At 46.8% G+C, this 70,035-nt stretch overlaps 6 protein-coding genes and 1 pseudogene across 10 annotated transcripts; 2 read left to right on the forward strand and 5 right to left on the reverse strand.

Moving 5' to 3' along the window:
* The first annotated feature begins 13,351 nt into the window (after positions 1–13,351).
* On the forward strand, positions 13,352–16,371 carry LOC100382411 (Protein MARD1). Its single transcript, NM_001353395.1, has 3 exons — positions 13,352–13,750; positions 13,921–14,803; positions 15,877–16,371. Exons 2-3 carry the CDS (start codon positions 13,950–13,952, stop codon positions 15,989–15,991), a joined length of 969 nt encoding a protein of 322 aa, NP_001340324.1. The 5' UTR covers positions 13,352–13,750; positions 13,921–13,949; the 3' UTR covers positions 15,992–16,371.
* A 2,278-nt stretch (positions 16,372–18,649) lies between these two features.
* Positions 18,650–19,656, reverse strand: LOC103626014 (uncharacterized N-acetyltransferase YoaA). The gene is made up of 2 exons (XM_008646399.4): positions 19,097–19,656; positions 18,650–19,012 (listed from the first exon to the last, which is right to left on the reverse strand). Exons 1-2 carry the CDS (start codon positions 19,535–19,537, stop codon positions 18,806–18,808), a joined length of 648 nt encoding a protein of 215 aa, XP_008644621.1. The 5' UTR covers positions 19,538–19,656; the 3' UTR covers positions 18,650–18,805.
* On the forward strand, positions 18,881–29,957 carry LOC103626013 (protein CDC73 homolog). Of its 5 annotated transcripts, none has more exons than XM_008646395.4 (4): positions 18,881–20,849; positions 26,720–26,802; positions 26,893–26,994; positions 28,759–29,957. In XM_008646395.4, the coding sequence occupies exons 1-3, from the start codon at positions 19,880–19,882 to the stop codon at positions 26,977–26,979; spliced, it is 1,140 nt and encodes a 379-aa protein (XP_008644617.1). In that variant the 5' UTR covers positions 18,881–19,879; the 3' UTR covers positions 26,980–26,994; positions 28,759–29,957. The 5 variants fall into 5 exon arrangements, with proteins under 5 accessions (XP_008644617.1, XP_008644620.1, XP_008644618.1 ...); NM_001353397.1 differs by lacking the exon at positions 28,759–29,957 and adding an exon at positions 28,376–28,589 and having other exon boundaries at positions 19,769–20,849; XM_008646398.3 differs by lacking the exons at positions 26,720–26,802; positions 26,893–26,994; positions 28,759–29,957 and adding an exon at positions 24,232–25,278.
* LOC100274399 (putative bifunctional inhibitor/LTP/seed storage protein family) lies at positions 28,762–29,814 on the reverse strand. The gene is made up of 2 exons (NM_001148759.1): positions 29,270–29,814; positions 28,762–29,175 (listed from the first exon to the last, which is right to left on the reverse strand). The coding sequence occupies exons 1-2, from the start codon at positions 29,601–29,603 to the stop codon at positions 28,877–28,879; spliced, it is 633 nt and encodes a 210-aa protein (NP_001142231.1). The 5' UTR covers positions 29,604–29,814; the 3' UTR covers positions 28,762–28,876.
* Positions 29,958–34,354: 4,397 nt separating the features above from the next.
* On the reverse strand, positions 34,355–35,537 carry LOC100274689 (uncharacterized). The gene is made up of 2 exons (NM_001149004.1): positions 34,771–35,537; positions 34,355–34,668 (listed from the first exon to the last, which is right to left on the reverse strand). Exons 1-2 carry the CDS (start codon positions 35,022–35,024, stop codon positions 34,617–34,619), a joined length of 306 nt encoding a protein of 101 aa, NP_001142476.1. The 5' UTR covers positions 35,025–35,537; the 3' UTR covers positions 34,355–34,616.
* Positions 35,538–44,327: 8,790 nt separating this feature from the next.
* On the reverse strand, positions 44,328–46,466 carry LOC103626010 (CDPK-related protein kinase-like; annotated as a pseudogene).
* Positions 46,467–54,601: 8,135 nt separating this feature from the next.
* Positions 54,602–55,647, reverse strand: LOC109939430 (NADH--cytochrome b5 reductase 1). The gene is made up of 3 exons (XM_020537614.2): positions 55,445–55,647; positions 55,045–55,131; positions 54,602–54,948 (listed from the first exon to the last, which is right to left on the reverse strand). The coding sequence occupies exons 1-3, from the start codon at positions 55,493–55,495 to the stop codon at positions 54,856–54,858; spliced, it is 231 nt and encodes a 76-aa protein (XP_020393203.1). The 5' UTR covers positions 55,496–55,647; the 3' UTR covers positions 54,602–54,855.
* Positions 55,648–70,035: the final 14,388 nt, after the last annotated feature.

A 70,035-nucleotide genomic window follows, 5' to 3' on the forward strand; every position in this document is an offset into this window, starting at 1 on the left:
CTTAGTACATTAGTTTTGTGTACTAACATCTTGTCTAAGTGTTAGAAACAGGAGAAAGAAGAAAAGAAAAGAAGTGGAGAGTGGCTGTGTACAGCCAAAGGCTGCTTCGGGCTGGGGCACCGGACTGTCCGGTGTGCACCGGACAGTGTCCGGTGCGCCAGACCAGCGCAGAGCAAACCAGCCGCTCTCGGGTTTTTCTCCGGCGACTTCGGCTAAAATTCACCGGACTGTCCGGTGTGCACCGGACTGTCCGGTGAGCCAACGGTCGGCCGGGCCAACGGTCGGCCGCGCGATCGGCGCGCGACACGTGGCCGAGCCAACGGTCAGAAGGAAGCACCGGACTGTCCGGTGTGCACCGGACATGTCCGGTGCGCCAACGGTGCGCAGATCTGACTCTGACAGCAACGGTCGGATGCGCTGTTTAAGGAAACAAATCGGGCACCAGACAGTGTCCGGTGTGCACCGGACTGTCCGGTGCGCCACGAGACAGAAGGCAAAGATGGCCTTCCAGATTTGTTCCCAACGGCTCCTAGCTGCCTTGGGGCTATAAAAGGGACCCCTAGGCGCATGGAGGAGAACACCAAGCATTCCTACAACTCTTCTAAGCACCAAGACATCAATCTCACGCATTCGTTTCATTGTGATAGCATATAGAGCTCTTGTGGAGTTGTGAACTCTTTGTGTTGCGTTGCGAGCTCTTGTTGCGACTTGTGTGCGTGTTGTTGCTCTGATTTTCGAGTCTTGTGTGCGTTGCTCATTCCCACCTTACTCCGTATTTCTTTGTGAACTCAATTGTAAGGGCGAGAGACTCCAAGTTGTGGAGATTCCTCGCAAACGGGAAAAGATCAAAGGAAAGAAAAACACCGTGGTATTCAAGTTGATCATTGGATCACTTGAGAGGAGTTGAGTGCAACTCTCGTCCGTTGGGACGCCACAACGTGGAGTAGGCAAGTTTTGTACTTGGCCGAACCACGGGATAACCACCGTGTCAACTCTGTGATTGCTTTCTTGTGGTTATCGTGTTTTGAGTTCTCTCTAGCCACTTGGCCATACTTGTGCTAACCCTTAACAAGTTTTTGTGGCTTAAGTTTTGAACTTTTACAGGATCACCTATTCACCCCCCCCCCCCCCCCTCTAGGTGCTCTCACTACTTCAGGCGCCAACGGCTACCTGCAGCGCATTTATTGCGCGCCAGCGCGCGCAGAAGTCAGAGACGCCCATACCGGCGCACCGGACAGTGAACAGTGCATGTCCGGTGCGCCACCGGACATCAAGGCGGGCCCAGAAGTCAGAACTCCAACGGTCGATTTCCAACGGCACTGATGACGTGGCGGGGGCACCGGACTGTCCGGTGTGCACCGGACTGTCCGGTGCGCCATCGAACAGACAGCCTCCACCAACGGTCATGTTTGGTGGTTGGGGCTATAAATACCCCAACCACCCCACCATTCATCATATCCAAGTTTTCCACTTCCCAACTACTACAAGAGCTCTAGCATTCAATTCTAGACACACCAAAGAGATCAAATCCTCTCCAAATTCCACACAACGCCATAGTGACTAGAGAGAGTGATTTGCTTGTGTTCTTTCGAGCTCTTGCACTTGGATTGCTTTCTTCTTTCTTGATTCTTTCATTGCGATCAAGCTCACTTGTAATTGAGGCAAGAGACACCAAACTTGTGGTGGTCCTTGTGGGAACTTTGTGTTCCAAGAGATTGAGAAGAGAAAGCTCACTCGGTCCGAGGGACCGTTTGAGAGAGGGTAAGGGTTGAAAGAGACCTGGCCTTTGTGGCCTCCTCAATGGGGAGTAGGTTTGAGAGAACCGAACCTCGGTAAAACAAATCCGCTTGTCTCACTTCATTATTCGCTTGCGATTTGTTTTGCGCCCTCTTTCGTGGACTTAATTATATTTCTAACGCTAACCCGGCTTGTAGTTGTGATTATTTTTGAGAATTTCAGTTTCGCCCTATTCACCCCCCCTCTAGGCGACTTTCAATTTTCCTATCCTTTCTACAAATAGCAAAGGAAGCATTTAAAGCACAATAAATTGTAGAAGGTTCATTCACTACTTTCCTAGGAGCATGAATAATATTCTTTCTAGGCACATGATGAATAGCATTTCTCCTAGACATATTTCTACCATGCATATAGGAAGAACTAGAAGCAAACATGGCATGAGAGTCAAAATCATCATAAGCATTATAACTCCTATAAGCATTTCTAGTTTGTCTCCTATCATGATACATAAAAGCATGGTTCCTTTTAGTACTACTAGCCATAGGAGCCTTCCCTTTCTCCTTGGCGGAGATAGGAGCCTTATGGCTTGTCAAGTCCTTGGCTTCCCTCTTGTAGCCAAGTCCATCCTTAATTGAGGGGTGTCTACCAATTGTGTAGGCATCCCTTGCAAATTTTAGCTTATCAAAATTACTCTTGCTAGTCTTAAGTTGAGCATTAAGACTAGCCAATTCATCATTAAGTTTGGAAATTGAAACTAGGTGTTCACTACAAGCATCAATGTCAAAATCTTTACACCTATTGCAAGTTTCAACAATTTCTACACAAGATGTTAATTTACTAGCTATTTCTAACTTAGTATTCAAATCATCATTAACACTTTTTAATTTAGAGATGGATTCATGACAAGTAGATAATTCACTAGAGAGCATTTCATTCCTTTTAATTTCTAGAGCAAGAGAATTTTGTGCACTAACAAATTTATCATGCTCCTCATATAAAAGATACTCTTGTTTTTCTAGTAATCTATTCTTGTCATTCAAAGCATCAATCAACTCATTAATCTTATTAATTTTAGATCTATCTAATCCCTTGAATAAGCATGAGTAATCTATCTCATCATCATCACTAGACTCATCCTCACTTGAAGAAGCATAAGTACTAGTATCATGAGTGCTTACTTTCTTCTCCCTTGCCATGAGGCAAGTGTGATGCTCGTTGGGGAAGAGGGATGACTTGCTGAAGGCGGTGGCGGCGAGTCCTTCATTGTCGGAGTCGGAGGAAGAACAATCCGAATCCCACTCCTTTCCGATATGTGCCTCGCCCTTGGCCTTCTTGTAATGCTTCTTCTTCTCCCTTTTGTTCCCCTTTTCCTGGTCACTTTCATTATCGGGACATTTAGCAATGAAATGACCAATCTTACCACATTTGAAGCACGAGCGCTTCTCCTTTGTCTTGGTCTTGCTTGGCTGTCCCTTGCGACCTTTAAGCGCCGTCTTGAAGCGCTTAATGATGAGGGCCATCTCCTCATTATTTAGCCTGGCCGCCTCAACTTGCACCACCTTGCTCGGTAGCGCCTCCTTGCTCCTCGTTGCCTTGAGAGCAATGGGTTGAGGCTCATGAATAGGACCGTTCAACGCGTCGTCCACATATCTTGCCTCCTTGATCATCATTCGCCCGCTTACGAACTTCCCCAGAACTTCTTCGGGCAACATCTTGGTGTACCTAGGATTTTCACGAATATTGTTCACCAAATGAGGATCAAGAACGGTAAAGGACCTTAGCATTAGGCGGACGACGTCGTGATCCGTCCATCGCGTGCTTCCGTAGCTCCTTATTCTGTTGATAAGGGTCTTGAGCCGGTTGTATGTTTGAGTTGGCTCCTCGCCCCTTATCATTGCGAACCGTCCAAGCTCGCCCTCCACCAACTCCATCTTGGTGAGCAAGGTGACATCATTCCCCTCATGAGAGATCTTGAGGGTGTCCCAGATCTGCTTGGCATTGTCCAAACCGCTCACCTTATGGTACTCGTCCCTGCACAAAGAGGCTAGCAACACAGTAGTAGCTTGTGCATTTTTATGAATCTGTTCATTAATAAACATGGGACTATCCGTACTATCAAAGTGCATTCCACTTTCTACAATCTCCCATATGCTAGGATGGAGAGAGAACAAGTGACTACGCATTTTGTGACTCCAAAATCCGTAGTCCTCTCCATCAAAATGAGGAGGTTTACCAAGTGGAATAGATAATAAATGAGCATTAGTACTTTGAGGAATACGAGAGTAATCAAAAGAAAAGTTCGAATTGACCGGTTTCTTTCTCTCGTATTCGTTGTGGTCGTCGTCCTTTTGGGAGGAAGTAGACTCATCGCTGTCGTAGTAGACGATCTCCTTGATGCGTCTTGTCTTCTTCTTCTTCCCATCTTTGCGTCTGTGGCTCGAGCCTGAGTTGTTGGACTTGTCATCCCTTGGCTCGTTGACGAAGGACTCCTTCTCCTTGCCGTTGATCACGATTCCCTTCCCTTTAGGATCCATCTCTTCGGGCGGTTAGTCCCTTTGTGAAGAGAATGGCTCTGATACCAATTGAGAGCACCTAGAGGGGGGTGAATAGGTGATCCTGTGAAACTTAAACTTATAGCCACAAAAACTTGTTAAGTGTCAGCACAATAATCGCCAAGTGGCTAGAGATGAGTCTCAACAAAACAAAATACCACAAGAGATCAAACACAGAGATGACACAGTGGTTTATCCCGTGGTTTGGCCAAGACCAACGCTTGCCTACTCCACGTTGTGGCGTCCCAACGGACGAGGGTTGCAATCAACCCCTCTCAAGCGGTCCAAAGACCAGCTTGAATACCACGGTGTTTTGCTTTGCCTTTCAGTATCCCGTTTGCGAGGAATCTCCACAACTTGGAGCCTCTCGCCCTTACACTTGAGATTCACAAAGAAATACGGAGTAAGGGAGGAACTAGCAACGCACACAAGACTTAAAATCAGAGCAACAGCACGCACACAAGTCGCAACAAGAGCTCGCAACACAACCCAATGAGTTCACAACTCAACAAGAGCTCTAGATGCTATCACAATGAACCAAATGCGCGGAATCGATGTCTTGGTGCTTAGGAATGTTGTAGGAATGCTTGTTGTCCTCCTCCATGCGCCTAGGGGTCCCTTTTATAGCCCCAAGGCAGCTAGGAGCCGTTGAGAGCAAATCTGGAAGGCCATTCTTGCCTTCTGTCATCGGGCGCACCGGACAGTCCGGTGCACACCGGACAGTGTCCGGTGCCCGATTTCCTTCCTTAAATGGCGAAGCCGACCGTTGGCGGCCAGAGAGCCGTTGGCGCACCGGACATGTCCGGTGCACACCGGACAGTCCGGTGCCCCCTTCCGATCGTTGGCCCGGCCACGTGTCGCGCGCAGATTCCGCGGCCGACCGTTGGCCCGGCCGACCGTTGGCTCACCGGACAGTCCGGTGCACACCGGACAGTCCGGTGCACACCGGACAGTTCGGTGAATTTTAGCCGTACGCCGTCGGCGAATTCCCGAGAGCGGCCACTTCGCGCCGAGTCAGCCTGGCGCACCGGACACTGTCCGGTGCACCACCGGACAGTCCGGTGTGCCAGACTGAGCTGAGTCTTGGTTGTACACAGCCAAGCCTTTTTCACCTCTTTTCTTTTCTTCTTCTTTCTGTTTCTAACACTTAGACAAGTATATTAGTATACAAAACCAATGTACTAAGGCTTAGAAACATACCTTTACTCTTGATTTGCACTTTGTCCATCCATGAGCATAAATTCACATTTAAGCACTTGTGTTGGCACTCAATCACCAAAATACTTAGAAATGGCCCAAGGGCACATTTCCCTTTCACTTCTTCTCAGGAGAACATGAGTTAGAATTGGCTGACTTAGCTTCAGTTCGACAGGGGCCTGAAGAATCGGTTAATGACTATATCCGGAGATTCCGGGACACTAGAAACTGATGCTTTCAGATTCATGTCGCAGAAAAACAACTGACAGGGCTAGCTTTCAATGGGTTGCGACCCTACTTAAAAGAAAAATTAGATGGCACCCAATTCTTTTCACTAGTGCACTTACACCAGCGGGCTATGACCTGTGAAAGCCGAAGTAAGGAAACATCAAAATCGGCTAGCCATAAGATGCATCTAGTGGGATACGATAATCCGGAAGATGAATCCACGGATGTATACACCGCTGAACTGGTTTGGCCAGGACAGGCTAAACCTTCAGCGTGTTCTGCTTTACAGTCGATTCGAAAGAATCGACAAGAGGAAGTTAAGTTTACTTTTAATGTTGCCAAATGCGATAAAATTTTTGACGAGTTACTGAAAAACGGCAACATTAAATTAACTCATACTATTCCTCCTCCTGATGAATTAAAGAGGCGTGCTTATTGTAAGTGGCATAATTCCTTTTCTCATGCCACCAATGATTGTAATGTTTTTCGTCGACAAATACAATCGGCCATAAATGAGGGTCGATTGGCTTTTCAGGAGATGCAAGTAGACACACAACCCTTTCCTGTTAATACAATAGAACTCACATGCAAAAAGGTCTTGGTTCGACCCAAAATGGCCGATAAAGGCAAAGGCAAGGGCATCGTCATCAGCAATCCTCGCATGTCAGATATATCACAAAAGGAGATTGCTCAAAAGGCTTCGGACGAGAAGGCTAAAAGGTCCGAAGACGCCGGGGGGCAGGCACAGTTAATAAACCAAACACATCAGCCTAGCCCTAGCATCGTAGATGGTCCGACACCTACGTGCGGACAATCCGGTGCTCAGACAAACGTTCCGGCTAACTCAGTCGGACAGTCCACCTATGACCAAAGGCGTCAACCTCTACACAAAGCAAGGAAAAAGACGCAAGGTCAAAGCACATATAATCGGCTGATCAAAGCCGATCCTACTTTTGATCAGTTGCTCTCCAAAAATACTAGCAAAAAGACTGTTCCACGTGATCGGTCAACAAAGAAACCCCGGTCACCTGCTAAAACAAAACGGTCAAACAAAACGACCCGAAAGGCGACACAACAAGCATCGCCTATTCATTCTATGAGACCAGGGTACTTTCCACCTATTTACTCATCGTCGGTATATTATCCTGTTCAAACATGGAATGGCACGATGATGAATCCATGGTACATGTATAGTCCCTTCGTCTATCCAGACTGGGGGCATCTCCATTCTATTCCTTTTGATCAATTGATCAAATGGTCATGGCCGAGAAAGATACAATCTGAAACGGCCTTTATATTGGTGCTTTATTGAATAATCTCCATATCGAAAAGCCGGTGACCTACATCAGGTTTAGTTCATATGCTTTTGGTTCGTCAACCTTCACCAAAAGGCAGGGGGCATATGTTGAGCTCTAAAAAGAGCAGTGCGGACGGTCCGGGCCCGAGGCCGGACGGTCCGCGGTCCGGACTGTCCGCGGTGGTGGCGCGGACGGTCCGCGCGCGCGCAGAGTCAGTTAGGGTTCCTAGTTTCTCGCGGGATTTGTTACCTAAAACTGCAGGATTAACTCGGGAAACAGTTGGAAACGGATCGAGACATCCCCTTTATATAGATGAAGGGCTACGGCCGATTGAACCCCCCAACAATCGATCAAATCCAATCTATTACTCGTTTTCACCTTATGCATTAGGAGTAGTTCTAGTCTAGTTCTAGTTTAACCCTAGTTTAGCCTTCCAATCCCCAAATTCTCTGTCTCTCTTCGACTCTACGTCGATTAGAGGAGTCTAGGTCGGCCTGCCCGAGCCTAGACAACTCCTAGGATCTCTCCTCCCCGACGGGGTCCCTCCCGGGAGCGAGATCCAGGCGCCGTCGGCGATCTTCCGCCGCCCCTGCGCACACGCGGACCGTCCGGCCCCAGGGCGCGGACCGTCCGGCCGTCAGGCAGGGAACCCGGGCTCCTGCGCCAGGTCGCGGACCGTCCGGCCCTGTGCCGCGGACCGTCCGCGCCTGACCAGAGAGCACCTCCGCCTCGCGCTAGGTCGCGGACCGTCCGGCCCTGTGCCGCGGACCGTCCTTGCCTGACCAGAGAGCACCGCCGCTGGTTCTTTTGAAGTGATTGACGCCTCCAAAAAGGTATCAACACCTCCTTTCTGGTTCAAGGCTTATTCTTAGCATTTAGGTATATAATATCATCAGTACCCGTTGATTCTAATCCACTTGACCCTATCCTTTCGTCCTCTTGGGCCCGCCGGTCAGAAAATTAAACACGCTGGATAAGACACCACTAGCTAGCTAGGTGGTACTAGTCACTGTGTCACTGTGTGGTGCCCTATCCGTTTTGCCCCGGCCCACCGGCCGGAGAAAATCTCTCCTCCTTGTTAAGTCCAAATGAAACCACCAGTGTGTCATGCTCATCAGCTCATGCATGACCTCTCCGTTTCCTGCAAAAAGTTTCTTTGTGTTGGGTCACGTACAGTCTCTGGATAATAAATGGTGGTCTTTTGCAGAATACTGCACAAGGGTCTCCTCTTCCAAACCTCAAAACTTTGGATGATGCTAGTAAGCTTACATATAGATCATACTAGGTAAGTGCCCGTACATTGCAACGGGAACATATAATATCATGATAACTTATACATAAAATGTGTCTTATATTGTTATAAGAAAATGTTTCATAATCCATTTGTGATCCTAGCCATACATAAATTTTGTTATTTTAATTTAGTTGTTTCAATACTACATTGCAACCATCGGTATCATGTAGACTTCGATATATGTCACGATTTGCATGGTCTCATCATTGACGAGCACGTGTCACACTTGTCGGTAGAAGTTTCGCCGTACATTGTTAGTCATCAAGCACGCACCACCAACACGCTTGCTTAAACAAAAAGGCAAGTGTTTTGAGAAGAGAATTAAAGGCAGGCCGGCACACAAGCTACCCGACGATGGCGAATATGATACATGCGAATGACTTTTCCAACTGGCATTGCGCGTGTGTCGTTTCTCTCGTGCGTCCCTTTCTGACTAAATTAACTAGTGATAGTGACGAATTATTGTATTATTAGCAACGCTATAGAATGGGTGTACGTAAGCTACATACTGAACGTGCATGCGATTATTAATTCAACATCTGCCGACCAAGTGGTTTTCAGTACTTTGTCGACGCCTTAGCTTAACCGCGGAATAAAATAACAGCATAGTCTCTGGACGATATATATATTGCTCGAGGTCAGGTGTATGATGCTCCTTTTCTTAATCACTAATAAGGATAGTATATTATTTGAGAATGAGCTTAGGCTAATTCTTTTTTTTCCTTTTAACCATGGCATGAGGTATACCATGATGATGGTTTGGCTCACCGTCTTGTCATCAGCGTCGTTCTCTAGGAGGCAATAATTGCTGCACAGAAAAGCTTGTTAGAATACTGGTCACCAACAGAAATATTCTGTTGAATACTATATTGATGGAGTCAAATCTCTAGCTTGGTAGCTCGGGTCACTGTTAGGGAGGAGCAAGAAAAAAAAACATATTTGTGCTAAATCAATCTTTTCAGCGGGGATTTAGGATACGTTTGAACTTTGATCTGAGACCGGAGCCCCCGCACAATACTGTTTGACCAAGGCGTAGGTTTAACAGCTACCTAGGAGAGGATTGAAATAGGATGATGTGGATACATCGTGCTAGCTAGGATGGAAACCCATGGAGGGAAAAGTCCAATTGTTCGGTTATTGCTATGTCTCGCGGATTGAAACAGGTTGAAAAAATTATGAAGGATTTTGAGTTGGTGTGGATTAAAACCCACTCAATCTTTTTTAATCCATATGTACATATTTGGGAAAAAAGGGATTGAATGGACTAAAATTCACTTGTTATTCAATTTTGAATAGTAGAGGTATTTTAGCCACTTCAATACTATCTCCAATACACTTGCTCCCAAACATGACCTAACTCCTAAGGTTAGTTTGGAAACCCAAATCTTTTTGGGATCCCCCTCATTTCTCAGGGTGAGCAATCCCTAGAAGTGACATTTGAATAAGACATTTAGTTATATGTGTGAGGTTTTCTCTCCCTGGGTTTAGTCCTCCTTACTCCCAAACTAGGGCTAGTTTGGAAACTTAAATTTTCTTGGGATCACTGCCATTTTCTAGGATGAGCAATCCTAGGGAGTGTCATTTTAATAAGATATTTGGTTATTTATAGAAGGTTTTCTCTCCTTGGGTTTGTTTACCCTTGCTTCCAATATAACCCGCTAGTTTGAAAACTTAAATCCCCTTTGGGTTTGGAGATTGAACGGGGAATTAGCTTATTTTATTTTATTCGCCTTCAATTCCCAAGGGCTTTGAGTTTCCAAACTAGCCCTAAGGCCTTGTTCCAGTGTAGAGCTTGTTCGGTTAGGAGTGTATTAAATGGGGTTAGAGGGAATTAAATCCCTTGCTAGTCAAAATTGAATATGAAGGGAGTTAATACATATCATTCCTCTCTTATCTCCATGCAACTGGACAAGGTCGTATGGGAATCAAAGGGGATTAAATCTCTTTCCATTCAATTTTGACTAGCAATCGATTTAATCCCCTTCAACTTTGGCTCAGTCGATATCTAAGCGTGTAATCTTCTTCATATTTGCATTCATCAATTTGTCATACACAAAATGGATGCATGGTATTACGTTTATGTGGCTTGAACCTCTATAATCCATCCATGTGCACATATCCATTGTAGTACCTTGAATCTAGCGATCCTCCTCCCTACAACTCTCATTATATCCCTAATTCCACATTCTCCTAGAGTATGTAGTGTCGTTGTACGATGACATTTAGCATGCTAGGTAGGGTTCAGTTGGAGCGTTTTTTTGTGTTGTGATGGAATCATTGTCATACTCGCTCGATGGAGCAATTATCTATCTCTAACACCAGCTCCGCAACTCCAGTCACGAGATGATAGTGCATTGTGGACAAGGAGTGTGAGGGTGAGGGCGGTGGCGAGGGTGTGGCAGACGATAATGATGTGGGAGAGGTGAGTGACGACGAGAAGGATCTGACTATGTAAGGGATGGGTGTGTCTAGTGCATTGTGGACGCGGAGTGTGAGGACAAGACAACGATGAGGCCAAGGTTTAATAACATGGTCAACCGACATGTTGCATTTCCGGCTTCAGTGGCCTTGGCGCCCACAGGCGCGATCATGAATGGGCTCATTGCAAGTGTGAAAATGGTGGTTAGTAGCAAAGTAGCGAGAGCAGGAATGTGGAAGGATTTTTGGTGGACTGGAGCAGCATGGAGAGGGAGAAGTTTTCTAAGCGTAGTGTAGACCACATATGAGCAAGTCGTGGAAAGAAAGCGAGGATAGGTGGTCCGTGGTGGCAGGGGGTGACGCAGGAGACAGACAGTGGGGACGTTCCCCAAGAGGGGATAAGGCGGCTCCTGGGCGGTAGGAGAAGATGTGGCAAGATGTGTTGGTCATGGAGTGGTAGGGATGTTCCTAGAGATGGTTTACTTGCAAACCAATTCTAAACCTAAAGTTTGCAGATTACGCACTATATAAAGTTTGCAAACCAATTCTAAACTATATATGCGATATATACTTATTTGGTCATGGAGTCTATCGCTTCTAAACAATAATTTTCACAGGCATTTGACTTAGCCAGTCGCTCTTAAAAAATTAATTGATGTCAGATGGAAACATACCGTGTATCAAAATTGTAGTGCTAAACTAGATTTAAATTTTTATAGTTGTTTCTTTGTCTCATTTAATATAGTTCTATAGTCAAAATACTCTCGTGCATGTCAATAAAAAGAATAACATTGCATTTTTTAACAATCGTTAAAACCAGAAAATCCGGCTTCACCATCTCTGATGTTTCGATAGGAGTAAAGAAACCGAAAGTCAAAGAAGAAACTCTTACCAAACAAACCTCCGGTCGTCGTGACAAACTGGCCGTGAAAGGTTTGCATCATCAAATTCAAATCAACGTCGCGTTCCATGAGCCGTGGGCTGGACCGAGAGGCCCGTGACCGACCCAAGGCCTCCCAAAGGGCCGAGGATCCGCCTGGCTCGGCAGTCGGGCTGGAGACCCTGTCCGGGTCCCGGGGAACAGCGAGCCAGCGTTTCGCCTTGTCCGGACGGACGGAACTGACCCGCCTCGGGACCCGCGCCCCCAGTAAAAGTGACTGCAAAAGCGGACCCCACCCTGACGGCGTCTGGCCTGTCCGTTTCCACCCGACATGGGGGATCAGCAGCGAGCAACAGTAGAAAAAAAGGACTTTCTTACTGCCACCGCCTGTGCACGCACAAATGCGAGTTCTGACGATCTTGTACTACGCCATTTTTTTCATTAAAAAATGGAGGGAAAAACAACGGGCTTGTACTTGTACGCCCGACTGCGCACTTGTCAAATCCAAAACTTGTACTGTTACCGCTTACATTAAAAAAAACTCAAACTATAACCTTCGACAAATAAGTACATATCTCATATTTTATATTTTATAAGAGACTAGTTAATTTTAATTTTTTAGTACATTAATTTTTTTATGAATATTTGTATATTCAAAAAGGCTTTATACGAAAATACTTTGTCTGTCCTAAAAAGGGGAAAAACTTAGCTATAGGTTACGTACCAATTAAATAAGTGATTCATGTGTAATCAAATTTCCGGTGAATAATATCCAATCCTCAAATCAATTTGTTATCGGCATACATTTCATACATCCATAATATTTTCTTTTACGTTTCCGAAAGGGCTTGACAGGAATAAAAAAAACTTGATCGGGAAAAGGATTTCATTTTCACCAAAAAAAAAACAGAGAGAGAATTCATCCGTGTTTATTTTGGGCTTTCCAAAGTCCTTTTTTTCTTGAGTACGCCAACAAGTACAGTAGTGACATGACGGACGTAAACAACGAGCAAGCAGCATGGGATTAGAAGCACGAAGCACTTCCGCGTTCAAACTTCGAACTTTCTCAAACCGTCACGAAGTGGATGCGTCCTGGTCCTGTGCTCCACCGCCATCGGCGAAGAGACGAATTGAAGGCGGTCGTACGGTACCTGCACGACTGTAACAGACCTCACTGGCCTCTGTTGTACTAGTAAAGTCATTCTCAGTGGTTGTTTTTGTAGGAGTTTCATGGTTCAACACTGGCCTTGAGCCATCCATGCATATGCTCAGGTGGTCTTCAGCGTTGAGCGTTGAGTGTTTACTTGACCACGACAACAAACTATAGAGCGTGCATTTCCTTCATCAGTCGGTCACAAACGAGATCAAACTATAGAGCGTGTTTGTTTCAGCTTTGTCACGGAGGCGGAGGAGGCTGGTTCTGGAGGATGAAGCCACCACGCCGACCGAGAGACCGGTGGTGCCTTTTATTTTAGGATTTAAATATAAAGCCTTGCTCTAATGTTATTATGTAGAGGTTGCTGCTGACAGTTCACCGCACCAAGCCCAAGCATTTGCTCCCGCTTATCGTACAACACATACTACTGCACGATCGCAAGTACAGTACGACCGTAATTAGCGGAGAACAGTTATCCCACCGTTCCATTCCCCTTCACTTCACCCCCCGCCGAGGGGAAAGTGTGATGATTAGCAGACTTGCAGCTTGTATCTCATTTATAAATACACAAACCCCACCCAGCAGGCCAGCACTCAAGAACCGCAAGGAGGCGCCTTTCCGGCGTTGCCCTTGTTTTTTTCCCCTCTCCAACTCGAGGGGTTTTCGATCCGGGGGGCGGTTCCCGGCGAGATTTTTGACCCGGCCCGGTGCTTGGTTCCATTGATCTCCGTCTGCTACTCCTTCCTCCTACTTGGTTGCCTTGCCTTCCCGGTCCCTGATCGGAGCCTGTCGCCGGCGGGCGGGCGGGCTGAGTTTACTGCCCGTTACTGGGGGGACAAAGAGCAGAAGGAACAGAGAGTAAAAAATCTTGGGCCTTGATCGGATCCGAGGACGGGGCAATGCGGTAATAAGGAGCGGCCATCACTGCCGGAGTTTGATCCATCCAAGGAGAAGAAAGAGGAGGGGAGGCCGCGCTTTCCTTTCTTTCTGGTGAGCGTTCCGGCCTCCGCGCCGCCCGTCTCTGTTCATTCTTTTTAGCCTTAAAGCTACTACAGTACTAGGCAACAAAAGCGGTCGCGGAAGTTGCCATCTTTTTTTTTCCCCTTCCCCTTTCATCATTGCTGATGGCGTCGACTGCCTGCCTGCTCACACTCACGCAGAAGCGGAGGCAACTCCCGAGGCGCCCGCCATGCTGCGCAACAGATCGAGAAGGGCGGTTGGTGGTGGTGCCAACCAAGCCCAAGGACGAGCGGGCGGCCTCATGGCCGAGCTCCCCGCGGCCGCCGCCGCCCAGTCGCCGAGGCATCCTTCGTCGTCCTCCTCCTCCTCTCCCGCTGCTGCTCCCGTGTTCCCTTCCCCGAGGCCGTTCGTGGCGATGGCGGCGCTGCCCCAGGCCGGGCTCCTGCCGGACGGGTCCTCCGAGGGGCCCCGGTCAGCCGTGAGCCCCACCTCCATCCTCGAGACCAAGCACTTCTGCTGCTCCCCGCTCCCGCCGTTCCTGTCGGAGCGGAGCCTCCGGAGGGCGGCGCGCGTGGACGCGGCCGCGGCCGCGGAGCCGGCCGGCGTCGGCCTCGCCGACGTGCTCCGGGACCACGGGGACGCCAAGGTCGCCGGGGGCAAGGTGGTGCTAGGGTCCCAGCTCAGAGTCCAGGTCCCGTCCGGCAGGGCCGTCGAGCTGCTCTCCTCCCCGATCGAGTTCGGCGCCAAGAACAGGGACGCGCAGCTGGCGGCGCTGTCGCCCGCCAGGAGGCTCCTGCCGGAGGTCGTGAGCTCGCCGTCCGCCCGGGTGTTCGCCGCCGGCGGCGTGGCCGTCGTGCCCCCCGGCGAGATGGCCATGTCGGAGGACTACACCTGCGTCATCTCGCGCGGCCCCAACCCGAGGACCACGCACATCTTCGACGACTGCATCGTTGAGAGCTGCGGGGATTTGCTAGCCGACAAGCCCGCGGCCGGCGGCGCAGCAGCTGCTGCCTGTGGCTTCTTCAGCTCTTGCCATGCATGCAACAAGCAACTTGGACATGGCAATGACATCTTAATCTATCGGTGAGTATCCCCAAAATCCATTCGGGTTCACTGTAGATCAGCAGAACTAATTGCTGTACTTTGAGTAATTGATTTTGGATTCCTCTGCCCCTTGCATGAGTGATACTGTACCTTCTTCGTATGCTAGGAAGGTCAAATCGCTGTCAGACTAATGCCTGTACTAGAGGAAGCAAGCATGAACGAAAATACATAATGATCTTTCGATGCTAGGAGTTAGGACACCATGGCAGCATGATATGCTAGATCTGACCTACACAACAAACAAAAGCAAAACCACACATTCAGACACTCAGTATAGGAAGTTCTGAATTCTTCGTCCTGCTACATCCTTTTTAGTATAGGAAGTTCTGAATTCTTCGTCCTGCCACATCCTTTAAAAATTGACGGCACCCTATGTTCTGAGTTCTGACCGTGTATTAGGAGACTTTCATGGTGGATTTCTTTCACTATACCTTAAAAGCAAACGTCATTGAGAGTTTTGATCATGCACTGTTATTTGACACGGAGATGGCTTCCATCATTTGCCTGGAGGGGGACCTTGGCGAGTGGTTCTAACGTTGGAGTCGTCATTTTTTTCTTACGACCTTTCTGGTTTGAGCGTGGATCATACTACGGTACAGTACATGTTTAGTGGATCTTATCAGGATCACATCAGCTTTCTTTCATGCGACCAATCTTCACTGGTACTCTTTTTGGTTACCCACCCACCGGGAACAAGTTGCTTGCTCATTTGAGATTGTGATGCCTCGATCGACTCCCCTGTTGCCCTGGAAGGGAAAACTGCCCCTTGTTTTCAAGCCTCTTGGTACACCGAGACTGCTTGCTCTCGTTTTTCTCCCTCTCTCTCTCCCTTGCTCGCTGTGTACGATCGACCATCCATCGTAGCTTTGAGTAGTTTCAGTTTTAATCTGTGGCTTCGCTGTTCACAAAGATGGCAGCGTGAGCAGCGCCTCTGATCTCTGGAAAGGCTGTAGGCGTGTTATAATCCATCAGTTAGGTTAGGTCATCACTGTTCTGTTATGATATGATACAGTTGTTCCTCTTTTTTTTTCCTCTTTTTTTGCTCTGTCCAGAGGCCATAAAGCGTTCTGCAGCAGCGAGTGCCGGTACCAGGAGACGCTTTTGGACGAAGCGGTGGACGGAGAATTTGCGCTAGGCGATGGAGGAAAAGGAGGAGGGCGTTGTTAGTGGAGGAGAAGAGAAGCCATGAGGACGATCCTGAACAACCAACCACCGGCACCGAGACGAGATTTCTTTCTTTCTTTCTTTCTTCTTCTTCTTCTTTTCTTTCCTTTTCGTTCTGTCTCCTTTGCGGGATCTGCGTGCTGTTTTCGGTCGTCGACTCGATGAGGAGAGTGGTGGTGATCTTATTAGTCTTTTGCGGATTAAAGACCTTTTTTTTTTGGCGCCCGCTTTCGTAAGAGGCTGAAGATTGGTGACCTGGGCCTGATCTTGTTCATGCAACTTATTTTCCCAGCTGGTTCCGATGTTATGATGCGCTTCGATGCTTGTCCATGTGACTCGCTCATCCAGTGTGGACCCTAGCCTGAAGTAAATTGAAAGAGGGGAAAAAATACTTGTCTCTCCTTTGCCCTGTTTCTGTTTGTCAATCATCACATTATTTCCAGTGATTCATCAGGGTGCTAAAGAAGGGGTAGGGTCTAGTAGTACAGTATTTCCACTATGATGATTAGGGGTTGTTGATTGAGATGTTAGTATACTTGTGTACTGGTGGCCTGGTGGGGTGGCTTGGAGTTTATTAGGAGTGATTGGCTGGTTTCCTGTAACTGGATGTCTGGTTGCAGCCCTGGGAGTGTGCAGCTGGACCGATGCTATTCTGATTGCGATTTCTCCTGGCGTTGTCTGTGATGAGTTCATCTCCACGCTTCGCTCCCCCCCGTGGGCGGTTTGATCCGTCCTTCGCTTTCCTTCTCTCCTGCTTTCGGTTCGGTTCGCTTGCTGCTGCTGCTCCTCCACTGCATTATTGCGTCGGCGCAGCGCAGGGAATTATTGCTGCCGTTCGTTACTCATGGCAATGGCAATGGACGGCTGCAGCTTTTGACCATGGAAGGAACTGTTCTGGGCTCATCAGTGTGGCCGTTTTGGCAGAGAGCTGGTGGAGTGGTATGCCCATCTTTGGGCTCATCAGTGTGGCCGCTCTGGCTCGGTGTAAGATGCAGTTTTTTAGCTTCACCTGCTCCTCTGAAACCAAGGCGTCAGTGTTGTTATTGTTCCGTCGATCCATGTTGGTGACAGATTATTCTAAACAATTCCTCATTATCTTAGGTCATTCGTTACGGAGTTAGGACAAACTAGCATTGTTCACAAGTCTGAAATATTCGTACTAGATGATGTTGAACGTTACTTAAGTAATGCCACATTCTCAAACTAATGTTTTAGGGATGTTGACAAGGTCATCTGTATCTTCCACTAGAGCTAACATGTTCGCTTGGGTTTAATCCGTACTGCCTTCTACTACTTCTATAATATTTTTTATTTCTATGGATTACAACTGCGGCGGTTCAAACAACCGTTTTTAATCCGAATGCGTCAAGCCACGGGCTAGTACTACTTGGCAGATACTAATTCTCTCCCACTCACGCCTTCAGTAGCCCTGTCTTGTTGTTTTGTTTTTTTCAATAACAGCGCTATCTGTGATTGGATCGCCAGAAAATGGTGCTTTTCTCAGTTGACAGGCCATTGCCGGTGAGGTTTCAGAGGCTTAGGGACCGTTTAAGATGGGTGAGTCTGTCCCAAATTCAGAGTACCAAACTTTGGCTGGACTTCAAAATCAGAGAACAAACATGACATTTAGATTTTTTTTTAGAAAAGGAAACTGTTTAAGCAGTTTTCATTTTGGGAAGTTACAAAGTTATGTCTATAACTTTTATGCATAGTGGCAAACTTATCTACGATGATTTGTATGGTATGGATATAGGAATTACGATCTGGGTACTAATTTGTTGTTGCCTTTGTAAAGGTTCCTTTCTTCATATTACTAGCTAGGTGCACGTGCTTTGCTACGATTGTTATATAATTATTATTTATTTCTAAACATTAAGGTATATGTTGTCTATTGGAGTGCTTTGCTACGATTGTTATATAAGTCTAAATATTAAGGTACGTGTCATCTGTTGGAGTGCTTTGCTACGATTGTTATATAAGTCTAAACATTAAGGTACGTGTCGTCTGTTGGAGTGTTTTGCTGCGATTGTTGGAGCAGAGGGGCGTGGGTTCGAGCGCTTGCTCTACACATTTTTTTGCGCTGTGTGGTAGTTGTGCGGGTGGGATCGAGTGCTGGGCATGCGCAGTAGTTGCCTGCGCGGGTGCTGGGGGTGAGAGAGCGGAACGGGGCGCTGGACGTGGGGTCCACAAGGCCACAAGGCGGGTGCGCGGGGCGGGAGGTGTGCCCAGAGTGTTAGCGCGGAGGGTGAAGCCACCCACATTTGATTCTTAATAGAGTAGTATAGATAAAGTATAAGATGATTGTAATACTGGTTTATTACTTGGTGTGTGGTTTGGACATGGGAATTAACGGTTTGGTTACTAAGAGCATGTACACCCTAGAGTTTTCTATCGTTTTTTTTAAGCAGAAGATACACCCCATGGTACCATAAGAATATCTTTAAAATTGCCCAGTTAAAAGATAATATATATGAAGAGTTGTATAGAGACAAACTTTTCATGAGGAACTCATCTCTTATATTTTTTAATTTACCTCTAAAACCTTTAAGAGACAGACTATTAAATGGTTTTATGTATGACCCAATTTGCTCTCGCCTTAGTAAAGGTTCCTTTTGCTTACGAAACAAATGCATCATTTTATATACTTCAACTATTTTGAAGTATAAAAAAATTAGTTTTTTTTAATACAATAACTTAAGTTATGCACTTAGAGATACATTATACGCAGTAGTCCATTTCTATCTTGCACAATTTATGGAACGCATATTACAGGACACACAACCATATGCAGGTAGCATAGCGACACCGGTCACCGGGTCACGCACGATCATCGGACGACAAGAAGCTATAGATCACCGCATCTCTGGCCCCGCTGCCGCGGCGTCCAGCGATGTAGCGGCGCAGCACCCCCTCCCTGTGGAAGCCGGCCTTCTCCAGCACTCTCTGCGACCGCACGTTCGCCACGTCCGTCACCGCCTCCAGCCGTTCCAGCCCCGGCAGGTCGTCGAACACCGTGCCCACCACCTGTGCGCGCGGCCATGGAGGAGATCCACGATTACGAACAACGCCATGTCCAAGAACGCCCATGCGAGCTGGTAATCACTGTACCATCCTGACGGCGGCGGCGGCGATGCCCCGGCCCCACTGGTCGTGCGCGAGGGCGTAGCCGAGGTTGGCCCTGCGACCGCCCTCGTCGGCGTACGGCCACACGGACACCTGCCCCACGGGCACGTCGCCGAAGCAGACGGCGCGGAACCACGGGTGGCCCAGCACGGTGTCCCTGATCTGCGCCACGGCCTGCTCTCGGGTGGCGCAGAGCGGCCGCTTCAGGTGCCGCATCACGCGGTCGTCCGACGCCCACGCCATGAAGGCGTCCGCGTCCGCCAGGCCCAGCGCCCGGAGCGACACCACCGGCGCGTGGTGTCCTCCGTCCCGTCGCTGCCCGTGCACGTCGTCGCCGTCGGCGGCCGGCTCCATCGCCGTGTGATGATCGACTCTGGCTGAGCTTAGCTTTGCCGCCCGGCCCCAGGCAGGCGTGCGCGTGCGCATCGATAGGTGCGACTTTGACGTGTCGCGGCCAATTGGTCGGTCATTCGGATAAGAACGCGACAGCACGAGTAATTAACAATGCTGCGCGCGCTACTGGATTATCTTGTCTCGCAGTTCTTTCGACTTTCAGTTCGTTCATACGGTGTGGTACGGCTGTTCATTTTTACGTGACGTATGCGCAGCAGCGGAAGTCTAGCAATATCATAGTATCGCAGCGCAGCCCATCATGTACGGCCCATTGGGCTGGTTCTGCTGCTTGCCGACGGTCCATCCCTACAGCCAGCCAGCCAGGGCAAACCGGCAAAACCCCAACGCAGGAGCAACACAGCGTCGCCGGCGGCGATGGATCCCCTCTCCGTGCTCCGCGACTACGCTGGCCGCAACGAGCTGGACAAGATCATCTTCTCCGGCGACGAGATCCACTTCGGCTCTGACTACACCTTCCCGGCTTCCACCCCCACCGCCTTCGCCTCCAAGCAGTCAGGTCGCCCCTACCCGCTCTCCGCTGCCGTCTTCCTCGCGCAGCACCACGACCTCAAGCACACCGACTTCATCCAGGCCGCGCGCCTCCGCCGCATCCCGCCCGTATCGCTCCCCGACCGCAAGACCTTCCTCGACTTCCTCCGCTTCGGCCACAACTCCCTCCCCTCCGCCGACCCGCTCCTCCCCTCCGCCTTCCAGCCGCAGGAGCCCCACCTCCATCCGCCCTCGCCTCCGCCGGAGGACCCCGCAGCTACCGAAGAGGCCACCACGGGAAAGCAAATCCGCGCGCTCGAGCGGCCCTTCAAGGACCGCAACTCAATCCTCGACGCCCGCGGCCGCGACTTTCTCGCCGTCTTCCATGCCGCCGTGCGCCGCCAGGACGAGCAGCTCAAGGGCGGCGGCAAGGATGCGGCGCCCTCTTCCCGCCCCAACTCTGGCTCCGTCGCTGCAGCCCTGGCCAAGCCCAAGGTGCTGGACAGGTCCCTGGGCGACGGCGTCGTGCCCATCATCCTTGTGCCCAGCGCCTCGCAGACGCTGATTACGATCTATAACGTCAAGGAGTTCCTCGAGGACGGGGTGTTCGTGCCCAGCGAGGAGAGGATGCGGGCGACCAAGGGAGGGAAGCCGGAGAGCGTCACGGTGCAGAAGAAGCTGATTCGTACGGAGAGAGCTGGCGGCGCTGGGGGTGCCGTCTCCTTCGAGGTTAGGGACAAGCCGGCTTCGCTCAAGTCAGACGATTGGGGGCGGGTGGTGGCCGTGTTTGTGCTCGGCAAGGAGTGGCAGTTCAAAGACTGGCCCTTCAAGGACCATGTAGAGATCTTCAACAGAGGTGTGCCTCTTACTCCTTTATTTTACATATGCATCTTCAATATGTTTTTGACATGGTCGTGTAGCTTCATTATGGTTTACGTTTGTAGCTTCATTTGCCAGGTAGAATGTTTTATCCGTATTACAGGATATGATTGCTTTGCTGTCATTGTTTAGGAGCTCATCTTCGGACCACTTACCTTCTTATCACAAATGAGTTGAAAGATATGTCAGTAGTGGCTTTGAGCAGCATATACTAGTCATGCTTATTAAGGCGTCGCTAAATGATAAGGCGAGCTTAAGCGTTAAGGCGTCCTGGTCGCCTTGCCCACGCCCTTAAGGCCTCACAAGGTGTCCGTGGGGGCGTCTGTAGGGTGACGCCTTAGTCATAGGGTAGGGTTTGGGAGGAGACATAAGTTTACCAGGACGATTGGACAAATCTCTATCTGCTATTGCGTACTCATTGGAGGCGGCACGGGGAAAAACAGAGCAGGGTGGCGACGCACGGGTTCTGCCTCTCTGTTCCAGGCGCAGGATAATGCCTTTTGCTCTCTCCCTTGCTTTTTGCCTTCTCTCTATTCTTCCTTCCTCTACTCCCTTTCTGAAAATAGATGCTTGGTGACTTGCAGTGGCGAAGCTAGAGCAAATATATGGGGGGTGCACCTCCCTTGTGGGTGCATAAGGATGAGATATAGGTGATGCATATATGGTGGAAATTTAACTATTATAACTAATATTTGGATTTATGGGGGGTGCATGTGCATCCACAAGCTAACATGTAGCTTCGCCCCTGGTGACTTGGTCCTATTTTGTAGTTGTTGTCTTGCTGAAGTTCTAGAAAAGTGAACATGGAGAGTGCCAGCTGTGTTGGTGCTCCGGTTGATGTTGGTGCTCCGGTTGATGTTAGTGCATATGACCCTATGACTGATCCAAAGCGGAGACCAAAGTTTAATGATCCCAGCTGGAACTATGGCTATTGGATAGAAATTGAGAAACAAGATATGGTCACATTCAACCTTTGCAAGATCGTGACAACTGGAGGAATAAAAAACATAGTTATTAAGGCGGTAAGGCGACCAACCCCCTTTTTATCTTTTAGACGGTAAAGCGTAAGGTGAGGCGACGCCTTAATAATATATATATATATATATAAATGTATAAATTAGACTATATATATATATCACTAATTTAAAGTTTGAAAGAACAAGGCGAGAAGACGCTTTAGTGACACCTTAATTACTAGGATCAAAAGGTTGAAAGAACATCTTGTGGGTGGTTTTGCGGAAACATTAATGTGCTCTAAGACTACAACTGAAATTAGTAAAGAAATGCAAACATATTTGGCCAAGAATAAGAGACGCAAACCTATTGTCATTGATGATGATGGTGTTCAGGGCCAGGGGCAGCAGGATTCCACCACTTCTGTTCATAAACCTAGCTTGGGGACAACCTCTAGAAGGAAGAGAACTGCATTTCAGTTTAGGCAAACGTTGAAGGCTAAGTGCTCTTGCATGTGTGTATATTTCAAAAATAAAAGCCCCCTTTTCAGCCTCTTGCCCCGATGGACTATCTTCCTTTGGTTCTGGCATTTCCTAGTTAGCCCGAAGCGGCCAAACGTTGAAGGCTAAGTGCCCTTGCATAAGATTTTTGGTACCTAGGCTATGTAGCTGCACACCGTGTTAAAAGCTACAAGGGTAGCTTGAGCTTCGTCATTCATAACACATGCCGACCTCTTTATGCCGAAGTGTGGTTTTATAGGTATCTGGATTATATCTCTTATATCCTCTCTCTATTCTCAAGATTATTCTTTACATAGAACCATTCCCTTGTCCAAGCATTCAACCATTTGATTCGGCATGCCATGGCAGGATATCGAGCATCTTTCCAGTATGCGAAGTTGTAGCAGTCGAAGTTGTTGTGTTCCTGCTCCGTCCCATTTGCTTTCTTTTGATAATGAAGCTCGTGGATTTGGCAAAAGCAGTCAACATTTGGCTCTACGCCCTGGCTCTTCACTGCCCAGATGAAGATCCCCAACCTCACTAAGGCGTTCGGGGTCAACTGGTTAAGGCATATGTCAATTTTTTCCAGTACCTCTACTAGCATCTTATGAATTGGAAATCGGAGTCCGACCTTTAAGAAGCTTCGAAACACAACCACTTCATCTTTCTCAGAAAGGGGGATAGTGTCTTATCCTCCAAGCCTCACAATCGAAGTATCACTAATATAATTGGTATTCTTCAATACCACGATATGCCCCTTCATGGTTGATTCGCCGAAAATAACATGGCTAGGTTTCGATGGTTGATCTTCGACGTCACCATTGTCCTCTTCAAAATCAAATTCTTTGCTATCGTCAGAATCATTAGACAATCCAGCCATGATTTCTTTAGTGACCATTTCGATTTTGGCCTTCTCCGCAACATTATAGTACGCCTCCAAGGCAAGGTCATCACTCTTTCCTTCTCCAACCATTTCACAAACTACGAAAATCGCAAAGAGCGAAGATTTGTCAAAAAAAAGTCTTCGAAGTAAGCTTCAGAGTGCGAGTGAATGGCAGCAGCAGGTTGACAAAAGTAAGAGAATGTCGTGTCTAATCACATGGAACTCGATTTGGTTTATAAGCAAAATGAGCGGGAATTAAAAATTCAAATTTTAATCCACCTGCGAGTGGACCTCTCACGACAGGTCTTTTACGAAAGCGTACTTTAAAGAATTTGTTTTCGTTAACGAGCTTAGGGAAGGTGTTTTCAGACCTTCGGTATGAGGCCTCCGTTTATTACACGGCCTGAGCTCGTTATGCAAAACGAAATACCGCGAGGGGCTAATGTTGGGTGTCCTCTTTGGTCGAAGGTCCTCAAAATATTAATTCCAATTATTTCTGAGTATGTTTTAAGAGCAATGGGGTAAAATGCTGAAGGATACCTTCGTCTAGGGGATGATGTGTGGCTGTCGTGGTTACAAGGTCGAAGCAGCAAGCATCGGTTCAACAGAGCATGTACATGAGGAAGGAATCAGCGATAGCAAACCAAAGTCCTCGACTTGCTCAATAAGACTACGGAAGGAAAAGACGTTGATGCCCTTGTTCAAATTTATAGCTTATATGTATATGCTTGAGGGTATGATTGTAATTTTGCTGAAGCTGTATCTCGTGATTATAAATAGAAGAATAGTACCATGCATTGGACACGCTTTTTGGTCGGAGTCGGAGTGAATCGTCTCTCTCTGCCTACGAAGCTACGGTCTTTCTCTTCACCTTCGCATTATTGAACGTAAAGCGAAGGTATTTTTGTAATCATTTGTTATACTGTAAGGAATGAAGCAAAGTAATAAAATGTCAAGATGAGTAACTCATTCCTCCTATGTTTAATGATTTATTCCTGTTGTTACTTCCTTCATGTTGAAAGGGAAATGTACCCTTGGGATATTTCTATAAGATTTTGGTGATTAAGTGCTCCACACAAATGCTTTGAGTAATATTTGTGCCAAAGACTTAAGAAGTGTAAATCAAGAGTAAAGGTATGTTTCTAAGACTTAGTACATTGTTTTGGAGACTAATGTATTGTGTCTAAGTGCTAGAAACAGGAAAAGACCAATTTGGAAAAGACTTGGCTGAGCAGCCAAGATTCTGCGCAGTCTGGGTGCACCGGACAGTGTCCGGTGCGCCAGGCTGGCTCTGGCGAACTGGCTGCTCTCGGGTTTCATCGGCGGCGTACGACTATAAATCACCGGACTGTCCGGTGGTGCATCGGACTGTCCGGTGAGCCAACAGTCGGCCGGGCCAACAGTCGGCCGTGTAATCCGCGCGCGACGCGTGGCAGAGCCAACGGTCAGAAGGGGGCACCAGACAGTGTTCGGTGCGCCAACGGCTCTGAATCTCCAACGGTCGGCTTCGCCAAAGAAGGAAAGAAATCCGCACCGGACAGTGTCCGGTGGTGCATCGGACTGTCCGGTGCGCTAGGCGACAGAAGGCAAGAATTGCCTTCCTGGAATGCTCTCAACGGCTCCTAGCTGCCTTGGGGCTATAAAAGGGACCCCTAGGCGCATGGAGGATAACACCAAGCATTCCTAAGCACCAAGACTCCAATTCCGCGCATTCGATTCCTTGTGATAGCAACTAGAGCTCCATTTGAGTAGAGAACTCTTTGGGTTGTGTTGTGAGCTCGAGTTGTGACTTGTGTGCGTGTGTGTGCTCCGATTTTGTGTCTTGTGTGCGTTGCTCATCCCAGCCTTACTTCCGTGCTTTTTTGTGAACATCAAATTGTAAGGGCGAGAGGCTACAAGTTGTGGAGATTCCTCGCAAGCGGGATATAGTGAAACAAAGCAAAACACCGTGGTATTCAAGTGGGTCTTTGGACCGCTTGAGAGGGGTTGATTGCAACCCTCGTCCGTTGGGACGCCACAACGTGGAGTAGGCAAGTGTTGGACTTGGCCGAACCACGGGATAATCCACTGTGTCTATCTGTGTTGATCCTCTTGTGGTTATCGTGTCTTGCAAGAACTCCTCTCTAGCCACTTGGCTTTATTGTGCTAACTCCTAATCAAGTTTTGTGGCATTAAGTTTCAAGTTTTTATAGGATCACCTATTCACCCCCCTCTAGGTGCTCTCACATGTCTCTCATATTCACCCTTTAACTAATCTCCAAAAAAGAGTTAAAGGGTGAAGCTTTAAAACTTATTTATTTGTGTTGCCTTGCTTTTGATATCCTCCAGGATTACAAAAACGAGTGACCAACACCTTGCCTTACGCCATTCTGCTTTTTTGGGGGGGGGGGGGGGCTCACCGTTAACTCGCCTTATCATCTTAATAACTATGGTACTAGCTGAGCTTCCCTGTTTATCTTCTTTATGCTAGATATAACTTTTTTGTACGTCTAAAATGAGGGGGCTCGTTTTTATGCTTTGCTGCAAAAGTTCCTTTGATTTGGAAAGACAGCTCAGTCGGAAGCTAGATTAGCCAAAAAATCGAATGACGGAAGTAAGATAAGGAATCAAGTAAGAATTGCATGCAGGAAGTAAGAACGAGATAAATCTTTGATTCTGGCGATGACAATGATCACTTGATCAGGGCTATGGGAACAGTCCAGTTAGGGTTAGAGTTTAGGACTTGGGTTAGGGGTTTGGTATGGGGATAGGGATTTGTGGATGCTCCAGGTGTTGGTGACACTCCAGTTAGGGTTAGGGATTCAGGTGATGGTTCAGGAGGAGGATGGGGATTAGGGTTTTGTTGTTACTGGGCCTAGAGTGAAGGTTGGGGATGGGGAGGTTGCCAGTTTGGCGATAGCTGGCAGCAGTGAGTACAGTGAAGCGGTGGCGCACCACCTGCAGTGGCAGAGGAGGTTGGATAGAAGATTTGGCTGCTGGGGAGGTTCACCGGTGTGGTTAAGGGAGGGCGGGAAATAGGAGCGAACGATGGTGTGTATGGGTAGTGGTGACACTGGAGGCCGTGCGCGCGGTGGTTGTGGATGGCGGATGATGGACACATACAATCATGTGATGGGCATGCTTGTGTTGATGGGCGGTAGTGGCAAGCCGGCAAGTGGGGAGAGGCGGAGGAAGGGATGAGACTGAGGCGAAGTTCGTTGATCCTATATATGTTTTGCGTTAGCATTATCTGGAGAGTGCTTTTTGCCTAGATGTTTTTTTTCCTCCTTTTAGTCACAGCTACTAGGAATGACCAACCACCTTACTTCTTAAGGGGTCTATCTCTGTAAGTATATTTACTTGTTATATGCCTATATCCCTGTTTGATATGTACCATCGTTTTTCTTACATGAGTAGCTTGGTAATTAAATGTTATCTTGAGTGATAAGAAGGCAATTACTAGATTGTTGTTATTCTCATGCAGACAATAGGATACTATTTGTATAGTCTAACATCTCGAAACTTCAACAGTTATTGGTTTCTATGTGCGCTTTGAAGATGATAGTGTGGAAGCAGCCAAGGTGGTGAAACAGTGGAATGTGAAAATCATATCTGTAAGTCTGGGATAAAAGTTGGCATATTCTTGAGTACAGCCATTTCCAACGCTGCAGTGCTTACATCTACATGATTATTTTGTGGTGCAGATAAGCAAAAATAAAAGGCATCAAGACAGAACAGCTGCTCTTGAAGTATGGGAGCGCTTGGAGGAATTTATGCGGGCACGGACATAATTGATGTGCAGTCATGTAAGCCTTATGATTTCACTTTTACTGAGTTCTTATATGTCACAGCAAGTTCTAGTAGGATTGGATATCTTGTTTTGTATGATTAAATTGTCTGCTCAGTGACCATAAGGGAATAAGTGATACGTTTGTATTCACTGAAATTTTATTGAGTCTAGTATATTACTATGAAACAATCAGCTAACTTTGGTTACATGGTGAAGGGTATATCTGCACCTACTGTTGCTAGTAATTGATAGTTTCATGAACTGAATAACTTTGTTATCCATTCCATCTGTCAAGTGTTAGAATATGTGTCATGGATCAGTAAATAGGGCTTGTTAAATGTTATAAAGTTAATTTATTTGATTTTGAGCCTTGTTTGGCTTGTGGACAACGGCCCATATCCATAAGTGACTAAGTGGTAAGTGCCAATTTATGCTATTTTGGTGACGATTTGTTAACGGTGCACATGTTACTCTTTTTGTTTTTGGTTCAGCTGTGCTTGAATTACTTAGCTTTTATGCAAGTCGAAGTACTTGCCAAAATTCAGTGGCTAGTCAATTTGTCTCCACTGTAATTCTACAATATGGAAGGTGCTTGTAGTAATTAACACTCTCTATCTCAAAAAATAAAATGCATAATAATTAATAATTAATATTTCCTTTGACCAACAATTACTCTAAAAAAAGGGTAGACCCATTGCTGGAGGCTACCACATGAGTGGGATATGAGGGAAGGGCTAAACCGAAACCAGCCTTCCCCGCACCAAACCCGAACAACAATTACTCTATTCGGCTGTCTTCAGCAGCTATCCTATCCTACCCCTATCATGTTCTCTATTTCAAACTTTACTCTGCAAACAGTAATTTACATTGCAGATTCACTATTTTACATGATCTACTGCGGACAACCTTAGTGCATATTTTTTGTGGTGTTATTAGATTGATTTTTACAAGTGCTGACTTACGATTGCGATTTTGCATCACATAGTGAACTTATTAAGTAGCAATTATTTGGCAAAGCCTAAGAATGGACGGAAAATATGTCATATATTTGTATGGAGAGAGTAAGTGATTATTTTTTGATGTTGGTAACTGGACTAGGAATTGTACTACAAGTTATATCTTTATATATATATATATATATAACTGTTAGCCTTTGGCTATGCATCTTTGCTGAAGAATTATTCACCTGTTCATTGTTAGGGCAGTAACACATCATATTTCTGTCAAATCTGATGAAACATTTCCCATCATTCAACACTTCTCAGCGACATTTGCTTCTCAATGTTATTTTCAGTGTGACTGTTAAACACCCAAATGTTATGTTGAGCTGAGGCAGACTTTGTGCTTGTTGAATACTTGAATTACTGATGGGCAGAATGCTTTTTTTTTTCTTAAAGGGAAAGGATAAAAGACAACCATTTTACTAGATTCATTCGCAATATTGGTCGGTGACTGTAGATGGCAGAATGGAATGGCCGGGAGCCTATGAAGACTGCAATCTTTGTACGCTAGGATGTATTTGTAATGTTGTACTTGCAAACTGCTAACTTATTTCTAGTTTAAGTATATGAGACAATTTTGCAAGTTGCGCCTGAAAGTATATTTTCTTTCTACGTCTCTATGTTCTGGGGGTCGCTGGCTCTCATCCTGCCATTATCTGAGGTCTATGTTTTAATTTGTTTTTTCTATATAATAACCTGCTTCAGTTTAACGTTATATTGTAAAATGAATACCCTGATGTGTGAATACCATGATCTGATTCGTGGCATTGCTTTTGTAGATTCTGTACAATGGAAACGTTTTTATTGTAGCTGCTCAACAGTAGGGTGCAGTTTGAACTCATAAATAACGTTACAACAGCGCATTTGGTGATCTAATGGTAGCTTAGCAGACAACAGTTACACATACATGGTTGCAAGTGCAGCAAGAAACACAGCGACGAATACAGTGCCTGCAGCCACGTCTCTGGAGCTTGTCGCGCCTGCTGCATGCAGTAGTTCCGGTAGCTTCGATGCGGTGCCTGCCGGTGCCATTGCAGTGGCAGAATCATCTGATGTTGGTGCCGGCGGTGCTCCTGACGCGTCTGGAACAGCAGCGGCAGGCGCGCCCGTCGACGGTTCAGCTGCCGGAGTCGTCGTCGTAGACACAGGCGAAGTGTCTCCCGCCGGCGGCTTGGAGCCCTCGCCGGCGGCGCCGGCTGCAACACCACGAGAGAAATGGCAAGCTTGTCAAGCTGATGGTGAACTGTACCACGAACGACTGGTGTTTGTGCGAAATCATGCATAATGTACCATCGCATGGGCTGGGCAGGTCGCAGACGTTGGGGATCATGCCCTGCGCCTGGCCGAGGAACACGCCGATGGGGCTGGGCGCGAGCTTGGATGCGGCGCAGATGCACGGCGCCTGGGCCTGGAGGAAGCCACGGAGCTGGGAGCAGCAGGAGGCGAGCGTCGCCGAGCCGACGCCGAAGACGTAGCCGATGCACGGGGACAGGCTGAGCGGCGCCGGCGGGCAGCTGGGCATGGCCGGGAACGATGCTGCCGTCTGCTGGGCTGAGGACAGCGTCGTTGCCGCCGCCGTGACGACGACGAGGGCGAGAGTCACCTGGAGCCACCGCCCGGCCATGGCCGATGAATAGTGGTGACTGGCGGTGGGGTTTTCGGCGATTACACGTACGAGACGAGGACGAAGAGGCGACCGTAGTTTATACCGCAGGTTGTTGGGAATTTTTTTTGGGGGGGCGTGGGGCGGTATCAGTATGGAGCGAAAGATTTGTGTGCCTCACCCCAGGTGGATGGGCCGGTCTATCTAACTCGCTTTGGTACTGTGTCTGAGGCGAATGCGACCTTGTGTGTGTTCTTTTCCCGGGTATCGGTGAGCTGACCGGAGAATATATGTCTCCGTCTGCATCCATGGCTCCATCAGCCCTCTAAAGCTAAGTTCACGACGATAGATTATATTTTTGCTTTTTATTTCAAACTCTATTATATAAATAGTACTATATCTGTTCTTAAATATATAACACCGTTGACCTTTAAAAAAACTTTGACCGTTCGTCTTATTAAAAAACATGAATTATAATTTATTTTGTTATGATTGATTTTATCACTTAATATTGTTTGCGCATGACTTGAAATTTTACATTTTTAATAAATATCTTGAATAAAACAAGTTGTCAAAGTTTTAAAAAAATTAACAACGTCATATATTTAAGAACAGAGGAAGTATAGTCTAACTTCACTTTGTAAATAGTTTAATCTGCTATATGAACAGTGTTTTGTTCGTTTATATATCTGCTCTAGTTATCTTAACCTAAAAAGACGATAGTTTAAAGCTGAACTAGGACGCGCATCTTAGATGCACATGGCTGGACTGTTTCAGTTCGTGGTTTTGGCCACCTACAGGCAAATCACCGTGAGCCATCACTGTTCTTGTGCACAATGCTCGGTTCATTTTCTGAGGGAGACAACTTGTTTGGACACTGAAACGAATCCAGAGTAGGTTGCTGGTGTCGCTTGTGTGAATCGCGTGCGGTGACCTTAGCATCCAGACTAAGGCAATTCTTATGAAATACAAGCGCGACATGCATGAGTGTAACTGGGAGCTTGTTTGTGAATCCACTTATGCTAATAGTTAGAAGTGGTGTAAAGAGGTAATTTGACCTATAAAAGTCTAGTTAGAAGCGGTAATGCACCCTTGTGATAACTAATGGTCTAATGCTATGTGAATTTATAAGAGCCCACGAGGAGTTTGAACCCAACTTAAAAACCGCTCATAATAAGTGAGTTGGCGGTGTTGCATTAGCACCAGACATGTCCAGTGTACTTTATATATGAAGCATCGGATAGGGAATTGCTTTGTTGAGAACAAGCGAAATACCAACGTGTCCGGTGTGCACTGAACATACTGCACTGGATAGGATACCCGAAGATCTTGTAGATTGGTACCTAGACTTAATGTACTCACCCGATATGGTATCAAACATGGTAACCAGAGAGGTTGAAAACTGTGTCTGAGAGGCCGAGACCCACATGACATATCTGATGTCACTGAACATAGCACCATACAGGGTACTCAGAGAGGTCGACAACTATAGATCTCAAGCAATATAGTCACTAGACGTGTCCGGTATGACACCGATGTGAGCACCAAATACCGGTAACAACTAGTATACGAAGACTAGTTGTTAGGAATGCACTGAGCGTATCCGATGCAAAGAGTAGGTGTGCACCAGATATGTCTGATGCACTCGACTAGCAGGTTGAGTAAAGGGCGGGAGGGGTAATGCCTAGTTTCCCTGCTTGGGACTATGGTCCATTTGAGGTCTAACAACCGATGATTAAGCATGCAGTTAAAAAAAATACACCTAGGTGCAAGGGAGGATAGCGTGGAAAGTGTTTTTCATAAAACACAATAGCTTTTGATTGTTGGACGAGGGATTTAGATTGAATTTGTGCATGAAGGGCGTTCATATGTTTCCCTTCTAAAACCGCATATGACCAGCTGTAGAAAATCTACATATTTCCAAAGCTAGAAGTCTGCCAAACAATATTATTGTTGTTGTTTGGCTTTAATGACAATATGCAAGAGAACAAGAATAAATCCGAAGCAAATTCTCTAGGTCCATGGTTTTCCTTTATCTTGCCTAATTTCTGATCTGGTTTATCAGAATCTCTTGTACATCGTCAAATTGCACCGATATCGTTGAGCTGCATTTTCCCCTTTTTAAAGGGACAATTGCATGATAGCCCCTGCTCACAACTTTAACTCTATTTTTGCCCCTGACTTTGCATCGTTGTTCCTCTCTTTTTTAAACGAAACATTCGTTTGACCCTATTCTACTATAAACTTATAATGCTGTTAACTTAGCCTATAAAAAGACGTTCTTATCCTTGTATCATTGCTCCTCTTATTATTAATTGTTTGCAAATTTGACTCACTTCAGTATAAAAGTTTATAATATAAGTATCACACAAATGCGACCATAAATCTGCAAATCAATTATTTCAAATACCTTGAATTAAATTTATGGTTTAATTCAAAATTTTAAAATTTGAAATATTTTTAAAAAAGTTTAAAATTTCAAAGTTTATTTAAATTTGAATTTAATTCAAACATTCAAAATTCATTTTTAACGTACTATAACTTAAAATTTTAAAATAATTCATATTTTGAATTAGATTTTGAAAAAAATGAAATTTATTTTTTTAAAATTTCGAATCAAATCGTAAATTTAATTTGAAGTATTTGAAATACTAGTTTCAAATTTATGGTTAAGTTTATGTTAAAGTGAGAGCAAATTTGTAAACAGTTCATAATAAAATAGATAATGATGCAAGAGTATGAACGTCTTTTATGGGCGGAATTAACATTGTTATGTGCTTGTAACGGAATAGAGGCAAATGGAGGTTTCATTTAAAAAAAGAGGGCAATGATGCAAATTTAAAAAACAAGGGTAAAATGGAGTTAGAGCCATGAGCAGGGACACCATACAAATGCCCCTTTTTTAAATCAACCTTATAATTTCTAGTTCTTCTCGCGAGCATGGAGGTCCTTTAACAATGTTGTATAGATATAATTATATATGTCATGATTATATTGTTGTTTACATATGACGTAAAAAATTTAAACTACAAGTGTGCAATGGTGAGTACAATGCCTTAGTTGTTTCAGTTGATGTGGTCTCAAGGAGCCTGAGATGTTGGATCAGAGACAACACAACCGAAGTGTCCAAGAGATTAGTGACAATTGATATGGTTTAATGGGCACATTTGGTTCTTCTAAATATATAAGCAACTCAGATTTAGTACTTTTTTGTGGTACTTGACTCCAAAAAAGACTAAAATCTACTTTAAACTAAAGATGCCAATGAGCTACTAGTAACCTTTGATGAAGAGGACGACTAGGTGCTCCTCTCTCCAATTTTCCGATAATTTAGCAATCCATACTTGTTATAGAGTTGTTCTAACTCTTTGTTGATCTCATTGCTCTCTTTTTCACGCCTAATGGAGTCATGGAGCTAGCCAAAGCATCATCTAATGTACCTCACTTTGAACCTACGATCAAGGATTGTAGTAATAATCATGACATTGTTCCTCACCTTCCAATATTTATCAAATTTGACTAACATTATTGTAGCCATACTCCTCAAATATACATCGCTAGATCATTTTGCCCCTAAGACTAAGACGGTCTCTAGTGGCTTACCCGTCACATCCACTATCACATCTAGGGGTGGTAATGGATCATGATCCAAATGTTTCTTTACAATAAGTTAGGGCTCTAAATAAATTTTAGTTCAAAAATTAATAGAGATAAAGCCTGATCTTAATTCGATTCGATCATTAAATTTTATAGTGTAAAATTTGGAGCCTATGACCACCGCTAATCACATCCCATATTCTCACTCTGTGAACAGTGTTGTCTACAATCTCCTTCAATCCTAGAGAGGATTTTAGTATCCAAACTAGCCTGAAAGGAGACATTTAAACACTTCCTTTCACCCTTTTGACCCCTCTCTTTACCTTCTGAACTTGTGCCACCACATTAGTGTGTCCACCTAGACTTCCACCATTATCGTTATCGTCATTATCATCAGAAGATATGCTTACGGTTATGGATATATCATCGTTCATGTCAAAGCTATTCTCCTCATCCTCCTCTTGAGAATTAGCCATTCGTTCCCTACATGTTGTTCATTAGTTGAAGTTAGAGAATCTCCACTAGTTCCAAAAAAATGCACCCTATATTTTGGTCTAGGGAAATATTAACATAAAAGTTGCTCCAATAGTTCCTTAAATCAAGTTTCTAAATTTACAAAGATCCTATATAAATATATTTTCTTTCCAAATGTAGCAACAGAGGAGGGAATCCCGAAATTCAACCGCCTACCAATTTCATCGCCAAAACGAGATGTGTGCCACAATTTTACTTCCTTTTATTATTAGAAAAAAAAGAAAAAGGAACGGTCCATTAAAAAAATAAGAGAACCCATTAAAAATAATCTAGCATAATTTAAAAATATTTAGCAACCTGAAAGCAGAAACCAACGGAGAGTATTAGGTTTTGTTACTCCCAATATTCGTTAGGGACTTTCTAAACATGATATTCAGAGACTTTTTTATTGGGAACTAGTAGAGATGTATTTGCATAATGCAAACTAAGACCACAAATAGCCACCCCGTCCATGCCACAAAACCAATCAGGCATCGTTAAGTTACCGAAGGTAGGCTTTTGGTGACGATGCTTGCCTCATAAGTTGTTAAACGAAGTGGCAGCATTACGGGAAAAAAAATTCAATTTTACGTTTGTCACAGAGCCATTAGCCATACACAAGTGCGCCTACTGGCAAACAAGTGACACATGAGAAGATTATATGCTTCGAAGATGATATCCATTCCCGTTTAACAAGCGTAGCTAAGTCGTCAAGAAAACGTACCACAGCGTACATTTATGCCAACTCAGCTATGTACTACACACAATTTATTACAATTGCACTCATTTACGTCAGGTGGTCTCCGTTTTTTTTTTCATTTTCCCTTTCATTTGAACTCGCGGTGCCAAAGCGCTTCCACAGATCCTTGACTCAATACAAGGAAAAGCGAACTCTAGGTAATTTTGGCTCCTGGGCAATTCGATTCAGGTAGTTCCTTCAGCTGGCTTCGGTTTCCCCAAAGTCGTCAACCTCAATCTTCAAAAGAAATCAAAAAAAAGAATTTTCGTTTTAACGTGTAATATCACACTAACAAACAGAAGGCTACAACAAGCGATGACTCAGATGGTGAACTAGTACCTGAGTGGTTTTCTTGGGGCAGTTCCTGTCGATTGTGCCGCAGCAACAGTGGATGGGGCGGCAAGCTCAAGTGGCTTTTGTGAGCGCCAAAACACATGGTTGAACACACCGTTAATAAGAAAATACAAAGGAAATAATACCAGAAAATATAAATGGAAGTTTTCTGTTCTGTTTTCCAGAAAAGAGTTAATTGTGACAGTTACACCAACTTGCGAATTGGCTTGATTGGGTCCATAAAGTAGTAAACTAGACATAGCTATGAAGAACCGTGAGGAAGTTCCAACGACTAGAGATTCACAAAAAACAGTGGCCCTGTTTGTAAGCGTAGGCCCAGCAGGTCATGTATATAGTCGTGTAAAACACTGTAGACTGCATTGTTTACATAGTAGAGCTTGAAACAGGAGATGTGATAAGGCTGCTGGAGATAGACAAGCTGCTGGGGAATAAAGCTAAAGTTTTTGCTGCTTTTAAAACCTGCCCAGCACTGTTTATTGTGCTGGGGCTGCCGGCTGTTCCAAGCGGAACCAGTACTTGCAGAATAGTACAAATTAGATGACTACTTCAACAAAAGTATCTGCTGCAATTATGCTTTATGCACCCTCAAAATGTTCTTTAGATCTGTAATAGCGTATGTAGGTATATCGCATGTAATTGAAAAATGAAACAAGGTAAATAGATTGTATTCACATGTTATTGTTTGCCACTAATATCACAGTAACAGGGCATCCTAACTGAAACTATAGAAAAATGCAAGATCACAGCTCATAGGGAAGGGCACAAAAAAATCAGGTATTGCTTGTCAAGGTCATGATAGCATCCTGAGCAATTTTGAAATATATAGTTCAACCACTAATCATGCAAGTGAGAACATCGTACCTCGAGCTCTTGATTCGCTTTGCGCTTCAGATTATCATTAGAATCTTGGGGCCTCAGACTGCATATTTGTTCCAAATTATTTTCAGAACCGATCTCCAAAGATGGTCTCCGTTCAGCATTTACATCTTCCTGGTTAGCTTTAATTTGATTAGAGGATACCAGCTCATCGAGTTCATCAGGTGTGGCTGGAATAGCTGGGGATAAGTTCAGCAAGTTGTTTGCAGCACTGCCTGAACATTCTCTTTGTGAATTGTTTAGAGAGGAATCAGATCCATACAATTGCCAACCGTTGTTTGAATTTGGCAGCAAACTGTTAGGCTGCTTGGCTACATGGCACACAGCATTCTGCACAGTTGCAAACTTACTTTCCTGATAGTGTTCTGGATGTTCACGCTCAACAGATTCTTCATGAAAATTAGCAGACCCATTCAAAACTACTTCATTGGGTAAGCTAGGAGGCAACACAGAAGTACTTCCTGGCAACTGAAAGCCTCCAGCGCAATTTGGATCTGGCTGTTTCGTATAGCTGCCTTTACATGGTACAGGTTGAGCATCACTACAACTGGCAACGCCCAATAGGTTTCCCACCTGATCATCAGCTGAAACATCACATGTTGGAATAGTACGGCTCTTCTTGTGCGCTGTTCTAGAAGAACGAGAAGGACGCACTCCACCAGGAAAAACAAACAAAGGAATTTCTTTTCTTTTTACATGGGACACTTCAATGTCCATTCCTTCTTTCCAATGTTGATATGCACAAATAGTATTCCTAAACTCATTTACAATTCCCCTGATATCAAATTGCTCAGCTTCTTGAGCTTGGGTGGTTTGTTTTCTCCAAAGACCCATGAAGTAAAAGCAATGTAAGGGCCTGGATTTGTCTGAGAAATCTTTGGGATATGGGTGTGCAAGGATCATCTCGTGTGAATAACGCTCAATCTGCATCAACAGAATAAGGTGCATTTTAGCAGACAGTGCACATTCATGAAAAGAATGAAGTGTACCTATTGTTCACCTTTAATACAAGAGTGCGAAGGCGAGACTCCACCCAGCCTTTCCAATTCCTGAGATCATCTTCATTTCTCGCTGTGATATTAACTTCTAGATAATTTTTATATGATTCAAAAAATGGATATGGCTCAAACAATGCGTCCCAATCTGCTTTTCCTTCATCTATGGCCTACAATTAGTTTTGAAGTAAATTTGATGCAGAGTACAACAGCAACAGCAACAAAGCCTTTTTAGTCCCAAACAAGTTGGGGTAGGCTCGAATTGAAACCCAATAGAAACATTGTTAGTTGATACAGTTATGTGACAACTTCCCTTCTTAACTGCGAAAGGACCTTTAGCGTAATGGTTAAGGCTTCCGAGTAGCACCTCCAGGTCCTGGGTTTGATCCGCTCGAGAGAGAATTTCGGGCTTGGTTAAAAAAAATCCCCTCGTTGTGCCCCGCCCGCTCCCGGGTTACGTCCTGCACGCCACCCTCCGTCTAGGCCGTTGCAGAGTGGGCGGTGACGGCCCGCTAGTGATGGGGGGCTAGGGTTCGGGGATTTTCTCGGTCGGGACCATGTTTTCGGTCTCTTTTAATATAATACCGGGAGGGCGGTCTTTCCCTCCCCGGCCGAGTTTTTTTCCCCTCCTTAACTCTACCCAATATTGGCTATATATAATAAATATCAGAAAATGCTTCCATCACCAATTACTTAATGGGGATTGGGGACAAATAACTCCTAATATAATGAGATACCATAAAGTCAAGTGAGCTGATCGAGGTAATAAGTGACAAAAATCAGCCAACCACCAAATATTAAGGGATCTAACTGTGTAGTAATGGAGATATGGATGGTGAAGATAAGATGAGGGGAAAATGTTGAAGTTGACAATTATTTTGAAGGCGCATAAGTAATCTGTTACTGTATCACAATGTGACATAATAAAGTTAGCAAACGTTACAATAGAATATAATAAAGTAAACCAATTTTGCAACATGAGCAATATGCACCAGACCAAATCAAGATAACAAAAGGTACCCTAAACTAGCAACTATCATTTAACCTAATGTTTTCACTGAGTTACACTCAGAGTTCTTACATATGACTATACAAAAAATTATAGCTAACCAAAACTCCAGCTTTTTTGTATTTGTGATTCAAGGATTGAAATAAAGAAGTTCTGGAAGAATATGTACCTGACAAATCTCAAACGCTCGCGTGAATTCTTGGATCATCACATATCTAGTACTAACAGATACATTGTAGCTGGAATTCATGCAAGGGTAAGCAGGTGTAATAATAGGCATTTGATGCCCCCTGTCTCTGTAATTTCTTCTTGGATCCCACACAGGGAGACCAAGATAGCCCTCCTCAATATGGCAAAGCATAACAGGATTAGGCCATTTCCATTTGCTGTAGACTCGGAAAAAACGGGATACCAGCATGCTTGGTGATGCATTTGGGTACAGTTGACAGATGCGACCCACGAGAATTGCCCAGTTTATACCACCCAAAAATCCCATAACCTGGATAGGATCACAAAGCATTTATAAATGTACATAATTTATGAATATATCATGTTTACAATGTAAAGCAAACTCCTGCAACAAGAAAAATCAGAAGAGAAACATACATTTGAGTAAACCCCACGGCACTTTCCCCAATATCTTATGAATCTTAAGGTTGTGCGGAAACTCTGGATTGAGAAAACAATAGTGTTGATCCAACAACAAAAACACTGAACATTTACTTCAAAATAGGTATTGTAAGAATACATACCAGAATGTTTGGAACCAATCTTAGAATTTGATCAGTAACCCGGCACCCATTTAGACTACGAACAGTTTGTTCATCGACATTATGCAGTATGTTGTCCTGAGAAAGATCTAAGTCCTGATAGCAAATAATGTACAATAATTATGAGTATGTCTAATGCCATAAATAATGGAATAATTCACTTACCAACTAATACAAAGACATCATTCACAAGATAAAGCACATGCCAATAAAAACAAATACGTTAAATATTAAGTTGCATTCAAGGAACCCTAAACCCTTTACATAATTACTCAAAATGGACATTTTTTTTGGTTTTTCACAATTAGTATGAATAAGTATGGTATGCAATGTAGAAAGATTGTTCAAACAGCAGTGCAGCAAGACAAACTTACCTCAGGAATCACTGCATGAGCAAGATTAGCATACAAAAGGTCAATAGAGACCCCATTAATTTTGAATCCCAGAACAGGCACATGAGCATCTGGTACTGGATGTAACTCGGAAACTTCCGGCATCTCAGCTAGCATATCGTGAAGCCATCTGAAGAAGAACTCCTGTGGAGGGAAAAATGAAAGGTTCATTCGGCATCATAGTGATACAATAACTCTAGGATTTCAAAAGGAGCCCCTCTTACGTTTCGAGTTGCATGTCTTGGACCAACACATAGGGTGTCAATGTCGGCACCAGGGCCATGTACCTGTATAATATATTACACAACAAATCCAGAGCAATACCTTTAAGCCACTGTGATAAACAACATGATAGAAGAAATAATCAACTATATGTACCTAACTGAAACTGTTGTGGCAAGTGGAGTGGTTAGGATGAGGAAAGAATAAGTTAGATTGATTTAGTTGGTTAGGATAAGGAAAGATTCATTTGGTTAGGATATTTTCTTAGGGGTCAAGTAAGCCTCTCTATACAAGAAGAGGATATGTACCAATCTAAAGTAAGCAAGAATTAAGAAAGAAAACACTTCCCTCTTGCTCGGTCGTGGGCAAGGCCTGGCCAGCCCACTTCGCTCCCTCAACCCTAGCCGCCACCGTAACATCCGGTATCAGTGATGTCAGGACATAGCCACAACAGCCCGGTGATCTCCTCTCCTGCTGTTCTTCACCGCCACGGCGACCACTGTTGACTCCACCGCCTCACCCGACCCCTAGCATGCTGACAGGGACTTCCAATGCATGATCATGCAGCAACTCGCGTCACTCTCGTTGTGGCTGAGCGTCATGGACATCCAGCGGTCTGCACGGCTCCCTGCCCTGGAAGCCCGGCAGTCCACTGTCTAGTCGCTTGGCTTTCCCTACGAGCTGTCGGGGTACAGCGACATACTTTTTTTTCTCGAAGAGTGCAGGAGAACTGTGCCCCATTATACTAAGAAAAAGGTAAAGAAGGTCTAAAATAGACCCGAGACTTCCTTACGGAGGTCGAAAACTCATCAACCTGAGAAGATCCATCTAAACAATAAATCTACAAACCACCCCCCCCCCTATTGTAGACTAAACCTCAGGAATAGAGGCCGCCAGGTAGGAGAGGCCCTTAGCCCCAGCCATTTCCCACATCATTCTGTCACCCCTAGCTAGCCGAAGAGCTAGAGACATTTGGGGTCCAGCCGTCAAAAATGCATTTGTTCCGACGAGTCCAAATAATCCATGCTCCCAAAGCAATGAGAAGCGTCCACACTTCCCTCTACCACCGCCACGCCTCCACCTTTGATTCTGGCGGTCCTGTAATCTCACCCTAGCCCTCGAAGCACTTGTTGCCCCAGGGCACTCCCTCCTTCAGGCCCCCCTCCGCCGACCCCAGGGCACGCCTTCCACCGAGCCCTGGGGCACCTATTTCACCACATGGGCACCTGTTCCACCTCGAATGCACCTCTTCCGCCACCCAAGGCACCTGTCCTAGCCCTTGAAGCACCTATTCCGCCCCTTGGGCACCTTAAGCATCGGCAATCCTCTCTTCCTGGTGTGGCATGGACCAACAACCATCCAACATGGAGAAGGCATGGGGTCCCTTGCAGGCACACACTGCATAGCGCTGCAACATTTTGCCATCGGCATCCGCGAGGGCGTCTCCGCTGGTCGTTGTTGCGATCGCTCCCAGGTCTCAGTACCTATCAGACTGTGTCATGGGATGCAGGTGGTTGTACACATGTGACACCATCGCCATGGAAACATCGACATCTACAGCTATGACCACCAGCACAGCTCAGGACGAATTGTCTTGAAGGAGTGTAGTGGTATGGCAAGCGGAACTGTTAGGATAAGGAAAGAATAAGTTAGAATGATTTAGTTAGTTAGGATAAGGAAAGATATCGTTAGTTAGAATAAGGAAGGATTTGGTTAGTTAGGATAAGGAAAGATATAAGCTAGATTGGTTTGGTTAGGATATTTCCTTAGGGTTCAAGTAAGCCTCTCTATATAAGGAGAGGAGATGTATCAATCTTAAAGAAGGAAAACCCTTCCCTCTTGCTCGACCGTGGGCAAGGCCCTCGGCTGACCTCCTTGCGCTTAGGGATGGCAATGGGTACCCAAAACCCGAAACCCGATGGGTAAAAACCCTATTAGGGCACGGGTATGGCGGATTTTGATACTCATGGGTATTTTATTGGGTCATTTGTTATGTCCATCGGGCACAGTGGGCGTGGGTATGTTCTCTGTTGCCCCATACACGCTACCCGATGGGGAACCCGCTAATATATGACACATGGGTCCGGATTTATATGTCTCATAAAATGAATGCTATGTTTTGTCCACAGTTTTGTAGAATCAATGCTATTTTTGTGTGATTTGAAGGCATGATATTGCCATTTAATGTTGAATATTGTTGAACCTGTGATAAAATTACGTTAGGTTCGCTACATTTGTTATGCTGGTACTTATTTTTGCGATTCAAATGATCATGTCTATCGTAATGTTAATGGGTATGGGTACCCGATGGGTACCCGCTACCCATGGTGGGTATGGGTATGGCGTAATTTTGTACCCAAGATGGGTAGTGGGTATGGGTCAAATTTTTTCTAGTGGGTATGGGTATGGCTTCGTGTGCCCACTGGGTACGTTACCCACTGCCATCCCTACTTGCGCTCCCTCAACCCCAGCCACAACCATAACAAAAACTTTAAGATAGTACATGGGGAAAATGAAGTAGAAAATCCATACACACAATGTTTAACACACTTGCCTCATTCAGAGGCTACATATACATATAACCTAACAAGTCATCCAAAATGAGATAATGAAAAACACCATGTATAGGTTGTGTTTGGATTGGCGCCCACGCGTGCCCAATCAAAAAATGATCATTGACTGTAGGAAGAATAGGAGCTTGGATCCAAATTGTGTTTTGTTTTGCCCAATGTTGTGTGACCAATGTGCAGTACATTCAGGCTGATGCCTGGCCGATTCCTGGGCCGCCTAAATTTAGCCAGCCAACCATTTGGCAGAGCAAGAAAGGGAGCAACCAAACATGCCCAAAGTGCACAATAGCAGTTTGTAATTTTTATAAAAATATACAAAAATATATTTAAGAAACAGTAAGGTGGATTACCCCAAGACGGTATGAACCAAATGTAAAGATCTTTGCATTTGCTTCATGCACAAATTGCTCCCCATACCCGCTGATCCTAGTAGCCTTCCTGATCCAAGCTTTCACAGTCTGACACAACATCCAACATCTTCAAATCAGTATAGGCCTAGGGGAATGATAATCCAAAATGGAAGGGCATCCATGGATATTGTTCAACCTGGTCCAGCTTGCCTAAAACCTCTTCTCGCAAGACAGCCTCATCTTGGCTCTCATAGAGTCCTGCATCTGAAAGGTACTGATCAACACAAACAAAACCATGCTGTTAAAACAAATGGCATGAACCTAAGGAAAATAAAACAAATGTGGAAGGACTTTTGGTTTATCTGATATACAAATTCCCAACCTTTTCAACCTCAGCTGTCTGCATAAGGTCCTTCTCCGTCGGCCCACTCAGCGAGATTGGCTCAGTGACTCCAAGATAACCATTATTGTTCTTCGCCTTCGACATTCCACAGCCCTCACTAACTCTCCTAACACTCAACCTCAGAGAATTACAAATTCTCCTGACACTCGACCTTTTGTTAAATGTAAATTTGATCTTTTTCCCCTTCCGTACCTCAACACTTATGTTTCACTTTCCTTTTGTTTTCCTCTGTCGTGTCAGAGTGTAGGACAACTATTGAATCAACAGCATGTGAAAAAAAAAGGACCGAAAGGTGGGGGATTAAAGCAATGTCTGGGTATAGTCGCTTTCTCACTTGACATTAACAACTCAAGAACCGCGGGAGCAGGCTCAAAACAAGATGAGGAAGAGCAGGCCCCAAATATGATGAGGAAAATCAGAAATAACTAAAAGTAAACAAAATATATATGATGCGGCTACTTTTCCAGTTACAGACCGAGACGCACGAATCAAATCACGCTGGCGACAACAGGAACACCTCCGCCGCCGTGGATACCGGAATCCTTCTTGGATCCGAGCAGGAGGAGTACATGCAAACGGCGGGCGGGCCAAGGCCGGGCCAGGACCGTTCTTCCGAGTCGGGCGACGGGCGCGGCGTCTGGTGTTGCGACGTGGGAGGGAAGCGGTGCGGCGACCGGGTAGGGCAGCGGAGCGCTTGCTGTTTCCTTTCCCTTCCCTTGTTCCTTCGAGGTGGAGCGGGCCCAAGCCCGGTTTATCAAAGAGAGTTAGAGGATGCGCAGGCTTACTTCACTACTTCGGAAGGGGACGGATTGCGGCGTGGTGGTGAGCGGGCGCCGGGCGGGGGTGTGACGACGGATGTGGATGAAGTCGCGGCTGCGGACGGGGCCGAGCTGACGACGGGGCGGCAGCGGAGAGGGGCGAGGCGACGGCGTGGTGGCGGGCGGACGGGCGCGCGCCTTCTGCCGCAGATGGCGGCCTGGTGGTGGGCGGAAGGGGGTGTGGCGACCGATGTGGATGGGCCCGCGGCGGCGGTGGCGGACGGCGGGCCGGTGACGCGGCTCGCTGACAGGAACTATGGAAAGTTAGAAACGATACAGCGAAGGAGGGGAAGGGTGGGACCCACTGATAGGAGAGGATCGTTGTGTTGTGTCCACTACTCCACTAGCTTGCGGTCTTGCCGATAGAAAGAAATTGAGTAAAAATTGACGGGTGTCATTGCAACTTTTGCTCTCGGGTAAAAACAACTAGTAACCGGCGCGAGCCTTGGACGCGTCTTAAATATTTTACTAGGTAAGTGCCCGTGCGTTGCAACGGTTACATATAATACCACAATAATTTATATACAAAATATGTGTTATACTGTTATGAGAAAATGTTTCATAATACGAAAATGAACTGATTCCTACAAAAAATTTATATGATTTTTTCTAAAATCCTACTTTCCAAAGGAGCATTAGAGAGTGCAAGTTGACATGCTAATATTCCTATATTTAAAAATGGCACAATTCCATCTCATCAATCAATATATACACAAGCACTTTCATCTGTCGGAACAATGACACAGTAACAATGTCACAATGACAGTGGTATGTCCATGCTCCAGACGCCAACCTGACTTCTGCAGCTAACTTGCTCCATTTCGAGGAAAGAAGCATTACAAAATTCCCAGAATCATAACAGAAGATGATGCCTAATCTAAGGCTGTTAGAAACATCACATGCTGCAGACATGGGTGAGATTTTCTTTCATTTCCTATCGGCTATCGGCTAAATCGGCTATCGGCTAAATGATCAGTAGGCAGGCAACAATAAACATAACTCTATAGTCAAATTAGTGTCAGATCAGGTGCTGCTAGGCAAGCTCCAATCGTACGATTCTTTAGCCCTGTTAATTTGCTTGTGAACCAAGTCAACAGGATGGTCTAAACATGCGTTGTCGTTAGAGATTATCGACAGCTATCTCATCTTTGACCGGGACCTGCTGGACATGCCATACAACAACTTGACAAATCCAAGAAAACTTAGTTTCCCATCCGTATGCCTGATCCAATCTTGCGGAACGACATGCAGTGGCACTGAAGGGCTGAGGCCCAATTCCTAAGATAACAAGTAAACTTTAATGATAATAAAATACTCCATAGCATGCATAATAAATAATATGTCAGGAAATACTGGAAGGTCCACCAAACTGATCTGATAAAAAGATAACAGGAAATACTCGGTTGCCTTCCTTCTCAAAATATTCATAAGCAGATCGCGCATGTTGCTCCCATCTATCCAATGCTTCAAGCTGATGCACACTAACTGCTGCTGCACAGAACTCTTGGAAGTCCATTCTTCTGTAAGGGCGCTCAACTGAAAAGACTACCCAGATATACAGTCAGACAGTGGTACAGTTTTTGTATAAACAGGACGATGTCATAAGATCAAAAACAAATGTACCGAAACAAGAATGTCTTGAACTCGGGATTCCTTCATTGCATCAGTAGCTTCTCTCGTTAAGGCCTAAACAGTGTGAAGCAATAGGAGTCATTAGGTTCACACAAAAAAATAAGGACAGAGTTAACCTGCCTGAAAACAGGTGTAGCTATGAGCTAACCATTCTAATATTGTCAAGAGTGATGCATCCATTTCTGTCTGGTTCCAATAAAGAAAACTGTGCTAAAAGCTCGTCAATTGTTAAGGTCTTTGATAGAGCATGTAGATTGCGTTGCTACGGTTTCAATATATCACTGACTCCAACATTTGACAATAAAAAATTTACTTAAACTTGAGTGTACAGAGCTCGTCACATACATCTCAGAGATGATTCAATGCACATCCAAATGAGACATAGAATAGTAAGCAATTACTCCGCTGATGGTGAATTAAGCTGGTTGTTACCTTGCCGACTAAAGTTAGTCGTTTATAAAGGTCGTGTTGAATACAAAGCCTGAGTGTTCCTTTTGACGTCAATCTTTCTATATAGTTGGATTGAAGAGGGAAAGTAATTGCCTGCACCTATCACAGTGAAAAGGTAGTTACTTAAGAACTGAATTTACATATATAGATAGATACAACAATCTGGGATGAGAAGGAACAACTGATACAAGCATGCACAGAGAACAGGTCAGGTATTTTTGAATTTTAAGAGATCACAATATGAATACAAAGCATAACTGACAGACAGATGTGTGATAGACAGACAAACAATTATAGGATCATAGTTTGTGTTCCCTAGATAGATAGACAGACAGATGTGTGAATAAATCACATTTGGGACTGAATTCGGAGCTAGAATGTTTTGCTTCCTGCATTTATGAATCAATATCTGTAATCGTGATGAATTGAACAGCTAGCTAGTTCTTGCAAACTAAACCCACTATCATTAATATCAGGTTTCTGAAGCACAAACAGATGGGGAAATGGGTTTACACTACTTGACTACACATCATCCACAATAAGATTGCAACCATTCTGTAATTTCTGGGTGGAATGAACCATCTATAGATTATTTTGTTGTGCAAAGAGTCCATTGTACTCCTGGACCCCTGTGAATGCATTCATAATTTCACTTATTGTCCTACTATCCAAACATTGGTATGGTGGTTTCTTTTATCACTTAATCTCATGGAAATGGCATTGAAATCAACATTGTTGTAAATAAATGTTCATCTCGATTACATCAGGATAAGCAAAAACGATTCAGTTATAAGCAGATATGTTGCACATAAGCCACAGAAAAAGTTGAGACTACGGCCAGGAAAGGACCTTGTGCTAGCAAAGTCCCTAACGCTACTGCCCCTACCAACTGCCGCAAGCCAACCTCATCAGCAAGCTACCACAGAACAGTGTTCACCCATGGCTTCAGCCTGTTACCACTGGAACACTTCTAAATACTGATGAAGCTGCCATATTAAATAAGGGAAACCGAAATGGCTGGATTGTTGCATGAAAGCAGTAAATATTTCAACAACAAAAAAACATGTGTTGAAACAATAAGTCAACCCATTGATCGGTGTACTTCAGAAGTTCAGAGTATATAGGGTAAAATGTTTCAGTTAGAGTCACCCTGATGTCAGATGACTGAAGACATTCTGAAATTGGAATTGCCATCTGTTCTTTTTATTTGACTATTTCCCCATTCTAAGAATTACTATATGTACATAATGTCCAGATATTTGCTATTCATGGTGGGAGCCCACACATACAACCATCAAATTGTGCAGGATTTTTTTTCTGCTCTCAACATAATAGAGCTAATAGCTAGGTGCTAAAATTAGCTAAAAACATCCAAACAACCCAACTAATAGTTTAGCTATTAACTACTTTCAGCTAGAGACATCCAAACACCCCGGCTAACAGTCCAGATAATTATTAGCTACACCCTCAACTACCCATTAGTTATTAGATGGTTCAGCCTAGCTAAAATTAGCTAATAATTAGCCAATTATTTGTTGTCTCTCGAACACAAACAACAACAGTCAGTGTTCTACTGTCAGTCTGCAACCAATCAGCACTACATTTGTCTCGTCCTATACAATTGCTCCCAGCTAGACACACTATGTATGTACTTGTTATAGGTGAAAGTTGATCCTTGAAGGCCACCATCTTGCAAATTTGGTCAGCCCTAATCTCTGAGGTTCACAAGACAAACGTACAGTTGATATGAGCAATTAGAATAGGAAAACAAGGTTCTAGTTTTGATATAAGGTGGACCTAATATGGATTAAGATTAACAGAGGTATAGGAGTGTTTGTTCTATATAACATTAATTCTGCAATCAATAGCAACCCAGTTAGGCAGTTACTGTTATGTGCTATCATGACATATTAATATCTTATAGCCTTCAGATTTGATTTGGATGAACTAATTGTGGAGCTTCATCTGTGACACCCTAGGGTGTATGGTCAAACATGAGTCGTACCAACCTAAAGACTTGCAAAACCAGAAAAGGTATATACAACTAACCAACTTCACTTATTTTTTGAAGGGTTTGGAAAATAGGCAGGGATGCAAGGGACAGGTGGTAGTGGGTGTTCTCTGTTCGGTTTTTTCTCGCCCAGCAGAAGAAGAACATAATGGCAAAAAATAGGCAGGGATGCAAGGGACAGCTACAGTTTCTATCGAAGCACTGCTCTATTGTACTATCAGTTAGAATTGCAGCCAAAATTTCGATTCATGTCAGAAAAATGCCACAAACACAACAAAAATCAAGGTCGGGATGTACTCGGAAACTCACCAGATGAAATGGAAGGCGCGCACACAGGACTTGACGCTGCGCAGGATGTGAAGAGTAACCTTAGGCAGAAAAGTTAGGCAAATTGTGGCAAGTTAGGCAGGAAACCAAACATGCCCTTAATGTGAGTTTTGGTTATTCTAGGTCCATAAGTGCAATAACGTAATTTGCTTACAGTTCTATGATAAGGAGCTTCTGACAGATACATCCTATATGCACATATACGGGTTTGTATGTTGCCACACTTGGTTCCCTTACTGGGTTATATTGTTAGTATTTTTGTATTTTAAAAATATGTATTTACATTTGTAGTTTAATATGCATATCAAGTTACTGAACACTATTTTTACAGGTTGCAGGAACATGAAGTGGGTGCAAAGCAACTACGTGTTGTTGCTATAAGAACATACTTTATGTACTCTCATGATCATTCTGAAAACTCCACATCAGGAGATTAGAAAAACATTCTCATAAGATTCATACCCTATTTTATAAATCAAAAATTTAGCATTGCAACAAGACAAATATACATGTATATAGCTACAGAAAAAGAAAAGTAATATGTGGAGTACATGTCCACAAATGGGGAGGCAACAACTACAACGCCTTCATCACCGGCTTCTTCTATGTGCGGGTGCATGGTCATGCCACCGCCGCGCAAGCACGCGGACGCACTTCACTCCATAGCCCGCGCGCCTCCATGGATACACGAGGCTAGCGAAAACACCGCTCGCCATTTTTTCTATGCAAGCACATGCCCACGAATGGGGAGGTCGTACTTGCAACACCTTCATCATAGACTTTCTATGCTATTTATAATATTTGAAATTTGTATTTATAATGCTTTATTTCCCAAATATTCATACCAACAATTCTTACTGGCGAGAAATATGAGTAAGAAAAAAGAGACAAGCAGTAAGGACATTTATCTTATCTAACTATCTATTAGCTTCAGGATTGGAACACCCTCACCTAGTAGTTAGCCATCTAATTCAGCTAGATGCTATGGAAACCATATATGGGTTTTAGGTACATCATACATGAACATCTAATCACGAAATCCTAAAGTTGACAGGGGTATGAGTTGACTGCACTTTGGATAGTAGACATTTAATATTTAAAATACAATTAAATACACTATAGTTCAGATTTTCACAAGAGATGCATCTGCTAGAGGCTAAAATTTTTTAGTGTGCTAAACTAAAGATCAATTGGCACATACCACTTTGTCACGCTCTTAGTGAAATGGATTGGCTTGTTTGCTGCGATAGACTGTGGGTTTACACTTGCTATCGTGAGAGTGTACATGTCCGAGAATCTTGGGAATTTAGAAGAAACAGTGAGGCCATTGCTGCTGAAAGAACCCTGAGAGAAAACCCACAAGTTAGCAAAGCTATAGACACCAAATTGTTAATAAGTACTGAATCAAACCAGAACAGACATCTCAGAACTGTCAATAATAATTCTCCTTAATTCAAACAAGATCACGTCAATATCTAATCAGTGAGGCATTCAACACCACATCAAGGGGACGTGTTCACCAAAAAGAATTGTCGGGCAAATAACAAGGCCTGCTTTTGAAACATATGCTTTACTGACCACAAGGATTGAATATCAAAGTACATTTGAAATCAATGCAGATTTGGTCCCTTGGGCGGCTGGCACCCTCATTAGCTAAAATATCAAAGTAGGATATATACAGAGCAAGAGTACCTCTACTTTAATGGCCTTGGTCCTCCAGAAGATATATTTCAGAGCCTACATGATCTTGTCTACTCGAGCTCTCAAATCAAATAGGCATAATTAAATGGCATCCACACAGTAAAGAAATGCATGAATCAGAATTTGTTGCATTATCATTTGTGGACCTACAGTTCTCAAATCATTTGTGGACCTACATTAAAGAGATGCAAGAATATATATAGAGCAAAGTGTTTACCACTGCCTTGGAAGCATCAATCACATCTATGTTGCCCCGGAAGCATCCAAAATGAACCCACATTCCCAAAAAAACAGAAGGTACCAAAACACTGATCCGATAGAAGGAGAATAGGGAGAGAGAACGCAACTAAGAGCCGGTACGAACCTTGACACTATCTTCGTCTTCATCGCTGTCATCGCGGAAGATCCCCTCTGGGTCCAGGTCCATGGCGCCGAGGTCGGGAACTGGAAGTCTGGAAGGTTCTAGAAATTAACAAGGGTTTAAGGCAGGTCCATGGCGACGCTAGGATGAACACATCTTGTTAGAAGGCGGCACATCGGCGAGGACGCCTTCCTAGGAAAGGGGGAGTACCACATCCGTTGCAAGATAATAACAAATTGATAAGTACTTCGCTTAAGATTGAAAACAATCAAAATCAAAAACAAATTATATGTACATAGCTCACCCGAGATCTTCAAAAAGAAGTATTTACAATAGAAGTGGTATGCTTTCCTGCAGTTTGCCATTTGATCCTGCAGATTCCATGATCTACGGGTTCTATCCTCCTCTCCCTCCTAATCTTTCTCTGAAATGGTATGAAGCAAGAGCATTTACTGCTGCCAGACACCTCTCAACAACATCGCTATCCTGCACCAGACAAAGTAAGTCTGAACTATATCAGCTTGAAGAATAAAAATCAGCACTTGAGGATAGTTCAATTTATAAGAATGCTAGAAGTGAATGGGGTATGTGGATGTCGGGCGAGCTGGTTAGTTCTTGATTGAATAAATAAAAATACACTTGGCTAAACAAATAAATTTTTTGAACACAAAAGAAGTTGCAGCAGATCAAGGACGAAGACAACAACCATGTTTAGATTGCCATGGTCATGCCGTGAGTGTTCCCTACATCTGTGCAGTGAGATGGGGTTCCTTGGTTTCGCCAAAGTCAGGTGAATGGTCCTATATCCTCCAAACTGATTCTGTCATAGTAAGCACAGATTACAGATTCTGTGAACCAAAGTCAGGTGAATGGTCCTAGGAAAATCTATCCATCTTCATCACATGCTGCTAGGAACACATGTAAATATTCATTGTTAAGAAAGCAGCTATTTGAGGCACACATGTTTTCAGGGAACACAATACATTCAAATTTACATTTCGAATTTCGGTATTTCCCATACATCATACCTTTGTAGTCACTTAGGCTACAGCTAGGCACAATAGATGACGTACAGAGACAAAAAAATCACAGAAAACATAATGTAGCAAAGTGGATGCATAGTTTTGATCTATAATCAGCATTAAAATCTATTTACTTGTTTTGTGTTATGTTTTACTCAATTTAGTTTGGACATTGCATTCTGGACTACAAAAATACTTGTGATGAAAAAAATAAACAGCAAGCCAAGATGTCTAGGGGAATATCCATTGCCCTTTATTGATACCCAATGCCTTGTCTTATCTGTTTTTGGGGGCAGTTAATTGAATGCAGCAAAGGGGAATGGAATAAATGTTGTGTGCTTACTGTGTTAGGAATTCGACTTACTTTAAAAGATCTCTAACTTCAGAAGAAAGGTTTAAATGCCTATAAGGACCTCATTACTACAGGACTGAACAAGGTCGGTTTACTTCATACATAGAGCATATATACTCCGTCTTTAAAGTATATGATTTCACCTCTTCCTTTTGCATATCTACATACAACTACAAGCAAAAACTGAGTAGCTGATATTCCTTGATGTCATCACCACCCGTGGCCACCAAACAATTGCACCTGCACTCCTCCAGCCAAGCTAGATTCAGAGCGATGAAGCAAATCAAAGGCAATACATCTAACCGCGTTGTCATAGTTGCCTCGTTAGTTCAGGGAAATCGCTTAGCCGACCAAAGCACCAACTAAGATAGGAAGTCGCTAGGGAACCTAGCATCGCTAAATGAGCAACCAAAAAGCTGACCTCAAATGCCATCGTGTAAGAGCAGTTTTTATTGGGAAAAAGGAAATGGATAGCGATAAGTTGCAGAGGCACATAGAGATGCAATACCAAGGAGGGATTAGTCATCGCCATAAGTCGGGGATGGACGTCTTGATTCAGTCGTTTTCTTTTCTTTGTAGAAGTTTTCGCAACCTCTGCAGCAGCTTTCAAGAACTTGCAAATGGAACAAACAACATGGAGTTGGTGTGAAGGTGTGTGCATGGAGGGAGGATGGGGATGGGGACGGGGATGGGAGGACTCACCGGTGCCGACAACGACTCGAGCTCCCTGCAAGGCGCAGACGCGCCGCGCCGTTGCGGAGGTCGACGACGCGGGGGGCGACAGGCAGGCGATCGTCCAGGGCATTTCGTCTACCCCAACGACAACGCCTTCCCCTGGACCTTGCGACGCCGAGCCGCCTCCTCCGCGCCAGCTTCAGGGAGACACTATGGAACAACACTGTCACCCTCAACTTCGAGGTCGGCTCGGAGGAGAGCGCGTAGGTGGTCGAGGCCGACTCTAGTGGTGCCTTGCTGCTCCCAGATCCTATCGCAGGAGGGGGGATGACGACACGGGTCGATGGGCACGGGGTGGGGATGATGACGCGGTGGAGGTCACGGTGGGCGTCGAGCGGGACGACGAGGACGGGGGTGGGGATGACGACACGGCTAAGGTCGACGACGAGGACGGGGGTGGGGAAGACGACACGACGGAGGTCGCGAACGCCGACCGAAGATATCTTGGGCTCCATGCCGCACCGGTGGATAGGGACTGAGGAGGGGAGCGCGCCGCGTTTGCCGACCTCGCGTGTGCCTCTTTACTCCGTTTGTCTCTCGTAGGAAGGGAGTGGGGCGGGGCGAGGATGGGGGCGTGGTAGCCCTGGATTGCCGGCGAGGGGCAAGCCCGAGGATGGCGGACGCGGACGCGGAGGATCCCTGAATGGCGCCTTCCATTCATGGAGAGCGAGGCGGAGGCGGAGATGTCGGGGGCGGGCGCCGCTGCGAGATTGGGGGTGGGGTAGGGGTGGGGGGCGCGAGGGGCCGAGGGCGAGAGCGGAGCCGTGGTGGACGCCCTCGATATCAACATATACAGTAGTAGAGATAAATTTATTATTAAAGATGTTATACTTTAAGTATTCATAGTAGTTGTTTAATAAACTTGCATAAAACACAGAACAATTGAATAGATTCTGAAATAGATAGATTTATCTTAAATATATAGAGTTAAGTGGGTTATGGCAATAGTTAATATGTTTGTTGCAATATCTGAAGTTAGGTTGCTATGTTTACCCGAATTGGTTCCAAAGAGCTGAATATCCAGACAAAAATATACAGACATATTTATACAGAGGGTGCAAAATAAACATTCCACAATTCAAAAGATTGGTGATGAGATAGGGGAATCTTCAATACTTGGAAGATTTTTTGTTTGTTTCTTTTCCGGAAAGCAGGGCCTTTGCTTCAGCTTGTAGGTGAATTGTAAAAGTTAAGTTATTCTATATACAGATAAAATGTTTGTTTGGTTAAGCTTTTTTTTCTAACCAGCTTTTCTGAAAATCTAGCTGTAGAAAGAAGCTCGTTGTGGAGAAAATCTAAGTATCATGGTTGTTTAGTGCGGAGGAAGATGAATATGCCCATAGGATTCAGGATCTAGAAAGTGATTGGTTCCTAATGTTGCAACGACTCAGTCGATTTTATGTTTCTATTGATTTTGGATGGTTTTACCAAATCGATTCTTATATAAGTGGATTGAAAAGATGAGTGTTTGACACTCCGTAGCAACTTTTGGTGGTCAGAAATTGAAAAAATGTAAAACAAATAGAGCCAAAGTATTATAAAAAGATATATGAAGAATTTTTGAGAGGTCGTAAATAGAAAATTTCACTCTTCCAAACAGTTACAAATATTTTATTCGTCGATGTTGGTTTTGTGTGTGGATGTATATGTATGGGAAAAAAACTATATATTTGTATGTGAGGATTTGTTTGTATGCGAACTTTTACACAGCAGCATATATGAATATATGCTTGCTAATAGTAGAAACATGAGTGGTGGGTTCGTTTTTTTCGTTGAACAACACGTTGCAAAAGAATAAAATTGAACGCATTATCACAAATTGGGTAGTCACACCTGTTCTGGTAGGAGATGAATCCCAATAAAAGGAGCCTGTGACAATTCTAAGTATCTGGGCAGGGCAGTTTAAACTGTTTATAAATAATCAAATCAAAATTCGTTGTATATAAAAAAGTGCGGAAGATGGCCGGACCTGTAGTGAATCGGGAGGCAAATGTTGACAGCAGGCTGCGCAAGGAGGGGCACGCACGGCTGGTCGGCTAGACGTCCCCACGGTCGTGGGTCCATGTTGAAGGCGTAGGGTTTTTTTAAGCCATAAATTTCACATGAATAATATAGAAATTTTATAGTAACTAGGTATGTGCTCGTGCGTTGCCACGAAAGTTATAAATTAGTACAAAATATAGATACTAAACGACAAACATCAATATGATATGCAAAATCCGTGGCAAAATATCACTGTAACACTAATACTATATTGGGAGCAGCTCATTGAGGAAGCAGCAGCAGTGAAGTTGTGATAAATTCAACACTTTATCGAAATTAAATAACACTGAAAAAGGATCTACCAAGAGTAAAAGCTCAAATTTACCCGATAGTAGAAGTAATCATACAGACGCAAAAGGTGGTATTTGTCGGTTGCAACATGCTTGTTAACATATTTCAGAAGCTTGATCTCATCAAGACTCTGATCGAAAAAATCTTTGTTATTTTTTTATAATTTTAACACATACATCCAATCATGTGCTTGATGAGGTCTGTCAGTGATTTGATTTGGCGCTCCAGAGAAGCAATTGTCTTATGGCACTCTGCCAGCTTCCCAGCTGCATTAGCGAGCTTCTTTTCCTACAACAATGACAAACAACATTGGTTGAGGTGACTGCATAACCAAAATGCTTACTCCAGATAAGAAGAGATATTCCCAATCCATGTCACGGTTTAAGGAAACAGCATAACCAAAATGTTTGCTTTTTGGTTGTATATATGAACCAAAAGTAAGGTTGGTTGCATTGCTATGGTTAACTGATGATAGTGAGACATTTCTTATCGCATCCAATGGTCCACATTTAAAATCAATAATGACAATAACAAAATGTTGTCTCTGCCAATGTGGATTTATGTGGAGGTAGATATCATTTGACCTCAAAAATAGAGATTGCAAAAAATGCTGGCGCACTACTAATCATCATGTGATCCTTAATTCCTCCTGATATCAGCTAACGAGCAGAGTTAGGTACTATTCCTGTGACCGAAGAACCATGTCGGTCACTAATTATTATTTGCAAACTTAACATTGCTTAGAACTGGAACTGCATCTCCTTTGTGTAGTTGAGCTCGTCAAGGTGTGCAGCCATGGCCTTGTTCATCGGAGGAGGACCACATCTCAGGATCTGAAATAGGTAAACACATCTCAGGTTAGATACAAGAATAGAGAATACACAATCGATCTTCATAGTGAACTGAAAAAAATAAGACTCAAGATTCACCTGAATGTCCTCAGCAGGCGCTGGACAATGAGATTGGATCATTTCCTTAGACACAAACCCAACACCACCGTTCCAGTTCTCAGGAGGCTGCACAAGTAAAAACACTGTGTATGTCAGATGTCTTTGGAAACAATGTGCTAATTAGTATAACGTAAAGAAGATTTCTCAGGATAATAACTTCAAACGATAGAGAACAACATAGCAAGGAAGTACATTTGGATATTGTTTTAGCTATAACATGAATTCTGCAGTCATTCTAAAATTTGTGAATAAATGGAGAGTTTGAAACAGTGAAGCCTGTTGTTCTTTTTACAAAAAAAAACTAATGTGTTCCTATACATGAAATAAAGAATGTTGATACAGTAATACCTTCAAATTTTCTAAAGAATGTGACACAAACCTGATTCAACACATAGTAGATCTTAAAGCGGCCAGGATAGGTTTTGGCCATGTCGTCCAGCTCATCCTGTATGATTGGATTGAATAGAAATTATCAAATTCAGTATGGCAGCCCATCATAAAGAGAGCATGTGCAAATCAGTCTGACAGATAAAAGATAAGAATCCATAACAACAACGTAAAGAAAACAACAGGCAAAGGGAAGATCTGAGATGAGCACTGAGATGAATCCAGGAGATTATTAATTAATTGTCACCTTGAGCTTGTCCATGCCGAAGGCTGGGTTGACCACCCTCCGATGGCGCACCCAGTCGGTGCCTTCCACCAGGACCAGCCCTTTGCCGAGCATTGCCAGAATAGTCGGGTGGGCGTCGTCCTTGAAGAAATGGCCGGACTTGTTGAAAAGAACCTGCCTTACCGACTCGTAGTCGAAGAGGCAGACCCGTGGCCGTGGACCCATCCAGTACAGGAATGGCTCCCCTGCGTGACGTTGGAACGAAAACCTTCAGTTCAATTCCATGCCAAACTGGAGAGAGTTAAAACTGGTACCCAGCCATGAGTTTAATTTCAGTGTTCGTTTTGCCTGAGAACTCAACTACAGTACAGAAAAGTAGTGCTAGCGTGGAAGTAGTGAAAAATATATCAAGCATAGCAGGAACAGAGGAACAGATCAACAGAGCATAGATGATCAATAACATCGAATCAGGAAGGAACTACGGATACAGGAGACACATAGAAATAGATACATCCTGGATCATCAGACTATCAATCATGCTTGGTTGATCCTATGGCAGTCCTCCACAAAAGCACAAACATATAGAAGAATAGGAAATGGAATTATATTATAAAAAAAATCATAAAATGGCTGCAAGAGAAGGTACTACAAAAGGGTAACAAACATAACGAAAGTGTTTTATTCATGAATAACCATTTCATCAAATTGATCAGACTGCACAGAATTCCCAAGTTGGAGTTCACAATACTTGGGACCAGGCCTAAGGCCAAGGGCAGCAGCCTTAGATGGATCAAACTTTCCCTTAGATGCATTTCAATCAGCACCAAAGCCTTAGATGCATTTCGATCAGCACCAAAGCTATGTGTGTGAAGCATTGCTCTGTTGGGATAAAAGATCTCATTGCCCCAGTTCATAACTCAAGATCAGAAGGCCCCCATATGTTCACTTGATTTCAAGTTAGCAGGAAGAAGACTAGAGTTAGTTGGTCGAAAAAATTTTAATAGAGAATGCATAAATGCATCTGTTGATAGAAAAAACACATAAAAAAGAAACCATGTCAACATACCAACATGCCCTCACCTCCAATACTTGCTAGAGTTATTTGGTTGTGTACTACAATATCAAAACAACTAACACTGCCCTCTGGTTTGTGGGTCGGCTGATGGCGAAATTAGACCTGTCACCGCTGGCTTGCGCGCGCGTGTCGAACAGTGTGCTGATGATTCTTGAACTACGAGGATCATATCACATGGATCAGCAATCAGCAACGGATAAATGGAATGGTACAGTGTCAATACCTATTGTAATTTCTAGAGTCCAGACCAAGTCATCAAAATGAGAAGGAAGTCAAACAGTTCACCTCGACCCCTGAAGCACTTCCCTGCAAGACTGTAGGATGGACTCGGCCACTGCGAAATCGAGCAGTCGTAGCCCGACAGTGGCCATGAGCCGCACCTTGGTTTCACCCTAGCTCTCCCGCGACACATGGCGCCGGCAAACTCTAATAGCGGTGCCAGAGACAGGCCCGCGCCGTGTCCATCTTGGTGGGGGCAGCTGCGGAGGAGCAAGAGCTAGGGTTTGTACCTTGGGCTCGCCGTGGGCATTACGACGGTGCATCGGGTTGCATGGAAATCTCCCCATAACCAAGGCCACCCCGAGATGTTGTGGTGCCAACATATGCAGCAGCCTCGGCAGCAGCATCAGCCCAGCCACTATCGTCACAGCATACTCTCAGAAAGTTGATTTACTTGCCAGTTCTAAGAATCCGTTGTGTGAGCACTGGAGATATGAAAGCTGGAAGCATATCAGATTTAATAAGCTGAAAGCTGGAAGCAATCGTCTTACCTTGCTCCGAACGGAGTAGCCTCTGATACTTCACTTTGCTGCAGGCGAAGAACCTGAAGACGGCGGTGGACAGCGCGACCTGCACAAAGTCGACGAACGCGAGCTCAGTAGCGCCTGGTGGCTCCCTCGGTCAGCAATAGCGCGCCCGCAGGTAGTAGAGGAGCTACCTATCAAAACATCATCCGTCATCTCCCTGGGCTTCTCTCTGGCCAGCGCAAAAAGAGCAAATTTCTAACCTTATCGTCGGCCCAGGAGGGGAACTCGCAGTAGCGGAAGCCAAATCTCTTGGGGACGTAGCCGGTGCAGCGCCACAGGGCGGCGGAAAAGGCCGGGGCGCCGCGGAAAAGAGCGCCGTCACCCCCGCCAGGAAGCCCGTGGAAGTGGACGCGGGCTGGGAGCGGTACCTCGGCCCAGCGGCGGTGTCGGGGACCATAATTAGGGGTACCCTCAAGACGCCTAATTCTCAGCTGGTAACCCCCATCAGCATAAAGCTGCAGAGGCCTGATGGGTGCGATTAAGTCAGGGATCAGTCCATACGAGTGACTCGATCACGCTTCACCCGAGCCTAGCCTCGGACTCAGGCTGCCGACCTCGAGGGACTTCCGTCCCGCCCGAGGCCCCCCTTTTAACGGCGGACACATCTCCGGCTCGCCCGAGGCCTTGGCTTCGCTAAGAAGCAACCTTGACTAAATCGCCGCACCGACTGACCAAGTTGCAGGAGCATTTAACGTAAAGGTGGCCTGACACCATTATCCTGACACGCGCCCCCGGCAGAGCCGAAGTGACCGCCGTCACTCAGCCGCTCCACTGACCGGCCTGACGGAAGGACAGCGCCGCCTGCGCCACTCCGACTGCAGTGCCACTCAACAGAGCGAGTCTGACAGGCAGTCAGACCTCGCCAGAGGCGCCATAGGAAACTCCGCTCCGCCCGACCCCAAGGCCCGGACTCGGGCTAAGACCCGGAAGACGGCGAACTCTGCTCCGCCCGACCCCAGGGCTCGGACTCGGGCTAAGACCCGGAAGACGGCGAACTCCGCTCCGCCCGACCCCAGGGCTCGGACTCGGGCTAAGACCCGGAAGACGACGAACTCAGCTCCGCCCGACCCCAGGGCTCGGACTCGGGCTCGGCCCCGGAAGACGACGAACTCCGCCTCGCCCGACCCCAGGGCTCGGACTCCGCCCTGGCCTCTACCGAACGACTTCCGCCTCGCCCGACCCAGGGGCTCGGGCTCGGCCTCGGCAACGGAAGACAGATTCGACCCCAGCTTTGGAGGAGCGCCCACGTCGCCCGGCCTTGGACGCGGGCCCGCCACGTCAACAGGGAGCGCCATCATCGTCCTACCCCGAGCCGACTCGGGTCACAGAGAACAAGACCGGTGTCCCATCTGGCTAGCTCCGCCAGATAGGCAATGATGGCGCCCCACGAGCTCTGTGACGACGGCGGCTCTCAGCTCTCTTACGGAAGCGGGGAGACGTCAGCAAGGACTCGACCGCCCCGACAGCTGTCTCTCCGCCAGGCTCCGTTGCTCCTCCGACAGCCACGACATCACGCCAGCAGGGTGCCAAGATCTCTCCGGCTGCCACATTGGCATGTACTTAGGGCGCTAGCTCTCTCTCCGCTAGACACGTAGCACTCTGCTACACCCCCCCATTGTACACCTGGATCCTTTCCTTACGCCTATAAAAGGAAGGACCAGGGCCTTCTCAGAGAAGGTTGGCCGCGCGGGACCGAGGACGGGACAGGCGCTCTCTTGGGGCCGCTCGCTTCCCTCACCCGCGTGGACGCTTGTAACCCCCCTACTGCAAGCGCACCCGACCTGGGCGCGGGACGAACACGAAGGCCGCGGGACTTCCACCTCTCTCACGCCCGTCTCCGGCCACCTCGCCTCTCCCCCCTTCGCGCTCGCCCACGCGCTCGACCCATCTGGGCTGGGGCACGCAGCACACTCACTCGTCGGCTCAGGGACCCCCCGGTTTCGAAACGCCGACAGTTGGCGCGCCAGGTAGGGGCCTGCTGCGTGCTGACGAACAGCTTCCCGTCAAGCTCCAGATGGGCAGTCTCCAGCAACCTCTCCGGCCCGGGACGGTGCTCCGTTTCGGGAGTCTTGAGTTCATGTCCTTCGACGGCAGCTACGACATGATACTCCTTCCACCGCCGCGCGACAACGATAATGGCGGCCGACAACCCGCCCGCCGGCGGCGGAATCGACGACATCTTCCCCACGTGGTGGAAGAACAACATTCGAGCTCGCTCCGTCCTCTCCCCCGCCAACGGAGGAGGAGGCGGGGCCACCAAGGCCAAGCGGGAGGCCGCGCTTCGTCGGCCGTCGAGCGAATCGACGCCCCCGACGCCCCGACGGAAGGCACGCCGGGCGTCGACCTCGCGTTCGAGACGAAGGCAAGCGTCGTCCCCCCGCGACACGCCGATCCCGAGCAAGAAGACGACGCCAGCGCGCTCGCGGAAAGCCTGCAGGACGTCGCCCTCGTACCTGGGATGACGGTGCAACCAGTCCCCGATGTGACTACGTCGCTCCTCGTCGACCAAAAGGTACCGACTAACTCCCATCTTACGTCACTTCGACTCGGCCTCAACCCGCCTAGCAACCTTGCTTTGGCGGGCGCTCTCATTGAGGCGAGTGCAACCCCACTGGGGTTTCGTATGCGGTCGCCTTGGGACCGGTTGACGGACGTCTCAACCTACGGGCCCTCTGGGTCCGAGGAAGATGACGATCCCAGCATCTGTTGGGATTTCTCTGGACTTGGCAACCCCAGTGTCATGCGGGACTTCATGACCGCATGTGACTACTGCCTCTCCGACTGTTCCGACGGAAGTCGCAGCCTTGACGACGAGGACTGCGGCCCGAGCCGCGAATGTTTCCACGTCGAGTTAGGGGATCCCACCGAAGGCAACCATCTCGGCATGCCGGAGGATGGTGATCTCCCTAGGCCGGTGCCTCGCGCCGACATCCCGCGGGAGCTAGCTGTGGTCCCCGTTCCGGCGGGGGGTTACGACCCACAACTCGAGCAAGTCCGCGAGGCGCAGGCCAGGCTCAACGAGGGAATAGGAGCGCTTGAGCCGATCCGTCGGGACGTCGGGCGGGTATGGGCTGGCCAACCCCCGGCCGGAGAAATACGTCACCTGCCCCAAGGTCTCCAGCACCGCGTCGCCAACGATGTCAGGGTCAGGCCGCCGCCCGCATCCAGCGGGGTTGGTCAGAACCTGGCAGCCGCAGCGATGCTCCTCCGCGCGATGCCGGAGCCATCAACTACCGAGGGTCGGCGAATCCAGGGAGAGCTCAAGAATCTCCTGGAGGGCGTTGCGGCCTGACGGGCCGAGAGCACTGCCTCCCGAAGGCAGGGATACCCCTCGGAACCTCATGCCGCGACTTCCCGATTCATGCGGAAAGCCTCGGTCTACACCGGGCGCACGCGCAACACCGCGCCTGCGGCCCCAGGCCACCTCGGCAACGAGCACCATCGACGCGACCGTCGGGCCCACCTCGACGAAAGGGTGCGCCGAGGCTACCACCCCAGGCGTGGGGGGCGCTACGACAGCGGGGAGGATCGGAGTCCCTCGCCCGAACCACCCGGTCCGCAGGCCTTGAGTCGGGCCATCCGACGGGCGCCGTTCCCGACCCGGTTCCGACCCCCGACTACTATCACGAAGTACTCGGGGGAAACGAGACCGGAACTGTGGCTCGCGGACTACCGCTTGGCCTGCCAACTGGGTGGAACGGACGACGACAACCTCATCATCCGTAACCTCCCCCTGTTCCTCTCCGACACTGCTCGCGCCTGGTTGGAGCACCTGCCTCCGGGGCAGATCTCCAACTGGGACGACTTGGTCCAAGCCTTCGCCGGTAATTTCCAGGGCACATACGTGCGCCCCGGGAATTCCTGGGACCTTCGGAGCTGCCGGCAACAGCCGGGAGAGTCGCTCCGGGACTACATCCGGCGATTCTCGAAGCAGCGCACCGAGCTGCCCAACATCACCGACTCGGATGTCATCGGCGCGTTCCTTGCCGGCACTACCTGCCGTGACCTGGTGAGCAAGTTGGGTCGCAAAACCCCCACCAGGGCGAGCGAGCTGATGGACATCGCCACCAAGTTCGCCTCTGGCCAGGAGGCGGTCGAGGCTATCTTCCGAAAGGACAAGCAGCCCTAGAGCCGCCCGTCGGAAGAGGCTCCCGAGGCGTCTACTCAGCGCGGCGCCAAGAAGAAGGGCAAGAAGAAGTCGCAATCGAAACGTGACGCCGCCGACGTGGACCTTGTTGCCGCCGCCGAGTGCAAGAACCCTCGGAAGCCCCCCGGAGGTGCAAACCTCTTCGACAAGATGCTCAAGGATCCGTGCCCCTACCATCAGGGGCCCGTCAAGCACACTCTCGAGGAGTGCGTCATGCTTCGGCGCCACTTCCACAGGGTCGGGCCACCCGCGGAGGGTGGCAGGGCCCACGACGACGACAAGAAAGAAGATCACCAAGCAGGAGAGTACCCCGAGGTCCGCGACTGCTTCATGATCTACGGTGGGCATGCGGCGAATGCCTCGGCTCGGCATCGCAAACAAGAGCGCCGGGAGGTCTGCTCGGTGAAGGTGGCGGCGCCAGTCTACCTAGACTGGTCCGACAAGCCCATCACCTTCGACCAGGCTGACCACCCCGACCATGTGCCGAGCCCGGGGAAATACCCGCTCGTCGTCGACCCCATCGTCGGCAACGTCAGGCTCACCAAGGTCCTGATGGATGGGGGCAGCTGCCTCAACATCATCTACGCCGAGACCCTCAAGCTCCTGCGCGTCGATCTGTCCTCCATCCGAGCAGGCGCTGCGCCCTTCCACGGGATCATCCCTGGGAAGCGCGTCCAGCCCCTCGGACGACTCGACCTCCCCGTCTGCTTCGGGACGCCCTCCAACTTCCGAAGGGAGACCTTGACGTTCGAGGTGGTCGGGTTCCGAGGAACCTACCACGCGGTACTGGGAAGGCCATGCTACGCGAAGTTCATGGCCGTCCCCAACTACACCTACCTGAAGCTCAAGATGTCGGGCCCCAACGGGGTCATCACCGTCGGTCCCACGTACAAACACGCGTTCGAATACGACGTGGAGTGCGTGGAGTACGCCGAGGCCCTCGCCGAGTCCGAGGCCCTCATCGCCGACCTGGAGAACCTCTCCAAAGAGGTGCCAGATGCGAAGCGTCATGCCGGCAACTTCGAGCCAGCGGAGACGGTTAAGGTCGTCCCACTCGACCCCAGTGGCGACACCTCCAAGCAGATCCGGATCGGTTCCGGGCTCGACCCCAAATAGGAAGCAGTGCTCGTCGACTTTCTCCGCGCAAACGCCGACGTCTTTGCGTGGAGTCCCTCGGACATGCCCAGCATACTGAGGGATGTCGCCGAGCACTCGCTGGATATTCGGGCCGGAGCCCGACCTGTCAGGCAGCCTCTGCGCCGATTCGACGAGGAGAAGCGCAGAGTGATTGGCGAAGAGATCCACAAGCTAATGGCAGCCGGGTTCATCAAAGAGGTATTCCATCCCGAATGGCTTGCCAACCCTGTGCTTGTGAGGAAGAAAGGGGGGAAATGGTGGATGTGCGTGGACTACACTGGTCTCAACAAGGCATGTCCGAAGGTTCCCTACCCTCTGCCTCGCATCGATCAAATCGTGGATTCCACTGCTGGGTGCGAAACCCTGTCCTTCCTCGATGCCTACTCAGGGTATCACCAAATCCGGATGAAAGAGTCCGACCAGCTCGCGACTTCTTTCATCACGCCCTACGGCATGTACTGCTATGTCACCATGCCGTTCGGTTTGAGGAATGCGGGTGCGACGTACCAGCGGTGCATGAACCATGTGTTCGGCGAACACATCGGTCGCACAGTCGAGGCCTACGTCGATGACATCGTAGTCAAGACAAGGAAGGCTTCCGACCTCCTCTCCGACCTTGAAGTGACATTCCGGTGTCTCAAGGCGAAAGGAGTCAAGCTCAATCCCGAGAAGTGTGTCTTCGGGGTGCCCCGAGGCATGCTCCTGGGGTTCATCGTCTCCGAGCGAGGCATCGAAGCCAACCCGGAGAAGATCGCAGCTATCACCAGCATGGGACCCATCAAGGACTTAAAGGGTGTACAGAGGGTCATGGGATGCCTCGCAGCCCTGAGTCGCTTCATCTCACGCCTCGGCGAAAGAGGCCTGCCTCTGTACCGCCTCTTAAGGAAGGCCGAGTGTTTCTCTTGGACCCCTGAGGCCGAGGAAGCCCTCGGGAACCTGAAGGCGCTCCTTACAAAGGCGCCTGTCTTGGTGCCCCCAGCTGATGGAGAAGCCCTCTTGGTCTACGTCGCCGCTACCACTCAGGTGGTTAGCGCCGCGATTGTGGTCGAAAGGCAAGAGGAAGGGCATGCGCTGCCCGTTCAGAGGCCAGTCTACTTCGTCAGCGAAGTACTGTCCGAAACAAAGATCCGCTACCCACAAGTTCAGAATCTGCTGTATGCTGTGATCCTGACAAGGCGGAAGTTACGACACTACTTCGAGTCTCATCCGGTAACTGTGGTGTCATCCTTCCCCCTGGGGAGATCATCCAGTGCCGAGAGGCCTCGGGCAGGATCGCAAAGTGGGCGGTGGAAATCATGGGCGAAACAATCTCGTTCGCCCCTCGGAAGGCCATCAAGTCCCAGGTGTTGGCGGACTTCGTGGTCGGATGGGTCGACACCCAGCTGCCGACGGCTCCGATCCAACCGGAGCTCTGGACCATGTTTTTCGACGGACCGCTGATGAAGACGGGAGCCGGCGTGGGCCTGCTCTTCATCTCGCCCCTCGGGAAGCACCTACGCTACGTGCTACGCCTCCACTTCCCGGCGTCCAACAATGTGGCTGAGTACGAGGCTCTGGTCAACGGGTTGCGGATTGCCATCGAGCTAGGGGTCAGACGCCTCGACGCCCGCGGTGACTCGCAGCTCGTCATCGACCAAGTCATGAAGAACTCCCACTGCCGCGACCCGAAGATGGAGGCCTACTGCGACGAGGTTCGACGCCTGGAAGACAAGTTCTACGGGCTCGAGCTCAACCACATCGCTCGGCGCTACAACGAGACTGCGGACGAGCTGGCTAAAATAGCCTCGGGGCGAACGACGGTTCCCCCAGACGTCTTCTCCCGGGATCTGCATCAACCCTCCGTCAAGATCGACGACGCTCCCGAGCCCGAGGCACCCTCGGCACAGCCCGAGGCACCCTCGGCACAGCCCGAGGCACCTTCGGCCCAGCCCGAGGTACCCTCGGCCCCCGAGGGCGAGGCACTGGACGTCGAGGAGGGGCAGAGCGGGGCCACGCCTGATCGAGATTGGCAGGCCCCGTACCTGCAATATCTCCGCTGAGGAGAGCTACCCCTCGATCAAGCCGAGGCTCGGCGGGTAGCGCGACGCGCCAAGTCGTTCGTCTTGCTGGGCGATGAGGAGGAGCTCTACCACCGCAGCCCCTCGGGCGTCCTCCAGCAATGCATCTCCATCGCCGAAGGTCAGGAACTCCTGCAAGAAATACACTCGGGGGCTTGCGGCCATCACGCAGCACCCCGAGCCCTTGTCGGGAATGCTTTCCGGCAAGGCTTCTACTGGCCAACGGCGGTGGCTGACGCCACTAGAATTGTCCGCACCTGCGAAGGGTGCCAATTCTATGCGAAGCAGACCCACCTGCCCGCTCAGGCTCTGCAGACGATACCCATCACCTGGCCCTTTGTTGTATGGGGTCTGGACCTAGTCGGTCCCTTGCAGAAGGCGCCCGGGGGCTACACGCACCTGCTGGTCGCCATCGACAAATTCTCCAAGTGGATCGAGGTCCGACCCCTGAACAGCATCAGGTCCGAGTGAAAGGGAAATGTGCCTTTGGGCCATTTCTAAGTATTTTGGTGATTAAGTGCCAACACAAGTGCTTAAATGTGAATCTATGCCCATGGATGAACAAAGTGCAAATCACAAGTAAAGGTATGTTTCTAAGCCTTAGTACATTGGTTTTGTGTACTAATATATTTGTCTAAGTGTTAGAAACAGAGAGAAGAAGAAAAGGAGAATGTTGGCTGTGTACAGCCAACAGGCTGTTTCGGTCTGGGCACCGGACTGTCCGGTGGTGCACCGGACAGTGTCCGGTGCGCCAGGCTGCCTCGACCTGAAGACGCCGCTCTCGGGAATTTGCCGACGGCGTACGGCTAAAATTCACCGGACTGTCCGGTGTGCACCGGACTGTCCGGTGAGCCAACGGTCGGCCCAAGCCAACGATCGGCCGCGGAATCTGCGCGCGACACGTGGTCTGGCCAACGGTCGGAAGGAGGCACCGGACTGTCCGGTGTGCACCGGACTGTCCGGTGCGCCAGATCTGCAACGGTCGGCAACGGTCGGCTGCGCCTGTTAAGGAAAGAAATCGGGCACCGGACAGTGTCCGGTGTGCACCGGACTGTCCGGTGCGCCCGACGACAGAAGGCAAGGATGGCCTTCCAGATTTGTTCACAACGGCTCCTAGCTGCCTTGGGGCTATAAAAGGGGCCCCTAGGCGCATGGAGGAGGTATCCAAGCATTCCTTGAGCACTCTTGATCACTCACACATCAATTCTGCGCACTTGTTCGACATTCTAGTGATTTGAGCTCCGTTCTAGTGTGCTAGTCTCTTGAGCTCAAGTCTGGGTCTTGTGTGTGCGTATTCGCTATGATCTTTGTGTCGTGTGTGAGTTGCTAATCCCTCCCTCGCTCCGTGATTCTCTGTGAACATCTTTTGTAAGGGCGAGAGGCTCCAAGTTGTGGAGATTCCTCGCAAACGGGATTGAGAAAAGAAAAGCAAGAACACCGTGGTATTCAAGTTGATCATTGGATCACTTGAGAAGAGTTGAGTGCAACTCTCGTCCGTTGGGACGCCACAACGTGGAGTAGGCAAGTTTTGTACTTGGCCGAACCACGGGATAACCACCGTGTCATCTCTGTGATTGCTTTCTTGTGGTTATTGTGTTTTGGCTCCTCTCTAGCCACTTGGCCATAATAGTGCTAACACTTAACAAAGTTTTTGTGGCTATAAGTTTAAGTTTTACAGGATCACCTATTCACCCCCCCCTCTAGGTGCTCTCAATTGGTATCAGAGCCGTTCTCTTCAAGAAAGGGACTAACCACCCGAAGAGATGGATCCTAAGGGGAAGGGAATCGTGATCAACGATAAGGAGAAGGAGTCCTTCGTCAACGAGCCCAAAGATGACAAGCCTAACGACTCTGGCTCGGGTCATAGACGGAAGGAAGGGAAGAAGAAGAAGACAAGGCGCATCAAGGAGATCGTCTACTACGACGACAGTGATGAGTCTACTTCTTCCCAAAAGGATGACGACAACGACTACAGGAAGACGGTCAATTCGAATTTTTCATTTGACTATTCTCGTATTCCACATAATTCGAATTCGCATTTGCTTTCCATTCCTCTTGGCAAACCTCCACACTTCGATGGGGAGGACTACGGATTTTGGAGTCACAAAATGCGTAGTCACTTATTCTCTCTCCATCCAAGCATATGGGAGATTGTAGAGAATGGAATGAAATTTGATAGCTCGGATAGTCCTATGCTTATAAATGAACAAATCCATAGAAATGCACAAGCTACTACTGTTCTCTTAGCATCCTTGTGCAGGGAAGAATACAATAAGGTGAGCGGCTTGGACAATGCCAAGCAGATATGGGACACCCTCAAGATCTCTCACGAGGGCAACGACGTCACCATGCTCACCAAGATGGAGTTGGTGGAGGGCGAACTTGGGAGATTCGCTATGATAAGGGGGGAGGAGCCAACCCAAACATACAACCGGCTCAAAACCCTTGTCAACAAGATAAGAAGCTATGGAAGCACGCGATGGACGGACCACGACGTCGTCCGCCTAATGCTAAGGTCCTTTACCGTTCTTGATCCTCATTTGGTGAATAATATTCGTGAGAATCCCAGGTACACCAAAATGTCGCCCGAAGAAGTTCTTGGGAAGTTCGTAAGCGGACGAATGATGATCAAGGAGGCAAGATACGTGGACGACGCGTTGAACGGTCCTATCCATGAGCCTCAACCCATTGCTCTCAAGGCAACAAGGAGCAAGGAGGCACTACCAAGCAAGGTGGCGCAAGTTGAGGCGGCCGGGCTAAATAACGAGGAGATGGCCCTCATCATTAAGCGCTTCAAGACGGCGCTTAAAGGTCGCAAGGGACAGCCAAGCAAGACCAAGACAAAGGAGAAGCGCTCATGCTTCAAATGTGGTAAGATTGGTCATTTCATTGCTAACTGTCCCGATAATGAAAGTGACCAGGAAAAAGGGGACAAGAGGGAAAAGAAGAAGCATTACAAGAAGGCAAAGGGCGAGGCGCATCTAGGCAAGGAGTGGGACTCGGATTGCTCCTCTTCCGACTCCGACAATGAAGGACTCGCCGCCACCGCCTTCAACAAATCAACCCTCTTCCCAAACGAGCGTCACACATGCCTTATGGCAAGGGAGAAGAAGGTATGTACTCGCAACTCTACCTATGCTTCTTCAAGTAAGGACGAATCTAGTGATGAGGATGAAGTAGATTATTCATGTTTGTTCAAGGGCTTAGATAGATCTAAGATAGACAAAATTAATGAATTAATTGATGCCTTGAATGAAAAGAATATACTTTTAGAAAAGCAAGAGGATTTGTTGTATGAAGAACATGATAAGTTTGTAGAGGCTCAAAAATCCCTTGCATTAGAAATTAAGAGGAATGAAATGCTTGCTTGTGAAGTATCAACATGTCATGATTCTATTTCTAACTTAAAGAGCATAAACGATGATTTAAATGCTAAACTAGTAGAAGCAAATAAATCCAACTCTTGTGTTGAATATGTTGAAATTTGCACTAGGTGTAAGGATATTGATATTAATGCTTGTAGCGGACACTTAGTTTCTATTTCAAAATTGAATGATGAATTAGCTAGCCTTAATGCTCAACTTAAGACTAGCAAGAGTAATTTTGATAAACTAAAATTTGCTAGGGATGCCTACACGGTTGGTAGACACCCCTCAATTAAGGATGGGCTTGGCTTCAAGAGGGAAGCCAAGAACTTAACAAGCCATAAGGCTCCCATCTCCGCCAAGGAGAAAGGGAAGGCCCCTATGGCAAGTAGCACTAAAAGGAATCATGCTTTTATATATCATGATAGGAGACAAACTAGAAATGCCTATAGGAGTTATAATGCATATGATGATTTTAACTCTCATGCCATGTGTGCTTCTAGTTCTTCCTTTATGCATGGTAGAAGTATGTCTAGGAAAAATGCTATGCCTAGAAAAAATATTATTCATGCTCCTAGGAAAGTAGTGAATGAACCTTCTACAATTTATCATGCTTTAAATGCTTCCTTTGCAATTTGCAGAAAGGATAGGAAGGTAATTGCTAGGAAATTAGGGGCAAGATGCAAGGGAGACAAAACTTGCATTTGGGTCCCTAAGAATATTTGTGCTAACCTTGTAGGACCCAACATGAGTTGGGTACCTAAGTCCCAAGCCTAAATTTGCCTTGCAGGTTTATGCATCCGGGGGTTCAAGCTGGATTATTGATAGCGGATGCACAAACCATATGACGGGGGAGAAGAAGATGTTCACCTCCTACGTCAAGAATAAGGATTCTCAAGATTCAATCATATTCGGTGATGGGAATCAAGGCAAGGTAAAAGGGTTAGGTAAAATTGCAATTTCTAATGAGCACTCTATCTCTAATGTGTTCTTAGTAGAGTCTCTAGGATATAATTTACTATCTGTTAGTCAATTATGCAATATGGGATATAACTGTCTATTTACAAATATAGATGTGTCTGTCTTTAGAAGAAGTGATGGTTCACTAGCTTTTAAGGGTGTATTAGACGACAAACTATATTTAGTTGATTTTGCAAAAGAAGAAGCCGGTCTAGATGCATGCTTAATAGCTAAGACTAGCATGGGCTGGCTGTGGCATCGCCGCTTAGCACATGTGGGGATGAAGAACCTTCACAAGCTTCTAAAGGGAGAACACGTGATAGGTTTGACTAACGTACATTTCGAAAAAGATAGACCTTGTGCAGCTTGTCAAGCAGGTAAACAAGTGGGAGGAGCACATCACAGCAAGAATGTGATGACCACTTCAAGACCTCTGGAGCTGCTGCATATGGACCTCTTCGGACCCGTCGCCTATCTGAGCATAGGAGGGAGTAAGTATGGTCTAGTTATTGTTGATGACTTTTCCCGCTTCACTTGGGTGTTCTTTTTGCAGGATAAGTCTGAAACCCAAGGGACCCTCAAGCGCTTCCTCAGGAGAGCTCAAAATGAGTTTGAGCTCAAAGTAAAGAAGATAAGGAGCGACAATGGGTCCGAGTTCAAGAACCTTCAAGTGGAGGAATTCCTTGAGGATGAAGGGATCAAGCACGAGTTCTCCGCTCCCTACACACCACAGCAAAATGGTGTGGTAGAGAGGAAGAACAGGACGCTCATCGATATGGCGAGGACGATGCTAGGAGAGTTCAAGACCCC

This window comes from Zea mays, chromosome 5 (genome assembly GCF_902167145.1).
Source record: "Zea mays cultivar B73 chromosome 5, Zm-B73-REFERENCE-NAM-5.0, whole genome shotgun sequence".
Classification (NCBI taxonomy): domain Eukaryota; kingdom Viridiplantae; phylum Streptophyta; class Magnoliopsida; order Poales; family Poaceae; genus Zea; species Zea mays.

Coding starts and splice junctions, on each gene's coding strand:
- LOC100382411 (NM_001353395.1), top strand. CDS start 13,950: ATGCTGCGCAACAGATCGAGAAGGGCGGTTGGTGGTGGTGCCAACCAA. Junction 14,804..15,876: donor AATGACATCTTAATCTATCG/GTGAGTATCCCC, acceptor TGCTCTGTCCAG/AGGCCATAAAGCGTTCTGCA.
- LOC103626014 (XM_008646399.4), bottom strand. CDS start 19,537: ATGCGCACGCGCACGCCTGCCTGGGGCCGGGCGGCAAAGCTAAGCTCA. Junction 19,013..19,096: donor CCGCCGCCGCCGTCAGGATG/GTACAGTGATTA, acceptor CCGCGCGCACAG/GTGGTGGGCACGGTGTTCGA.
- LOC103626013 (XM_008646395.4), top strand. CDS start 19,880: ATGGATCCCCTCTCCGTGCTCCGCGACTACGCTGGCCGCAACGAGCTG. Junction 20,850..26,719: donor TGTAGAGATCTTCAACAGAG/GTGTGCCTCTTA, acceptor AAACTTCAACAG/TTATTGGTTTCTATGTGCGC. Junction 26,803..26,892: donor GGAATGTGAAAATCATATCT/GTAAGTCTGGGA, acceptor TTTGTGGTGCAG/ATAAGCAAAAATAAAAGGCA.
- LOC100274399 (NM_001148759.1), bottom strand. CDS start 29,603: ATGGCCGGGCGGTGGCTCCAGGTGACTCTCGCCCTCGTCGTCGTCACG. Junction 29,176..29,269: donor CCTGCCCAGCCCATGCGATG/GTACATTATGCA, acceptor GTGGTGTTGCAG/CCGGCGCCGCCGGCGAGGGC.
- LOC100274689 (NM_001149004.1), bottom strand. CDS start 35,024: ATGTCTAGTTTACTACTTTATGGACCCAATCAAGCCAATTCGCAAGTT. Junction 34,669..34,770: donor GCCCCAAGAAAACCACTCAG/GTACTAGTTCAC, acceptor TTTCTTTTGAAG/ATTGAGGTTGACGACTTTGG.
- LOC109939430 (XM_020537614.2), bottom strand. CDS start 55,495: ATGGCCAAAACCTATCCTGGCCGCTTTAAGATCTACTATGTGTTGAAT. Junction 55,132..55,444: donor TCTACTATGTGTTGAATCAG/GTTTGTGTCACA, acceptor TTACTTGTGCAG/CCTCCTGAGAACTGGAACGG. Junction 54,949..55,044: donor CGCCTGCTGAGGACATTCAG/GTGAATCTTGAG, acceptor TACCTATTTCAG/ATCCTGAGATGTGGTCCTCC.